The sequence below is a fragment of the Chrysemys picta genome, chromosome 20 (assembly GCF_011386835.1).
Source record: "Chrysemys picta bellii isolate R12L10 chromosome 20, ASM1138683v2, whole genome shotgun sequence".
Taxonomy (NCBI): domain Eukaryota; kingdom Metazoa; phylum Chordata; order Testudines; family Emydidae; genus Chrysemys; species Chrysemys picta.
In genome coordinates, this window is record NC_088810.1 from 16700039 (window position 1) to 16771944 (window position 71906).

The following is a 71906-nucleotide window of genomic DNA, read 5'->3' on the forward strand; positions in this document are numbered from 1 at the left end:
TTTCCGTTCCCCAAGTCTAATTCCAGCACCTTAAGCACAAGACCATCCTTCTGCTCCGCCGCTGACTCACTGCATAGCCTTCATCAAGTCATAGCAGGGTGCCTCAGTTTCCCCACGTGTAAAATGAGGATAATGCTTACTCACCTGTGTGTAGTGCTTGGAAATCCTCTGACGAGGATTAGTATTCAAAGGAGGTTAAAAAAAACTAGATCTGTCCTGAAAACCGCAGTTAAGTTCAAGATCTGCCCCCAGGGGTCCTTCGGGGTCAAACTCGACCACATGCATTTAATCTGTTTTATGCAAGCCTAGGGGTGTGATAGAAAGAGGCAGGCTTGGAATACATAGGAAGCGCGAAGCAATCTTTCCCACCAGAGCTTTCCCCTGGAAGCTTTTTCTTAAGCCGTCAGCAATTAACGAGACGCAGTCAGCAATTTCTGCACCAGATTTTGTTTTTTTAAAAAGGACATTTTATTAGAAACCAAGTTCTGGTTGTATATTTTATTTCTGAGTTTGGCCCATCCTTACTGAATAGGAAAATAAAAAATCCCCACACATTGAAAGGTTCACATACAGTCCGTGTAGCCAGCAGCAGCTGTCAGAAAGGGTGTTCGCTTCTGCTCAAGGAGAGGCCATTCCTATGGCCTATTAGGATCTTATTTTTGTCCCTCTCCTCTTGCGGTCAAGCAGCCCATCCCCTTTTAGCTGTTCAAACGTACTCTCCATGAGGATGTTAAATGAAAACTACATTCCATAGGCTCCCATCCAGATTATGTAGCAACAATCTGCAGAAGTCACCCAACTGGCTGGGTAACTTGTATATAGGGACACCATTTCACTTGCTACTTGCAGCAATGCTGTTACTATGGGCTCAGTACATCCGATCATGGGGTATCCGTATGTCATTTGCTACATTAAAGGGGAACCTGGTTGCCGTTCATTTCCAGGTCAATATAAACGCAGAGGGGGAAGCTAAGAAGCAAGATGGAGTCATTTGAAGTGTCTGCTTGGGGCTTTTTTACAGCCAAACAAGCTTGAGTCGCGGCAGGAGCTGAAACATGACGTTAGCAACTAAAGCAGTTTCCTGACAATTCAACAGGCTGTTAAGTGACATACAAATGAGTAAACGAAGCCTAAATGTGACCCAAAAGTTAAATCCCAGTGATCCCCACCAAAAAAACAAGCCAACTGCTAAGTTTTAAAACGATCCTTTCGCTGCTCCGAAATTTAGTAGTAGCCAAAATGACCAACACGTCATGGGCTGCTGCTACAAATTGCTACCCTCAGAATTACCACTGCCAGGTTGATTACAGGAGTGTAACCTCATTCAACACAGCAGCCTGCAAATCTGCTTCTGTGTACAAAATGTGACAAGTATCACTAATTTTTCCAACATTCATAGTTACTTTTTGCCCTTCTATTAGAGCAATACCACCCCGCCCCACACACTGATCATCCAAACAATTCTATCATTTCTAGCTCCACCCCTCTGGCGCTGCAATGCTGGGTCTTTCCCACAGAAATTCAGATTGTTCCTTAAAATCTACGGCCCCTTTTCCGAGCCATTGCTGGCTGCTCCTGGAACAGCTGAGTCACAACCGCAGTTACACGGAGGAACTGAAGGGGAAAAATTAAAACACAGAACGGACAAACAAACTAGGTCAGTGTTTTGTTGTTTTTTGTAATGAAACTAATGCTAGGTCCTTTTCTATTCCCACCTGCAAGGATGAGAATATTGCTACCCAAGCGTTCCCCACTCTTCACAAAGTCAATGTTTATGGAAATGAAGCAGACTCCGTAACACAAACGGAGGATTCAGTCTCAAAGGATCGGTGGAAATTAAAGCATGGGTGTGTGTGTGCGCAAACAGAGGAGAAGAGTTTCAGACCTTTCATCATTCCTTCAGCCGACAGTAAAAAGCCATACCTTACGTTTTGCCAATCCATTTCCAAACTGGTAACAAGAATAAACTGGTTTTGAGAGCAGAGAGTGACGGAAGATTATGCTCCCCCCCCCCCCCACCTGTCTTTTTTAACTGCATTTGGGAGACAGTTAAGCCTAGCTCGCTGCTCATCTGTTGGGCTGCAGGAGGGTACACAGTGGTTTGAACTTCTGGTCGCAAAACTTGGAAATACTGCCTCTTCCTGCCAGAAACCTCTATCCCATAATGTTAAAATACAGTTCAAAAAATGCTAAATAATCAACATGGCAAAGTAGCACTAAACAAACACACCTATTAACATGAGAGTCCGCAACAGGAGTCGATGGGGGGTGGAGGAGAACAAGGACTGAGGTAACAAATCACATACACTCAGGTAGTAGGGGATTCCACCCTCTGATCAGCAGCTGCAGGAAGTCTGAATACACTGAGGGGAGACAGGACAAGGGAGGGGACTCGTGTCTGAATAGAGTTATATTAATACAGAGAAATGGAGAAGCTTCAACAAATCAAACCTTGTTGCTCTTTATAAAGTACAGATGCGCTCAGCTGGACAGTAGCGGAAAGGGAGTTTTTAAAATGAAATCAACCCAGCATAGAGTTATTTCCGTGCCCTGGATCTATATGCCAAACAGCCTGGACTTACGACTTCACAGCTGCGTTCTACTGGTTCTTGGCAATAACTTTGTGCTTGTCAGCATCTGCTTTTGACCTGTTTCCGGGGATGAAAAATTAGCACGATCACTTCTTTACTTAAAACTGAAAAAAGGCACTAGCTATGCCCTGCTTGCCGCAAAACTAAAGATCATTCTGTCTCCTGAACTCTAGCTAGGTATGCTAGCAAGGTAAGATGGATAATAAGCCTAGACTTCAGTTACCCTAGGGAGAGAACTAGCAACATCAGTCCACGTTTTGCCTCACTCCCTGGGAGCCATGAAACTTGGCTCAGGGCAAAGTACACCACCGAGAAGGGATGGGACAGGTTATAACCTCCAGGGGAACATTCTGCATTTAGAGGTCCGATCCAGGTAGATGTAAAAACTCCTCATCCACGGAAATGTAACCCCTGTGCGGATACCACACACAAAGCGATGTGTAGCCCCGCTGCTGAGTTCAAGGCAGCGTGAGTTCAGGGATCATCAGCCAAGGACAAGACATTCAGTGTGGCACAAACCCATGAAGCATTCAGTCTGATATTATTGCAGGGGAAAGCTTCACAGCCCCAGATTTGTGGAACAAAGTCAAAAAGGTGCCCAAAGAAAGACAGATGGGCATGCGGTTGCATGGCCAGACTATGAGAGATGTGGATGAAAGGAAACAAAAATATCTAAGTCCTAATAACCCTACGCTCCAGAAGGTGAAGACTGTGCTACATGGGTTGTGTCTAGTCACCTATGATCTCAAGACACGTTTGTTGTCTAACTTGCAACTTAAACTTACATTAAAATGTGCAAAGGGTGAAAAAAGCCAAACCAACATCAGGAGAGTCAAATAATGCTGACGATGCTGTACAGGAACATGCAGGGTTGGGGGCTGATGGGGATTCACCTCAACTGCATTCAAGTGGTGCTAGCAGAAGGCTCAAAATATCAGCAAATACCAGACTCAGGGAGGAGGATGGTTTTGGCCCCCTCCACCCCAGGCCCTAAACATTTATGAGATTGTGGAAGAGTTCACAGGACATCAACAGGCATAATACTGAAATAAAGATGGGAGGAACTGATGTACACATGGTTCTGGTGTCTAGCAGATGCTCTGTTGTCCACAGAGCGCTGATGGCTTTGTCTCACCAACGCCTGGACCCCGCGGTCACATTAAACGTGATCGCCGTGGTTGCCACATGATCCTTTTTGTTTTAGTCAATTTCACGCGTGGATTTCGCTTCTCTGAACACTGTTTTTTGTTGTGGTTGGTTTGAGAGTCCGGTAAACCCAGCACCCAGGAGGTGCTACTGCTTGGCTCCCTTCACCACAAGGGGCAAGACCTTTTCCCTCGGCCGGGTGGTAGGTCTCCAGCTGGGCACTGTGGCCACGATAAAAGCCATCCTCGAGTTGGTGGCAGGGGCGCAGCCGTCACATGATGCCATTGGTGAGGTACTGGAAGCCATCATAGAGTTTGGTGGTGATCGACCGCATGCTGCCGTCCACCATCTGTTCAATGAGCAGCTGCAGCTGCTCCTCCGTCATGTTCATGTGGAAACGCTCCTTCAGGTTGCGGATGGTACTGGAGCCATGGAAACAGGGCAGCTGAGAACCTAACACATGGGGACAGAGGAGGAGACGAGGAGCAGAGTTAACAGTGAATTCCAAAGCAGCGGGAAGAACTTACACAGAATAGTTGAGAGTCGGAGCAGCCTGGTTTGGGAAGCACGTTTTGCAACTGCTGTCTAGTAATGACAGTGAAACCTGCACAGAGGGTCCCATTAAGGTCTTGTCTGCACTAGGAAGCGACAAGAACAAGTGTTCACAACCACAGCATTGGTCCACACGGTCAGCTGGTGTAAAATGGAGTAGCACCATCAAGTCCAATGGAGTTGCACAGACATATGACTAGCGGGGATCTGCCCCACTAGTTCCAACGGAGCTGCAGCCATTCACAGCAGCTGGAGAGCTGGTCTTCAGTATAAGCAAGGACATACATTTCACCCATCAACTGGGGGTGGCTAACTCATCCAGGCTAGGGTTAACAGACCGGCTGACACAATGTTACGGTTGTGTGCTGTGTGGTGCTTAAGGCAGTCTAGTTAAGGAGCTAATACAGGAAAGCAGGCAAAGCCCGAACGAACGGACAACCCCTAATTTCTTAAGCGACCACTTTAAAGTCCCCCGAGGATTCCAATACAATACTGTTTGATGTGTAATTGAAAGCCAGTCTCTGCCAGGTGAGGAATACCTCGGTGGATGCTTGAAACAGGTGCCCAGTGGAGGAATGTGACTGATTCCCCATTTCCTTCCCCCACTGCACCACACAGACTTTGAACTGTGATACCCTAACCTGGGCTCTTCCCAACTCACCCTGCCGTGAAACTTCAGCCAAATGCAGCGGGGGAGGGGAGGGAGGGAGGAAGAGCTGCTGATTCAGGGTGAGGGTTACCAACTAGTTATTCTGCATGTGTGCAGCATCCTTGCTTGGCGCTGGAGGGTTTTACAGTCTGGGATATAGAACTGCAAAGGAAGTGTTGAACCACACCAGCAACAAGTCATTTGGAAATGGTCCAACAAGGCTGCTGCTAGCTGGTCTCTAGCCTGAGTGGCCAGACAGGCGTGCAGAGGTCAGTGTGCAAGTAGAACTGATGAATGAGGTTGTAACTCTCTCCGTAACTGGGTGTGTGTGGAGGTAAACGGTGTTTTTAATGTACTGGGGTGGCAACTATGTTTGAGGACTGCAGGGGGTCAGACTACGTGGTCATAACGGTCCTTTCTGGCCTTAACCTCTATGAATCTATGAACTGCTTCAAGCTTGGTTACTTGCTGCAGGGAGAGCTGCGAACTAGCTAGGAGTAAGAGACTGCAACCCAATGCAGAGAGAGGGCACTGTGTAGACATCATCAGAACACTGACGTGAATGTCCAGTGAAACAATGAAATAGATTAAGACTGGTGATTGCCCTCTGTGTAATTTTAAAGGGGAACAGACCCAATTCACTTGCAGCTAGGTGGGACCTTCCACTGTGCAATGGTATAAGATTGGATGGTTATTTCCACTCCTCTAATCTAGGTAGCTAAGTGTGTTATAGTAGGGAAATAAAGTTACAATATCTACAACATTTTTGATTTCCTTTTCCCTCTGCTCTTATGACCAGGCTGGAAACAGAACCCAGATTCCCAATACTCTCTGCTCTAACCATTAGACGACCTGACCATAGGATCCTAGCTGCAAAGCTGTAGCTTGGTGATGCATCCCCTGAATGCTTGCGTTAGGGCAGGGGTGGGCAAACTACGCCCGCAGGCCGGATCCGGCCCCTCAGGGCTTTGGATCTGGCCCGCGGGATTGCCCCCCCACATGGCGCTGTGCAGCTCTACAGAAGCGGCTGGCACCACTTCCCTGTGGCCCCCAGGTGAGAGGGCAGAGGGCTCCGTGCATTGCCCTTGCCTCCAGGCACCGCCCCCCGCAGCTCCCATTGGCTGGGAACAGGGAACCGTGGCCAATGGGAGCTTTGGGGGAGGTGCCTGGAGGTGCAGCAAGAGCAGCGCACGCAGAGCCCTCCGCCCCCACCTCCCTCAGGGGCCCACAGCGCTGCCTGGAGTGGCGCAGGGACAGGGACAGGGACAGGTGTGCAGGGAGCCTGCCCTGGCGCGCGCCGCTGCCTCCCTGGAGCTGCTTTAGGTAGGCGTCGCCAGGCTAGAGTCCAAACCATGCCTGCACCCCGCCTCCCAAGTCCCTGCCCTAAGCCCCCTGCCTACACCTTGCACCCCAACTCCCTGCCCTGAGCCCCCTTGTACATCCTGCACCCCTCCTGCTCCCCAACGCCCCGCCCTGAGCTCCCTGCTGCATCCTGCACCCCTGTGCACCCCAACCCCCTGCCCTGAGCCCCCTCCCACACCCCTGCCGAGCCCCCTCCTGCACTCCGCACCCCTCCTGCACCCCAACCCCCTTCCCTGAGCCCCCTCATACACCCCACACCCCTCCTCTGCCCCAATCCCTTGCCCTGAACACCGCAGCCCCTCCCACACCCTGCACTCCCTCACGCACCCCAACCCCCTGCCCTGCATACAATTTTCCCACCCAGATGTGGCCCTCGGCCCAAAAAGTTTGCCCACCCCTGCGTTAGGGACAGTTTCCCTGGTCCTGTAAGGGGAATGTAATGAATATAATCCTGCTGCAGTGAGGTTAATAGAGTGGAACATTTATCAGACTAAGATCTCAGCTGTCCCAGCCAACCTCCCCCCCCCGCCCCCACTCAACTGGGGCTGCTCTAACCTGCCACGGTGCTTGGACATTGCCTGGAGCCTGCAAGAGAAAGCAAAGCTTCATGGCAGGTTTGACCATGCACCGCTAGATGGCGGGCAGGCAGCAGTGACACCCCCGTCCTTGCACAGAGGATTGGGTGGGGGGAGCTCAGAGTGCCAGTCTCAGTGCAGACACTACTAGTTGGGGAGCACTGGGCCGCTAGCCCCTTTAAGATCTCATACAATAGCAAACTTATCTGTGAATATTCTATTCTGCTTCCTGACACTCACAGACGACCTGCACTGCCGTATGGACCTGGCTCTGCTGGCTTTCTCCGAAACATCTCTGGCAATCTAGAGGCCAAACTGACACACACTCAGTTATTGGCTTGCTTCTCTCCACACTTCAAGCGGCCACAGGAGCATTATGATTGGCAAACCATTTTCCCCATGGCAGGCAACGTTGCAAATTACATTTTAAAGAAAGGAGTCAAGATCAGCAAGCGAGGTGCCTGCTTTTCAGAAGCTCGGTCCTGCCAAACCTATTTATCTTTCCACAGACCCCCCCCCCGCCCCACACACACACACAGTAGTTAAATAGTAGGTTAGACGACATACACAGAATGAGATAGGATCAAAGCATGCTGCCGTTTCCCAGCATTAGCAGTTTGACTGAATGCTTACAGGAGTGTCATGATAATTCTCCTCTAGTTCTTTTCCTCACAGGAGCTTAAAGGGCTGTCTATGCACTAATCCTCACAACGCCTTCAGATAGGCAGGGGCGCCACTTAAATTTTCCCTTAAGTCAGAGCACTTGCTGCTCCCATTGACGTAAGCTGGACTTACGGGTGGTGCTCGGCACTTCTGAAAATCAGCCCCTAAATGACTCTTCCAAAGTCACACAGAGTGAGTGGGAGAGCTGAGAACAGAACCCAGGTGACCTGAGTCCCAATCCCCCGCTCTCACCATTTCACAAGACCTCCTCCACGCATCCTCTATATTCAAATCACTACAATTCAAATGAAATTATACGGATGCATCATGGGTCTCGCACAAAGATCTAATACTGTCTGAACGGCCAGATTTTCATGTGGTGTTGAATGTCTGTTTTCCATGTGGGAACACTTGCCCAATGCTGCGCAATGAAAAGAAAGACCATTTGGAGGGCAGAGACAGGGAGAAAAATTCTGCATCTAGCCTTAGCTGTCTCCCCTTTCACAGCACAGGTGTGTGAAATGCCCCTCGGTGTCCTGTCGTGTGTAAGAGCAGGTGGGAGCCATGAGGCCGGAAAGCAGTGCCATACCTTGCTGCATTATCTCCACAATCTGCACGACTTTATCCATGTGCTTTCGGGCAGCGATGAGGCCTTGCAGCATCAGCATCTTGTAGTAGTTAAACATATCACCATCCAGACCGCCCATGACCTGGAAAGCAGATCAGACAGTGAGCACGGGTTCTAGTGACATGCCAAAAGCGTTCCTTAGAGAGGAAATTCCAACAGCAGCCCTGCCAGCAAGGGCAGCTGGGAAAGCACATCAGGAATTATTTAAAAAGGCATCTTTATTTGAAGGATCTAACTTTATGGTAAGACTTTGCACTTCTATATCAACTTTCTTCCTAGGATCTGAGAGTTCTTTAGGAATAAGAATGGTCTCTTCTACAGTGCCGTTCATTTGAATACTTTGCAGAAATCAATTACAATTCTCGTAACTACTCTTCCACAAGAAGTAGGAATCACCCCTCTTGTACAGATGGGGAAACTGATGCATAGAGAAGAAGGGATTTGCCCAAGATCACAGAGGAAGTGTATGGAAGAGAACCCAAGAGTCTGGGGTTCCAGTCCCCTGCTCTAACCACTAGACCACACACCCTCCCAAATCTGGGAACAGAACTCAGGTTTCCTGACTCCTGATCCTGTGCCTCAAACCACAAGACCCTTTTCCTTCCTGGCAGAATTTAGCTATAGTTCACTTACATCAACGAACTCCGTCGTGAGCTTGAAGGCAGATGTCTCGAAGCCAAGGTTCCTGGGGGAGCTGGAGAGAATGAACCCAAAATCTATATGGATGATGTGTCCATCTGCATCCAGCAATATATTGCCGTTGTGCCTTGAAGGGAAACGAGAACGAGAGAGAAAACGATCAACGAGCTCATATTTCAGACACCACCTCCTTGCCAGCTGGAGAACCACATCCCCACACGGTAAAGAGCTGAAAGGTCCTCACCCAATGTGGAGGAGCAACTGCTTGAGCACTGACAAAACAAATAGGTACTGGCTTCAGTTTAAGCCAGCAGCATCACCTGTTAATGTCAAGTACACACAGGGCTGTACATTTTCTCTGCCTCTTGTACAACACTACCAAAAAATAACGTTTTAACTAGGTACATATATGGGGGTTTATTGCTTACAAAACAGCCCTGCAATTACACAGCGAATGCTCCAAGCAGCCCGGCTTCAACACAAACGAACTCTCACTACTGAAATTTCAGGTTCCCCTATGGTGACACACCAGCCACTTCCCACTGTTCTGATTCCCCAGCAAGCACCATGAGAGTATGCCACTGCTCTCAGGGATTCCCTGACACATACAGCGGGGAGAGGGAGAAGACACGGAATGAGGTAAATGGAATCTTGAATAATGGATGCCATTTTGGAAAGTCCTTCAAACCTTACTACCCACTTTGGGGGGTTTAATACACTTCTCTAAGGGTCAATACTCAAGACAGCAATTCCCTGATTGCCGCCCTACAGTGGTTGGTCCCAAGGCCCGATGGGCAAGGATGGCATGGAAATTCTTTGTGCTCGGACTGCAGCCTCTTCACTCCAACACACAGGGCCCACCTGTCTTTGACCTGTAGCAGGTAGCACACCAGGCAGTAGCCTGCACAGCTCTGCACAAAGTTCCTCTGGGCCGTCAGAAACGCTTCGGTAGTGTAGTTGCCATGCTCCTGGAGGAAGTAGTCCAGCAGTGAGAGCTGGGATTGTTTCTTGACTTGGTGGATAGACACTGCGTTGACAACCGGCTCGATCATGCCGCTGTCTGCGGAGATGACGAGGATCTTGTATGGCTTGATCCACAAGGGCACGCGCTCCTGCTCCCAGATAGACTGAAAAAGAGAGTGTTGAGTCAAACGCACCAATGGGCTGCGTTTACAGACCCACAGCACTAGTGGGCGGTGTCTTGCTCTTTTCCTACCTGCAGTTGTTTAAGGACCTGGAACGCTAACAACTCTTGCCGGAGGTCATCTCCGCATTTGACAATCACCGAGAGGAGGCGCCAGTTTGGAAGATGGCCATAAGGGGAGCCTTCCCTGATCCGCCTGTGGGGAAATCGCAAAGGGTTAAAGACCGAGGAGAACCTCTGCCTGCTCCATGGGATCTCTGGAAAGAGCCTAGCACAACAGCGTAGTAACAAGACAGCAGCTGTAAGTCAGTACCAAGAGGTGGATTTCGAGTCAAGAATTTCTAGGCTAGGGATATTTCTCTTTCACTGCTGGCATGTGCTTAAATGCTTTGCTAAACAGGGATAGTCTTCAGTGCTTTGCTGACTTGGGGCTTTAGGACTGTCAGTTCTTGGAGCCGGGACAGTCATTTATTATGTTTGTATAGCACTGACACAACGGGGCCCTGACCAAGTGCCATAGATCAATGTTAAACAAGCAGAGAAGACGCCAAACTATACAGCAGCAGGAATTAAGCAGCACTGGAAGGAAATAAGGCCCTTTTCTATCACTTCCCCTCCCGCCCACAATCACACCCGCTCCAAAAGAATAAGCCAAGCACCAAGCTTGCGGGACTCAGAGCGCCCTGGAACACAGAGCCTAAATCAATCACTGCTGTGTACCGAGGACCTTTTTTTTTAAAATACTGAATCTGAGTCAATATTTGTTCCCTAAAGGCAGCCAGGGCTCAAAGCTGAGGCCCCACATTTACTTACAGAGCAAATCAGCACAGGCAGCCCCAAGGGAAGCTATTCCATAGAGACGTAGCTGGGATTTCAACACGGACCTATTACAGGAATGGGGCGATTCAGCTTTCCCATGTACCCCACCCACCTCCTTCACTCATACCTGACTTTCTCCTGCCAGGGCTCCTTCAGGGCAACAGCAGAAGGATCCTCAGGGTCCCTCCTGAAAGCTGTTGGGGTGTGTGCGAGCTGCTCGGAGAGGCGCCGTCTAGAAAGTAAAGTCATTAAAAATACAAGTCTGCTTTCCACAAGAGAGAGGTTTCAGTGACAATGGAATACCATCATACACATGTTAGCCCAAAGCACCTTACGAAGCTTGTATTGTCAGGGATCACTTCACCCATCACTGACATGCAGACCCCGCTTTGGAGTGGTCTCCAACACTGTTGTTTAACAGTGCAACAATCCTACCCAACAGTTTCAGGTAGGGGATGAAAACGAATGCTGTATCTAACGGAAACAGCAGAGGTTAATTTTCCATGGGCTGAATTTACTCCTTCAAATTAGGAAAATGGGGCTTCCACCACTATGTCTTTGGGACACACATGGGCAGAACCACAGTCTTCAGTCTCATTCAAGTGAGCCAATTTTCAGCAACACCGCACCTCCTAAAGCTAGCTAAGAGGCTGCATCAAGAACCATCTCCAAAGAAGAACCTCACCAACTGACCCATCAACTCCAGCTCTTGTAGCTTCATGTTTCCCTTGGAGATCGTGCCTTCAAGTACTGACCTGGCCTAAGCCTATTTAGCTTCTGAGATCTCCGATCTGTTGTAACATGCATGCTCACACCACATGTATCACCAAATGGCTACTAAATGGTCAACTGACTCCCCTGATGAAGAATTTATCTTTTGACTTTGGTCTTGCTCCTAGTTTTCAAAGAGACTCAGACCTGACACTGAACTTTGCTTAGGTGAAAGAGAACCCCCTACCCATCTGTTTAGAAGAGGCTTTGGAATGGATTCATGCTGCACATCCCATTACACACAGCCATTATTCAGTCTTCACCTGCCTCCAGTCCAGGAACATACAGGGCACTTGATGCTCAGGCCTAGTGAGAAAGATGAGGAGTACTGACTAACGGGCCTTTTCTCCAGAGATTTAATGGAGATGCCCTGTGTTACTCCTCCCCACCTGACACAAAGGCTTGTTTTAAATAAAGCCAGTGAAACCCATCTCCAGGCTCTGCGGTCTTGAAGAATCCCTGTTACAGCAAGGGAAATCTCCCCGCCACAACACAAGCTCACCGTTACCTAATATCGCCAGCTGCTATGAACACAGGCTCTTTGCTGTCTTGGCTGGTGATGCTGTCCACAGAGAACTGGGAAATATTGTCACAGCTGTTGGTGTGCATCTCCGGAAGCTGGAAAGAGAGACGCAAGACTGAGTTACAGACCAGCAAGTCTCAGCGTTCTCCTTAGTGCAAAATGATAAAATGTTACATTTATAAACCTTTCAGTCCAACGGATCCATTAATCACGTTCAGAGCCACTGAAGCAGCCACTTCTAGGGTGAAGGAGGTGAGCTTACACACTGTCCAACAGCAGGGCAAACCCTGGCTATGAGAAGTGTCCCATGGGACCTTTAATAGCCATGCAGCCCTGACAGGTCCCATTTTTAAGGTCTCATCCAAAAGAGAAGAACGGGCACAGAGCGAACTGCACAGCACTCGATTATCTACCTTGGCAGGATGAATGACTGAGTCTCTCCTGCCAAGATTTGAATCCGGGGCTCCAGGCAGGCTTGCTATTTTGATCTCCGAGCCACAGCATTTTAATGGGTTAGGATGAAGATTTCACGCTGTTGTTTGCACTCCGTGCCTGGGATGTGCCGCACTAGTACAAAAGCTTTCAGTGCACAAAAGGCTGCTCATAAGAGAAAGTCTCTTGCGCACACCTTTCCTTTACAAGCCAGGCAGCTACTCCTACCACGATCATGGCTGGGAAGTCCCTTGTTCACCAACTAGTTCTAGAATGCAGCCGTGCTCCAGCTAGCTCGGCGCTCTCACTGCGGGACATACCGGAAGGGAAGGAGTAAGACATTACAGACAAAGCTGTAGAGACATCCTGCTGAGCATGGCAAAGAGACAAACCCTTGTGTATTCCACTCAAGCGACTCCGCTCTGGCACAGAGAACAGCATCCAGGCCTCCTTGGCTGCAAGGAGTCACCAACACAGGAACCGTCCGAGTAGGGGAGGTCCTACTGAGAACAGACTGCACTAGGTGTCCCCTCTCCCTTACAACAGGGACGCAGTTCTATGGCTGGGACTCATTTTCCCCACGGGGTTTCTAGGCTTCGCGACGGGGAGTTTGGCTCCAGTGCCATTGGCTGCCTCACCTCCACCTGCAGTTCCCCAATATCGTCCACAGACCAGGCTTCATCATCGTTGTCATAGTTGGGAACGGTGGTGAAGCTGCTGGCCCTCTGCTCATGAGTGATCCCACATTCTGGCAGGTTCTCCACAGACCTCGTGCTCCGGATGCGGTTCTCCGGGATCCGGGCCGGCACATTAGTGGTGTCAAAATTTTCACATTCAAGTACTTCAACGTAGATTAAATAGGGAGCCTGAGGGAAGCAGAAACAAATGTCACTCACACAGGGCGACACAACTTACACTGGCCAGGGTCCGAGTCCTTCATTTCTCTCTTGCTTTGCAGTTCACTTTTAACAATGGCCAGTATCTAGCTGTTCCATCATCAAACCACCCTGAACTTAAATCAATCTACTCGCTGTCTCATCTTAGCCATGGTCTTGGTCCAGGACTAGGGCTCATACTTGCTACCATAGTCCTGTAACTAATAATAATCGCTGTCTTCCAAATACTCTGGGGATCAGCTATGGGAAAACAGAGGTTTGTGTGTCACAGACCAAGTTAGTGCCACGTTTGGGAGTTCCTGACTCTGAGTCCTAGACCCTGGTACTCTCTACAATTTTCAGTGGTACCATCACTGGTAGGCGATTAAAGTATGTAACTAATAAATATACCTTTAATTTACATTCCAGATGAAGGCAGGAAGGGGATTATAGTCATTTGTATTGATACTGAAAATGAGAGGATCAAATAAAATAATATTGCAATATCTTGAAACTAGAAGTATCTCGGCTTGTTTAGTGCACAAGCACAGGTGCACAGAGTAAGGTAAATGGAACAAGACCTGCTCAGTGTCAGATGCTAATTACCTTGAGTAGCACCAAAGTGCGTATTTGACTCTGATATTTAAGAGACATCAGTAACATTCACATCAATGCAAAACTAACTTACAACCACCGGAAGAAAAAACGTTGGGCTTGGAGGGCTCAATCCTGCAAGGTACTGAGCATTTTGGCACCGACCTCACAAAGCACATCAGAACATGCTTAACTTGAAGCACGTGAGTAGCAGGGCCGCCCGGGGGGGGGGGGGGCAAGTGGGGCAATTTGCCCCACAGGGGCCCCCATGAGAATATAATATTCTAACTTTTTTCTATGGAAGGGGCTCCCAAAATTGCTTTGCCTCAGGCCCCCTGAATCCTCTGGGCGGCCCTGGTGAGTAGTGTGACTGGAGTTAATGGGAGCGCTTGCGTGCTTATGAGCTTTGCCAGAGAGCTCAAAGCCCTGCAGAAACAACCCTTTAAAAGAGCGGCCTTATATTCTGCCCCAGATGCCAGTAGCTTAGATCTAACCCAGCTATGAATGTTACCCTCATCTCTCTGGTCGATTTTTCTGACATTATCGGGCTGGATTCTCAGATGCTGAATGCCTGCAGGTCCCATTTGTTTCCACGGGAGTTATGCTGCTGAAATCCCGTTCTTATCACACAGCACTGAAACCACGCCACCATTAAACTTGGCCCTTTTTCTGAAGGGCTGTTGCTAGGGTTTGAAGGTGGCTCAGAGGGACATGACTCCAGGAACATCTCAAACTTAACATTAGAAAGCTTTGGGGAAACTTCCTCTCGCTCAAGCCTTCTCTGGCCTCTCCCCTCCCAGCTCCCCTTGCATGGACTCCTCTTCCTACCTCTCTCGAGTCCTTGACCTTCTCAAGTGATGCAGCCCAGACAATGATAGCAGGGAAGCAACGGGGCTGCTATGTGCTGCTCTACCTGCTACATCTCTGTACCATATGGTGATGACAGACCCTGCCAGGTGAATATTATCTAGGCCTGGTTAAGAGAAGGTGAATGATTATTTATTTAGCTTAATATCCATAAGATGCAGTGAGCTACGTTCTTCAGGCTGGGTTCTCTGAAGTCAGCTGTTAAGGGAAGTGCTAATTTTACAATGCTTCAAGAGAATTACCCTTCCTTGCTCAGCCACTCTTACCTTATCCTTGGAGTTGAGTACCACCGCCTGGGTGTGGGGCACCCGCACCACGTGATGGTCAAAGCCAGCTGTGGGAAGCCAGATGCGTGCTGGAAGCTTATGGTTAAGTAAAGACAGCTCCGAGATAAGACGCTGAGTCTTCTGCTCTTTGGTGGGCAAAGTGGCTAGTCTCTTCCCGATGGCCATCAGGGATTTGATGAATTCTCTCTCGGGGGCAAGTCTGACAGGCTAAAATGTTTTAAGGAAGCGGGAGAAGAGAGTTATAAGGTGACAGTTGTGTGTGTAAGATACCCACAGTTCTACAATTAGGAGTCAGCCTGAAATTGTTGGGATAAATTGCACATGGAAGAAAAGCTTCTACTACCTGTCTGATGCTCTTGTGAATATAAGGAGCAGGTGATCATCTGTAAAACAGGACACTAAAAAAAATATGTATATTGAACACAAGAACCTCCCTAGAGCATTTCACTCACCTTGAAACTGGCCATTTCCACTGGGATAAAAATCTTCGCACCACAATCCCACTGTGGTGCTAACTTAACATGGTTATTTTTGTTCACTTATTCATCTATCTTTGCAACAGCACAGATCTGGCAACGGTGTAAAGTCTCTACTCCTTGAGAGCCATTAGAGGGAGCCCAGATCTTTTTCTCTAATTCTACCAGCCTCACACAGTTACTTTGTCAGGTTGGATTGTTTAAGTCAAAATCTGGGGAATATTTCTCAGAATTCTGACCATTTTATGGGGGGATTAAACTTCAAGCTTAAAGTGCAGGTTAAAGCTTTTAAGCATTAACACATTTGTGAATGGGGCTGCTGCATGTTGCAGGTTAAACAGGGTTCTACTCATTTTGAGCGGCTGAACTGTAACTTGAAATGGTAGATGTTGACGGTTGAATTTTGCCATTAAAGACCGAATTAAAAGCTGTGAAGCACCCCCATCACCAATCATGCTAGAAATGCACATGCAAAAGCTATGTAGCATGGGAAAAGAGCGCAAAGGAAAAGGTATTTATAACAGAGCACCTTTTAGAACTATGAAAGACTAAGTGAAGTTGGTAAAAAAGAAAAATAGCCATCTAGTTAACATTAATGTCCTTTTCCATCCTCTGGAAGAGCAGAGGGGTTTAGTTTTTGTCTGTAGTCCACATCAAAAAGCTTTCATGCTTCAATGTAAGTGTAGCACCTCACGCTATAAAGCAGTCAATAGTCACCCTCCTGAAGACAGCAGCTTTCCCTCACTAAGCTACGCTGGCTAACAAAGTATAGGTGTCCTTGCGATAGGAGGAAATATTTGCATAGCATCCAAGGAAGCATGATCAATTGCGACCACCAGGCATAGAATGAATATTTAAAAACTCTGCGCCATCCGATGTTAGGTCCTTTAGCACACACACATCAGAACTGCATCATGTAGGTCCCAGCTTCTATTTTAACAATCCCCATCCAAAGTAGAATAACCCTGTCTGTATGCTACCTTTCAGCCTGGCATCCTGACTCCACTATACAGAAACTACCTCTCTGCACTTCTGGTAGCTTTGTTCCTTCTTGTTCCTGACCACCACCCTGATGCTAACATACTCACTGCAGGGCTAGGTGCAAACTGGTGAAAACAAATATTCTAACCCTCCAGAAGGATCCATGACACTGAAGCCATCCACCTTTTCCACAGAATCTTTTGGGCTGTTTCAACCAAAACCCCAAAATGCTGCAATAGCTTATTATGATTATTGCTACTATTGTAAAGTTCGTTGTGCCTCATGGCTCAAGTCAATTTTCATCTTTGGCGTGTGTGCATCTGATAATTTCACATACAAAAATCAAGCAGCATAGTTTATGCATATTGAAACTTTCATGCATTGCACACGCTAGTGAGATATTCAATAAAACCTAGTTACTGCAGTAGTGATTTATGATTGTGTCCAATAGGAGAATTAGTGACTGGAACTCTGAGCTGCATAAACATAACAGCATGCTAAGAGTGAAACCCTGCTTTCCTCAAGAGGACTGTTCAAGTCTTGATCTGCTAAGGAGAGAGCACTGGTACATCTATGGCAATGCACAATTCAGCTCATCACTTCAACATCTTATATTCTCCTGGTTTTTAAACTGTTTAATACTTAGCATTCATACGATGTTTCTCCTTGACAAAATACTTCGCAAACATTAACCAAGTAAGCTTCACAGCCCCTCAAGTGAGCGAACGCTTGGCACTTAAATCACTTTTTATCTATAGCTCAGAGCATTTACAAAGTTACATATCATCCCTGTTTTAGGAAGAGGGAAGCAGAGTGAGAGAAGGGAAGTGACTTGCACAAAGCTACTGTCAGACAGGAAGAGAACTCAGAAGTTCTAGGCTCTCAGCAGAAGGGCTCTACATAAGCCTGAGAGTTTGTCTTTCTCGCCAACAAAAGTAGGTCCAATAAAAGATATTAACTCCCCCACCTTGTCTCTCTAATATCCTGGGTCCAACACGGCTACAACAACACTGCATAGATAGTTCCTGGAAGTTTGTCTGGATTATGGACCTTCGGAGCAACCTCAGGCCCTCAACTCCTCCAGTCAGTGGTGCACTGCCAGGAAATGGCCTCCCTATTGGTTGTTATTGCTAAGTTCCTGAGTGCCAAGCAGCTCATTGAGATATACACACGATGGAAAATTAATCACTCCCTTGCGTCCTGTTACAGAGGCCATTTTGGAAAATGTAAACACCCAGCTGGATCCACACTGTCACTGACCTTGAATGGTACCAGCAACCTAAGCTCCGTCTCTATATAACGGACACTGAACCGCAGAAAGGTCCGACAGATTGAATTAAGCCGATGCAGCCCTGCCTTCCAGCATCAGAAAGTAAACAGTGAGCTTACCTGACACTGGATCATGACATTAAACTAACTTCTGAGGCCAAGCAGAGAGAGGTGGAAGTGAAACCTTACTCCTTCATTCAGGTTCTCAGCATAGTTAAGTATCACTCTAGTACTCCCTTGGCCAATATAGACGCTTACTTGATACTACAGCGCCACATTTAATTGATGACGTTTTAAAATGCTCCGTCCCCTAAAAAAATCTGCCTACGTTAAACCATGACACTTTAGGTCTGGATGCTGCTGAATAACCACAATGGGCCTTACTCCAATTATAAACACACCTCAGATAACTGACATGCTAAGGTCACTCAGGACAATGTCTTGCAGGGATCAGAACCAGGCATTTGCTATGCTCAGGTTGTGTGGGGATGGGGGTGAGGGAGGGGGGGAGATAATTTTGGTTTGATCTGGAGCAAGCCCTGTGGTCTGCACAGGAGTTAGGATGAAAATGGTTTGGGGAGCAGTGCTTGGGTCATCTATTTTAGCAACTGTCCTCTCATAAGCATGTTCCTTCCCTAAGGAATCGTAGGTCATTTTCATCTTTAATTTCATATAAGTACCATCTACTCCAGCCTCTCAGCCTGCACAGAAGGTTGTCCCTTCCCCAAGGTTTTTGCCCAGTTTAGTTTTAGTGTCCCAAGCAGTGGGGGTCTCCCCACTTCCCTTTGGGGCACCTGGCATCGGCCACTGTTAGAAGTCAGGATACTGGGTTAGATAGAGCTTTGGTCTGACCCAGTCTGGCTGTTCTTATGTTCTGCAATTCTAAGATCTTATTGTCAAAAAGCATTTCCCAATGTTCCATCTATATTTTCCTTGTCTCCAATATCATTCCCATATCCCCATCCTAGCCCTATCCCATTCGGTCCACTCTAAGCAATTCCTCTCTCTTGCTCCTTGGCGTGTGTATTCAAACATTAGTAGATTGCTATGATCCCACTTAGTCAGGCTATACGGACTTCACACTTAGTCTTTCCTTAATTCAATCCCCCTCCTGTCTCCCTCACCACATTTCTTTGCTTTTTTTCTGAGCTCCCTCCAGTTTATATCTTTCTGGTGCCAGAAATAAGCAACACCACAGGTGCTGTCTCACAGCTATACCCGGCAGAATCTCAGTTGTATCCAGTTTCTCATCATATCTTACATGTTCTTTCACTTCCACTACTAAACTGGTAGAGACTCCTACCTGATCCACTGAAAGCTAGACAATATTTACAGATGGTGTGTAGCACAAGAAGCAGGCCACGGGCCTTTACAGAAATAGAGCAATGGTGCATAGACTAGAACGGATGTTCTACAGGGCATCTGGACTCTTCCAGCTAGCTGTGCACTGCCACTAGATTTCAAGGTTAAAAATGTTAATTATGAGGAATACCACATCTCAGACATGTGCATGTGTATAAAAATTATAGGCAAATTAGCTAGGCACAGGTGTCTGCAGCTGGTTTATAAATAGGGCATAAATGTTTGCAAAGAGTCTGATTGGCTACAATAAAGATCTGCCATGTTCAAGCATGACATGAATAACCATGATTAGTGAAGCCTGAAGAATAGATTTCTCTCCTGAGGGAGAAAGGCAGAAGCCAGCACCACACTGAGTCCCTTCAGGTTACAGAAGAAGCATTTAAATGGTAAGTGGATCTCACAAGCTTCAGGCAACATTGATGTGAGAACTATAAAACTGAAAGCACTGATATGAAAGTAACATAACTATCGCTATAAAATATAGAAAACATTTTGCTCTTCTACAGCCCCTTCTATCCAAGGATCTGAAGGCATTTTGCAAACATTAAGCCTTCTAACAACCCTATGGAGGTATTTAAGTATTGTCCTCTTTTTCAGACAAAATAAGGAATAGAAAAATGTAGCGACCCCAGATCATGCAGCAATACAGTGGCAGAACTAGGAACCGAACCCAGGAGTCCTGGCTCCCAGTCACCACTTCTCTAAGCATTGGCTCTTGAGAAGACCCTAGCATCCTTGGTATATATTTTAAGGTTGGCTTAGTATATCAATAAATGCCAACCCAGTTCAGTGTGATGCTTCTAAATTGGTTGTACAAGAACAGCATTGAGTCAACTTTATGAGCCCACTGTAAGGTTTCATTTACCATCCTTTTCTTACCGTTTCACACACAGCAACTGTGGAAATAATCCTAGAACACGATAAGACTTCAAATCTACTCATTAGAGAAGCAAGATACAGTCAGGTAAATTTCAAATTATTTGACTAACAAAATGGTATGTAAGACACTGTAAATAATTATATTAAAAAGACAAACCCCACAGAGCTCGATAAGTGATTTTTGATCATGGACTACATAGTCAATACATGGGAAGCCAATCAGGAATCCCGAAGTGAGAATGTGCACTGTTAGGAAAATGGTACAAATTAGAGAGAGAGATGCCCTTGATTAAAAATGAAAAATGTTTCATAATAAGAGAAGAATTATTAGGGAACATCAGTTTTGATCTAAAGGAATTTCAGACAGAAAGAAAACTGATTTTTGTGGAAAAAGCAAATTAAATTCCATCTGGCAGACAACTTGTAAGAAAATTTAAGGAAACAGCATTTCCTCTAACTAGAGGGGAGAATACACACGGACGGGTTTGAATGAGTATTCAAAAGTCAGTATCATCAGCCAGATTATTCACCTGCGTTGAAGCTTTTAATTTTTCGTATCTCCATAGCTGGGTATTTATTGACGAATTACACTATCTAACTTACAGGCCCCCTCATGATTTCTTGTTTGCTTTAGTCAAAATTGTACAAGCAAAAATTCCCAAAGCTCTGTTTAACTTGTATTTCACTGCAGGCTATTGAAAAGCATAAACCGGACAAATGTTATTCTTGTGTTCAGATCAAAATGTTATCAACTTCTCTGTTTTGCCTCTGCATAAGACAGGATAGCAGAACTTTGCTACAGCTCGAGGACTCAGCCAATAGAATGCATGCACTGGGTATAAAATGCTGGCATAGAACTGCTCTTGCAATGCAGTGTTCTACATGGAGTGGCTTAATATCAGAGCTGTTTAAGGGCCATTGCCAGGTGACCAGAGATTAGTATTTCAGGACACAGAGGAAATGCTGCTGTAAAATAAGGAAGCCAGGCAACCCAGCCACTAGAACAAAACTGGCCAAACTTACGGAACAGAATGATTTATCAAGACTTTCCGTACTCGATGAGAATTCCTGGGAAAAGGATGAAAGGATTTTTTTTTTTTTTTTTTTTTTAGAAAAATAAAGAAAGAAAGAAGGGGGAGAAAAGGCAATAGTTTAGCTCCAATTTTATAAGACCATTTTTCATTTATTTAAAAAAAAACCACGCTTGCTAACCTTTAATAAGAAATTGCAAAATCTGATAAACAGAATCTTATTTTACTATGGTCACTGGATAATACTAGAGTGATCGGGGTTAAGGGACCCTGCAATAAACTTTATGAATCTAGATTTATTACTAGTACAATGCCATATATGTCCATGACGTTTTTCAAACACACCCAGGGTTCCCTGCTCCAAAGATCTTACAATCTAAGTTAGATCTGATTAGATTAGGTCTGTTATTGTTGAAATCTTGTAAACAGTGTCAAATGACTTTATTTTCATTAGTCAAAATCTTTCCAAAATACTTCATCACCCAAAAATGAAGGTCAAAAGTACTCCAGATTCTCCAAAACATATTAGTACTATCAAACAGCTGTCGTAGCGTCCAAATAAGTTTGTATTATTTAAAATGCAATAGTGCCTAGAGGCCCAAATCAAGGATCATGGTTCTACTACGCTAGGTGCTGCACGCAAAACAAGCATGCCCAAAACAGTTCACAATCGAAACAAAACCTTTCCTCCACCACTGCATCCATCTCTAATTTTCCATTGAGTACTTTAATGTAGACAGTTTTTTCACTAGAAAATTATCCTCATGGTAATTTCTCCTAGAACCAGCCTAAAAAAACCCAACAATTAAGCCATTTGCTCAATCGAGTTGGCGAGGCAGAATTATAATCAGGAGACAAGTATACTGAAGAAGTAGTTTCACCATACTATCAGCAAACCTTTGTATCAGCAGGGCCACAAACACAAACTATTAATCAGACTTCTCTGCAGCGGACAGACAAATTTTGTGTAGCTGCTGTAATGGTTATTTTAGGTTCTATCACAAATCATTCCTGAGTAGATAGATGACCTCAATTTAACATCGGTTGTTTGATTCTTTATATTCATAACAGTCTGCGCATAATCTTGTAGTTTACATTGCCATGGTCTCTAGTCGTTTTACGGTCCCCATAACTTTCCAATTTCCAAAAGTGAAAAACAAGAGGCAGCAGAAGGGTACAGAAGCGTTAATATAAATGAACAACTAGTCTACCCCACAGAGCTAAGTGCAAATACAGCCTAGATTACACATTCTTGCAGAGCAAGGGGGCTCAAGGCAACTGGGGCACTGGCAGCGACAGATCACCAAGCAGTTCTGGTAATTGAACAGAACTCCTAGTCATTTTTCTCCCCACCTCACACGGCAAGAAGAAATTCCAAAGCAATTTCATGCTTGGAACCCAACCCAGCAGACGGTCACAGGCCTCCAGAGTTTACCCCATTCACTGGAGAGACTGCCCCACGCTTGACAGAAATCCAGACAGCTTCCAAACCATCTCTGACAGCTGCAATAGGAACTTGTTAAAGACCTGGCTAAGATATGCCGTGTCCAGACCATGTGTCTATACTTGACACATGGTCTGGACACGGCATATCTTAGCTGCAATTGGCTCCATTTCATGCAAACTGAGTGCAGCCCATGGTCTCCTGGAATGCTGCCAACATGGGCCTCATGAGGCCAAAACCAGGGCAACCTCTCCTCTACGCCGATTCCTGTAGAATAGAAGTGATTTCCACAAAGATGTGCTGACACCATCACCCAATCCAGAAATGTAAGATGGGGCAGAACGTGGTGACCCGTTTATAAGCAGTGCTTCTCGGCAGCACTGCGTGACACCACCGCTCTGTGGTCTGCACTGGCTGCCTAATGGTTTCCGGGTTGAGTTTAAGGTGTTTACTTTGGCCTATAAATCCACAAATGGCCTGAGATCTTTCTAATTGAGACACCACCTCTTTCCTCATGCCATACTGCCAACGTTGCCACGAGCAAAGCTGCTCTCCCCCCCCATTGATTTAAGAGGGAACCTGAAGAGCACTTTCCATGAGGAGCCTTCAGCTCTGAGATGAGCTCCATACCGCCCCCCCCCAACAAACCTGGGTCTGTTGACCTTCAGTGGACATCTCAAGAAGTAATTTGCATGGACTGCTGCAGAGGATAGGGTGTAGATTTGTCCGGGGGGGGGGGGGGAAGGAGGAGAGGAGTTCTGTGTTTGTTAGGGATTCCGGTCCGACAACAGTAATTTAATTTTATGCCTGTAATTTGTGGCAGAGGTGCCGAGAGTTTTGGCTAGGACCCTCTTATTTATGTATAAATCTGAATAAATAATAACAAATGTTTATGTTTCAGCAAAACTCTCCCCCTTTGGTTTTCATCTGGCTCAAAAGCAGCAATATTCTGATTTCTTGAATAAAATATGGTTAAGAACAAAACCAGTATTTCTATAGTGCCTCATTTAAAATCCTTCAATCTGTTATTTTCAAACAAAAAGACAGATAAATAATGGAGCCTCACACCCTTGAGACTGGTGTGTAATTGATTTTATAATTCATTTCCCAAAGAGAAACAAACAGACCTGTTTTTTAGCATGTTAATTACAGGGACATGCTAATTCCACAAGGCTTAATCTTACTCGAGAAATAATCGCATTTAAATTAATAACTTCCTCATGAGCACATTAAAAAAAATACCCAACCGATTCTCAGGCCACAATGGTGGGTGGGCATGTGCGTGCGTGTGTATTTTAAGCAACAGCCTCAGAAGACTCATCAGGAAGCAACTATTTGCTTTCAAACTCAAGAAACAAAGTGCAAAATAGGTAAACAATCCAAATATGAATATTAACGAGGGATTTTCACACAAACAAACCTGCGCACAACGAGCAGAGCTCAATCAACTTCATAAGGCTGTGTTTTGCACTTGCTGATTATTGAGGCTCTGTATTTGAAGAAGAGCCTTTCCTTTCATCACGCAGTTTTCCCTGCCCTGGATCCCACAGAGGAGTCGGAGCCCTGAGCTTGTGGCTTGTAAATTAATTTTGAGGTCCCGCATTCAGCATGACAACTTCACTGCAGGATGAAGTTAAATGAACAGGTGAGTTGGGAGGTAGAGATCATTTAAACAGATTACTCTTTTGCAGCAGACAACTGAAAAGAAAGAACTGGATATGAATTGGTGATGGAACGTTTCAATGGTATGTTTCACCTCTACCTCACAAATTCAGGTGCAGACTAAAAGTTGTTACCATCTGAGGCCGTTTCTGGTGCCATGTGTCTGTCCAGTTCCCAAGAGATGAATGTCCACATTAAAAAAAACCCAGAAGTGGCCCTCTTCGTCTCAGAGGCTGTGTCTTCATTGCAAGATTAGCTCAGTCTTGGGAGCATCCCTACTACAAAGCACTACCTTTGCACCCACTACCTGTGTGGCTGCATCCACAATGGTGCTGTAGTAGCCCGTGTGCTGGGATGGATTTCTAGGCTCTTTCATGGTTCTTAGCAGTGCATTATTCTGGGCCACTCTATTAAGTTATTCACAGTGTACTGTAGGAAAACGTGTCTGTCCTTCATTGGCTCCTGGGCAGAAATGCTCTCATGGGTCTTACCGATAGCTCACCACAGCTTTACCAGAAGGTGGGGGCCAACTTCTGTCCAACTGGCAGCACAGGAGAAGGATTTCTTGAGTAGCATCTCTGTTCAAATGTTGTAGAAGTGCAGCAGAAATGAAGCAGGCAAATGTGGGGCTGAAGTGCAGTGCAGAACAAGGGAGGACTTAGACAAGAAAGTGCAGTCCAGGTGGAATTGTAGGATAGATTGGAGGACTGCGATCCCCGAGCATGCTCAAATAAATTTGTTAATCTCTAAGGTGCCGCAAGTACTCCTGTTCTTTTTGCGGCTACAGACTAACACAGCTGCTACTCTGAAACCTAACAGCACCTGGGTGTTCTCACGGCAAAGCAGGTGGAATACCAGCCTGGGGTTAAAGGAAACCTGAGCTCAAGCATCTCCCCTCAGCTGTGCCTGCTAGCACCAAAAAGCATCCTGGAGCTCATGTGATTATGCAATTAGGAAATCAGTGGTAGAAGTAGAGAAAATACTGTTTCTTGATACAGACCTGGGGATAGTTACCGCAGAAGATTTGAGCTTGTCTGCGCACCAAAAACTGCTCTGGTTTAAACAAACCAGTTTAAAAATCGATTTAGTTGAACCAGAACAGACACACACATATCTGTGGAAAGTCGTTATCTCTATTTAGCATGCTCTGGTAAATTTACTGACAAATTAAAACTGATATAAGCCAGGTCTAAATCCATTTAAAAGCATCACACAAAGTTGCACCAATTTAACTAAAATCAGCGTAAAGTCAGACCTAGTTAACTATGGCAACAGAGTGTGCCGACCTGCCTTGAGAGACTGAGCTGACCTAATCCCTGCTGTGCGTCACTGGAGATTTTGGAAAACATGCTATAGAGGCCTTATCACACATTCTATCTGTACGCAAGTAGTCTCACTAGCTTCGATGACACTCCTTACACAGCTAATTTCTGCACAATAAGGCCTGGAACTGGAATACGTCCTTGGCCTCCAGCTCTAACATGGCACTTGTGTCCTGTCTTTTCAGATTAATGAACAAGGAGCCTGAGAGTCTCTCAAATGGATTGCTGCCCAACTCATTCGGTTGCCAGGTGCCCGGACACCAAAAGCCTGGTTACCAGGGTGGGGGGGGGGAGGGATGTGCCAGGTCATCAACCCATGCCAGCCCCTGCTCAGCTGGGGCCATCTCCTGCCTACATCTCGTGGGCAGGCAGGCAGGCAGGCAGCAGGCCCTGCATCAGGCTGCAGCTCCTCTCCCAGCCCCAGAGCAGAGGGAGGCCAGCTGGGGGTTTGGGGGGAGGAGGTGGAGAGGATCCAGCGACCAGGCATGAGGGAGTGGGGACAGCAGCGAGCGATGGGGGAGGGGAGAAGCAAGTGGGAAAGGGGGTCCAGTTTTCGGCAATTAGAAAGCAGGTAACCATACCAACTCTGTGCAACTAGTACTTGTGAGGAGGGGGGTGTCTGGGCTAAGAGAGGTTAAAGAAAGGATTCTTGTTCTGCACCTCCCAAAACAGGAGAAATCCTATAGCCAATACATCACTTTCCCCCGATGAATGCTCTGTTGTGCCACAAGACCTAGAACAGAGGTAGGCAAACTATGGCACGCGTGCCAAAGGCGGCACGCAAGCTGATTTTCAGTGGCACTCACTCTGCCCGGGTCCTGGCCACCGGTCTGGGGAGCTTTGCATTTTAATGTAATTTTAAATGAAGCTTCTTAAACATTTAAAAAACCTTCTTTACTTTACATACAACAATAGTTTAGTTATATATTATAGACGTATAGAAAGAGACCTTCTAAAAACGTTAAAATGTATGACTGGCACACAAAACCTTAAATTTGAGTGAATAAATGAAGACTCGGCACACCACTTCTGAAAGGTTGCCAACCCCTGATCTAGACGCTACAGTCCATCTAGTAAATTATTAAGTTGGGCTTTGTTCCTATAACTGTTCAGATACCAGGTGCAGGAAACGTTCTTTATTTCAGAAATGTGATGTCAAAGATGCCAGCGTCTCTTTACCTTACCAGCTAAATACTATAATGGGTAGATTCCTTCCTAATACCACACATTACCACTTTTATAAAAGGCACCCTGGTGCCTGACACCACTGCGAGATGCTAGCTTGAATAGCCATGTTTTTTTAAATCAAAACGAGCACTGCAGGATATGCCTACGTACTGTTCGCTTCGTTAAGCGTTTAACAGAAGAACTAGCCTGGTGGTGACTTGCTAAAAGCAGCTCTTAGCGCAAGTACCACCAAGCTACTGCAAACTAACAACCTGCGCTGCACAGCGCCAAATCATTTTTGATCTTTTTAAGAGTTAAATAAAACCTTCGCCCAGTAAGAATAATATACTCTCTCACAAGTAGTCAGGATGGAATTACGGCCATGCAGAGGTCCTGAGCAGGACAAGAGTAGTGCTTTAGCCTTTGCGCTGGCTTTCTGCAGAGGGGTCTATTTCACCTTTAGAGATCTGTAATGCAGGATTGAGAGATTTCACAGAAACAATGTTGTGTGTGTGTTTTATTTATTTATTTATTTTTTAAAAGCATTTTTCAAAAGTAAAGCGATTGAAACTTGAATGAAGACTTAGAAAATCAGACTGGAATGACCAGTCTATAAATTAATAGGCTCTCGTGTTAAAGAGAAAATCCCACTGCAAAGAAAAGGAGTTTAAATAGTGTTTTATGTGGAAACAGAAGTGCTCTAGACTGAACGCATCCAGGATTACAAAGCAAGATACCTTGCCTCCTACTGAAAAATGTATCCATTTAACCATTTATAAGCAGAAAACCAGGAACTGCTAGTCTGTGTATTCAGGGGGGAGAGTACACTACACTTTCTTTTGAGCAGAAGGATGGGATCTCCACCTCTAAAGCAAAGCTGCAGAACGAGCTTTGCCCAATTCTGCAAGGCATTGAACATCCTTTGATCTCTATTAGGACTAAAGGGAGTTGAGATGCACCCATACCTCATAGGATTAGGTCCATAGTTCCTTTGCAGTAAAGCAGCCCTAATGTTTGTTACCCACAACTTAAATACATTACCAATTTGAAAACCAGTAGTGACTGAACTGCACAATGACTTTAATTATATATTAATGAGATATTTCTGCTGTACTAAGCAGGCTAGGGTATGAATAACTGACTGTTCACGGGCTGTGGCCATAAAGTGCGTTTCTTCCACCTTACAGTGATAACCTTTGTTGCAGAGTTTAACACTGGACTCCTTCTAGTCACACAAAGGGCCAACTCCAGCAACTGTGACCCGGGTTGAGACACACAGGCAGCGTCTGGATGAGTCAACAAAGAGAATGAAAATTATAATATGGTTGAGTCAGTGGAATTTTTCTCGTCAAAGGCAAAAAGGCGATACTTGCTTAATCCCGGCAAAAATTAAATAGAAGTGATATTTTTTAAAAACCAAATATAAACTGAAGCAAATATGCCAACTACAGACACACTCAGAGGGTGAATCGTGGAGTTTCAGAAACTTCTGGGTAAAAGACGGAGGAAAGAAAAAGCAGGCCAGCACTCCAGAGATCCAAATTCAGTTCCCATTCAGCCTCTTGTGTCCCATGCCAACAGCAGCTGGGATTGTATTACACGGCTTACAAGTTACTCCATTTCCTCACTCAAAGAATGAAAACTACAGTGTAATCTACAAGACGTTAGTAACTACACCTGTTTACAAACAGCAAGTCCCACTGACTTTCAGAGTGACTAAGTCATTTTGGAAAATGGGACTTAGGCTGCTAAGTCATTTAGATGTTTTTGAAAATGTTACCTTAAGTCATTAAAAGCAATGAGCCCGACTCCCCATCCATCCTAAAGCCTTTTTAATGCCACTGTGGCAGTGTAAAGGAACTTTAGGGCATATGAGCATCAGTCCCATTGTTTTTAAAGTGCATTTGAAATGTAATAAAAAACTAACAGGAATCTCCTCTTGACAGTCTCACAAAACATCCTAGGACCAGACGTTTAGATCTCACTGGAAACCATTTTAAATGAGCACTTTTCAAAGCTGTTTTAAAGGCAGCTTTGGAAACCTCAACCTTTGAGTAGGATTTAAACACACAACTCCCACTAATTTCAAAGGGGCGTTAGGTGGGTAAATCCCATAGCTGGCTTTTTAAAGCTCAAACAAAATCTATACTTTGACCAAAACATTTTAATATAAAACTTAACAGGTGTTTTTATACGAATTGTTAAATGAAAAGTTCACCTTAAAGCAACTTGGAAAAAAAAATCTGATAATTGGATAATTACAAACCACATCTGACTCTTATTTAGTAACTATCTAGTGTTAAGAGCTATTCTAACATATCCCGGCAGCTTCCTTTTGATGGACAGACATAATTTAGGGCTCATCTACACGGGAAAGTTTTACCAGTTATACCGGTTTAATTATACCGGTATAATTAAACTGCTATAGCTCTTATTCCAGAATAAGGCCTGGTCCCCACTTCGGACTAAGGTACGCAAATTCAGCTATGTTAATAACGTAGCTGAATTCGAAGTACCTTAGTCCGAACTTACCGCGGTCCAGACGCGGCAGGAAGGCTCCCCCGTCGATGCCGCGTACTCCTCTCGGCGAGCTGGAGTATAGGCGCCGACTGCGAGCACTTCCGGGATCGATCCGGGATCGATTTATCGCGTCTTAACCAGACGCAATAAATCGATCCCAGAACATCGATTGCCTGCCGCCGGACCCTCCGGTAAGTGAAGACAAGGCCTAAGAGTGGCTTGTTTGGTTTATGTTAAACCCTTTCCAAAGAGGCATAAAATAAACACACACACAAAACCACTCTTATTCTGGATTAAGAATATGGGCAGTTCTAGCAGTATAACTTTCTATTTAAATTGACACCTTAGTTAATACAAGTATAACTTTCCCACGTAGACATCTCCTAACTCTGAAGGGAAACTCAACCAGTCTGACTGAAAAAAAGGGATGCCCAAGATTGCGTAAGGAGGAAAGGAACTGAACACAGGATTAGAAACCTGTGGATTCCTCCAGGATTCCAGCCTACACTAAACTAAGCACACTTATTCAAACAGGCACATTCACGGAGAATCAGATCCAACTCATTTAATGTAATGAGCTTGGGAGAGGGTGAAAGAATTTGATAGAAATAAAGGGCAATTCCATGTAATGCTTATCTAGGAAAGCAATTAAGAGTCGATTCACTTGAAGAAATGAGAAAATTCCTGTGCTCTACAAATCACCAGGTTCTATTGGCTTTGACTGAACTATGATACTAATAAAAGTATTACCTCACACCGGCAGAATTCAATAAGTCAGTTACTACCTGCTGCCTTGTTTAAACTATCCAGGCAAATCGGTGCTTCTAAAAAGCAAACTAGATAGACGTTTCACGCTTTGGTTTTGTGGCAAAGCCAGTTTACCATGTGTACTGTCAGCACAGTGTCTAGATTATTTATCAGCCAATTTCCTGCTTCTATTAAACATACATGGATATACAGACAGAAAAAAACTCAAATGAATGTGGGCTCTGTTTATATAAATCTGTGGGTCATGAAATCTTTAAAATCTTATGTATAGGTGCCCTTAGTGTGGGCTTCATTGTTCTTACAAATAACAGAGCAAGTTTCCTGCTTCAAAGAGCTTATAGTCTACAGAGCCAAAACAAGGCAGAAAGGGAATGGATACTACATATAAGCAGAGTGGCTGCACCTTGCTTGGCTTGTGTTCTGTTAGCTGCAAGATTTTTTAAAAATATTTGGAAGTGTAATGAGAGCCTAATGAATGGATAAATGATATGAGGTCTGAGCAGGGTTGAACTGTTAGATATGGAAAGGTTACCAGAAGAGATGAAGATTTAGGAGAGGCTTGAAGGAGAAGAACAAGTCTTGCTTGGAGTACTAGAATGGGCTTTCTTCCAAACGTAGGGGAGCAGCATGACAAAAGAAGGCACGGCGTCACAAGTGGGAGGGGACAGGTTTGGTAAGGCAGAGTTGGCAGAGCATAGTCCATGAGTGGGAAGTTAGTAAGAGCCAACACTCAGGCGGGGTAATAAAAAGGGAGTGATGGTAAGATACAACTGAACCTTATTTCTTAGCCACAGTTATTTGACCCAAGTCAGGATTACAAAGGTCAGTGGATTGTATGACTTCAGTCACTGCTCTTACAAGGCCACGCCATGGTGCAGAATCTTAAAGCGAGGAGTCCTGAGCATGGTACAGAATGGAGCAGAAAGTCAGTCTCTGCACTCCTGCACTCTGGCCTAATTTGACTTATTTACTGATGCAACAGATGTTTGCAACATCTTACAGAAACATGAGCCAATGCTAGTTCAGGGAAGGAACAGCTACTGCACAGCGCAAGTCAACTTCCTCAAAGGCTGAGTTTCCATTTTATTTTTAATTAAGCCATTGCCCTTCACTGAGCATCTCTGCAGCTCACGTTGGTATGACAAGCCGACTACATAAACCACAGGGCTGCCTGAGTCAAATATGCAAACGCACAAACCAATAGATTTATCTTCCCCTCCAGAGGAGGGGTTAGTAAACATGTTTACAAGGCCACCAGTAAGATCTGGTTCTGCTCCCCAAACTAGCGTGGAGGCTGAAAACCCCAAGGCATGATGTTATGGTAGCCACGGAAATGAGAGCAGTATGGGATTCCTGTAGCACTACTTATCTATGGATCCGGACACGTATCAGTTGATGGTGTCACACATGGCAAAAATTTATCATGATGTGGCGTTAATATGTAACCATCAAATGGAAAGTCAAGGAGTAAGTGACTAGACTGATGAACAAAGGGCATAGCAGGGTATGGCTGATGGGTCATTTGGCTGGCTAAAGATCATGGAAGGATTAGCTTGTGTCATTAGAAATGAGACACACAAAGCTGTGACCTTAGTCAAAGCACCACAGGTAGGGGGATCTAGTGCATTTGGACACGAACAGCAGATAACTAAAACTGCTGTGGAATTCAGTGCATAGCTTTTTGCTAACCTTACAAACTTTAGGCATGACCCTGAGATGCTCAGAACATCTTAGCACCTACTCTCATTCAATTTTAATGTTCTCAGTTGTGTTTAATAGAAAGGAAATGGTAGAATTTGCTTCTCCAGTTCTAGAGGGCTGCTGAACATGAGATGGAAGGAAGTAAAAGTGGGGTACAGGCCTAAACCCTCTTAGTAACCCCAAACCAACAACAAAATGGTGTGAACATTGCCACAAAGCCTGAACACGCACAAACCAACATGTCTGGAGGAAATCAGCAGCACTTCCTCTACCACAGTCACTGGGGACCTTGGGAGATGAGAGGAAGAATCCAGGAACAATCTTCAATGATGTATCTCAGTGATTCCACTCTCATTTCTCTGGTTTATCACACAGGTGAAACGAGCTCACGAGAGGCACCTACAGCTCAGCAGCACCTTAGCAGGAAAAACATCCCATCCTCACAGCATTCTCATCTCTCTCTGGGTGCATCCTCCGGACACAAAGGGGTACCGAGACTGCAAGCACCCAAACCAGAACTGAGAAGTTGTATCTGACGTCCCAGTTGTGTGTTCATTCCTGGATGGTGGGTTCTAGCAGGGCAGGCACATTTGGGGCATCACAGAAAGGCAGGGGAAATTCTCTGCCTTTCACGGATCGCCAGGCTCAGCCACCAGTGAAAGAGTTATTACTTGGTGCTTCAGTTCGATATCGGTCCGTTTCCCTTCGTTTGTGCTAATGTGCTGCCAGCCTACCTTCAGGTAGCCTGCCAGGAAATTGCTTTAGAAAACAAAACAGCGGGAAAATGAGTGCATTCAAAGCAGGCCAAAAGCCAACTCCTCTCCCTAGCAACTCAGAGGTATAGGTGTCACACCTGTGAACCACTGGTAAATATCCACATTTGTCACCAGGGCAACAAGAAGCCTTGAACATTAAATTCCCTGGACTTTCTCATAAAAATCTGAAGTTTCATAGCACATTCCTGGACACTTGCAGCCTTTGACCATTCATTACAAGTGCCTTTTGCCTGTTTATTTTCACCACGTATTTCTCTCTGCACCAAGGGGAGACTCAAAATCAAATTCTAGGTTTATTTTTAATGAACTGCTTATGATTTTATAGCATCAGGCTATAAAAGTAGAGATTCACAACGTTTAAGAATAATGCTCAGCATAAGTTTTCTACCCACTGAACACAGCTCATCATGATAGTGAAAAATAATGTAAGTGATCTTTGTAAAACATACAAAGCTAGATATGTCTGGTTTCATTTAAAGGACACTTTCACTTCTCAGGAATCCTTCCTGCAAGGATCTCAACATTTATAACTGTGCACTATGTAATCGAGGTATCCAAGTCATCTTACTTGATACCCCTAGAGGTACTTCTAGCACCTTCTCCCCAATTAGAAGTGGCCATCTGACCACTTGTATTACGGTAGCGCCTAGAGGCTCCAACCAAGTGCATGGCGTGGCCCCAAGTGCGTCCCCAATTTACAGATGGGGAACTGAAGCACAGAGCAGTTGAGTGACCTGTCCAGGGTCACATGGACACTAGCAGAACAGAACTGAGTTCTCCTGCCCATGCCTGTCTCCTGGACCATAACACCAAGGCACACTTCCTCCCTTTCCTTACTGTTCATATAACCTTTGTTGTTGTACTAGCTCCATGTTACGTTTATGATGCATTGCAAGACTAATGTCCTTTTGTTTTAAAAGGGGACGGGGAACCAGATCATGGATGCTAGGACAGCAAGGTGGGGGAAAAGCAAGAGAATGTTTACAACTAATAAAAAGCAGGTTTTCGATTCAGAATACTTCTAGAGGATTAGTTTTTATATAAAGTGCAGAGAGATTTGTATTAACACAACCCTGTAGCCCCACTTAAAATATTGCTAATGGTGCTTGAGACACCGATATCAATGCCCGCACATTTAGTTTCAAACTGGTATTATTCCAAAGCTCTGAGCTACTTTGCCATACCAAGCTGAAATGTTTCTAACCAGCTGCAGAGAAACTGGCATTTAAAAGCTCTGGTTTTCAATACTTTTTCTTGGCAGCCAGCCTAGATTCTTAACTATTATTCAATTAGCAGTTTTCTACTTAAAATTTTACCTTACTAGTTGAACCAGCTCCAATAAACATTCTGTTTTATGTGCAGCAAACTAAATTAGGAGCAGATTCTGAGAGGACCCAGAAACCAGCAACTCCTAGTTCATAGTAAGAGCTTGGGCAGGTCTGTAGTTAACGAAAAAATTTCCATTTAGATTAGATGGTTTTAATTTACTGAATTAGAATGAAAAAATCAGAATCCTTTTGCTCTCTGGTTTTTAGAATCGTGTGGGTTGCAGGAGGAGGGGGGACAGGCGCGAGGGAGTGAATGAGCCATACAAAGAGATTACTTTGCTGCTATTCTCCATGACAAAGATTCTAGGAGGAATTTCAGTTGGCTCTCTTCTTTGCATAGCCTAACAAAGTGCAGCACTGTCCTTCGTCACAAGCGCTCTCTCATTATGTCACATGATACTGAAGACAAAATACTGCTTAGTAACTTTAGACAAGGCCCAAGTTATTTTTTTTATTAAAACATACTGTCATTCCAAAAAAAAGACCCTGTATGAACTCATCTCTGAAAGAAGTAACTATGTTCTTAGTGATTTATGTCCACATCTCTCCCCTCAAAAAAAAAATCACTGCTCAGTTTGAAGTATCACAATTCAGTGGTGTGATATATATAGATTATTTACTACTTGTATTGCAATGGGGCCCAGGATTCAATTGTACTAGCCGCTGTACAAACTCAGAACAAAAAGAATGTCCATCTCTCAGAGAGCTTAGCGGAAATCAGGAGTGAGGCGCATTGGAAGGGCTGGGAGTTTAGAGAGAAGACTGGAATGGAAGAGGGTTGCAGAGGGTCAGGATTGTGGGACAACAGAAGAGCTAATGTGGAAGATCAGAACTTCAATCCCAGTGGATGCTGTTGGGACCCTGGACCGGCAAAATCAAGAGAACTGGCACAGTTGTTGAGAGATGGAGTCCATTTATTTACCTACCTCAGAGGGGAGCTGTATGGCTTGACGTATGTACGGTGTTTTTGAAGTACAAAGATGAAATATAAATAAGTAGAAATATTAGGAGGTGCTGAAAACGAGGACTGTCTGCACAGCATTGTCAGCCCCCTCTCTTCGAGCACAGAGTGCAGATCACCAAGAGTTGAGCCCTACCCATTGCCTCCTATACCAAAATATTGTAGAACTGGTTAATGTAGCACTACCACTGATACTATTCACAAAGTATTCGCCAGCTCTAGCTACACGGAAGTTCACGAGGAAACTGATGCAGACATGTTTACATATTGTAAGGGAAGCATTTTTTTACTTTTGCAACAAACCCCATTTCTAAGGACACTCAGGAGAATGGTCTGCATCTTTACAGTAAATCCTATTAGACTTATGGCAGAGATTTGAGAAAACAAAAAACAAAACTTGTTTTATTTAAACAAAGCCAAGAAATGAAACTCATCAGCAGATGAGACAACTTCCTTCACGCGGGGGGGGATAGCTCAGTGGTTTGAGCATTAGCTTGCTAAACTCAGGGTTGTGAGTTCAATCCTTGAGGGGCCACTTAGGGGTCTGGGGCAAAATCAATACTTGGTCCTGCTAGTGAAGGCAGGGGGCTGGACTCGATGACCTTTCGAGGTCCCTTCCAGTTCTAGGAGATAGGATATCGCCATATATTATTATAATTATAACTTCCCACCTCCCAAAAAAATAAAATGCCTTAACTGGGGTCAATATTCTTGAAATTTAACCAAATGACATGAGATGTGCTGGTTTCCACTTGCAAACAGTAATAGCTGTTTGCAACACAACACTAAGCCCTCGTACAAAAGGCTAGAAATTCCTAAGAAACAGAGCTTTCACTCTAGTCAGCTCTGGCCAGAACTCTTTGTGCAGACTAGTTTTACCAACAGAATTGCCCAAATCCACCTTGTTGCTACTCAGGGGAAACTCTGCTTGGTGACAAGCTCTTACTCCCCCAGTTAATTTGACACATTCACTGAGTCAGCAAGCAATAGCCTCTCTTGACTCTGCCCCACCAGGGTGACATCATTCCCAGAGTTGTCACCCAGCAACTCTTCTTGCAGAAATGGAGCAAGCAGATATCCCTGTACAAAGGTTGCAGAGCCAGAAAAAACTGCAAGACACTTATCCTTTATGTTTCAACTGAGAAAAAGGCGGGGAGGGGTCCTTAAAAAAATTAGACCTAAATTGTGACTTGGAGTTTCTGAGAACCATTGTCATGGCTGAATAAGCAAGCATGGTTTCCAAATGGTGTTCGATATAGACTGAAATTCTCTTGTCAGCAAATACAGTGATGCAAAAGAAACAGATTTCTTTCCACTATCAACAGTGCGCTCCGGTGCTAACACAACTCCCAGGATCATTTTCCAGCCCAGGCACAAAATTTACTTGCCAACTCTTTATGAGGACAATATACTTATCCTCAGCAAGTAGAATTTTACAAGGCTGATTTATAGGTGCTGTAGACCGTGGACAATTTGCCCATCAATAAATCATCATTTGGCACCGAGAACTGGTTAGTAGGTTCCCAGTTTGTGGAGGGCACATCACATTGCTTCCTGGCCCCACCTTGGCACCTCCGATTTCCAGCAGGGATAAAGAGGAAGGGAGGAATACTGGACATGACGTAAAGGAAGAAAAAGAGACATCACGGCTGCAAACTCAAGTGACAGGAAGGACAGTGATGACCATGACAAAGGAGAGGAGTGGGGGAAAGAAGAGTCCCCTCAAGCAAAAGGAGCAGAGAATCCATCTCGGGTGCATGAACGCTGTTCAAGCAGAATTTTTGTAGCCAGTACTTAATGGAAAATTCCAACCGAGACCTACATTGTGAAGAGATAGATAATAGCAACATCTCTGAAACTGTAGGGCATCTGTATCGTATGGCTTCTTCGGTGGGAAGACTGTAGAAATCTTGTCATGTTACAGGATGTTCTCAGACATTTTGTAGGTTGCATGTGCCCAACGACGGCATTTCAGACTATTTTCTATGACTGGAGCACTGGACAGTATTCCACTGTCTTCTGTTTCTGCTTCTGAATCAAGTTACAGCAAGTGATCGTGTGTCCAGGTCTCAAGTTCTTCAGGTGGAACATTAAGTAACTGTAACCAGTGTCCAAATACAGACAGTACTGATGCTCATTTGAGCTGGCGAGCAGGTAAACCTAGAGGAGGGTGACCAGACATCCCGATAAAATCGGAACTGTCCTGATATTTAGTTGTTTGTCCAGCGTCCTGAGCGATGTATGGTCGGGATGCCATTTGTCCCAATATTTTGCACTCCAGCTTTTTTTTAAATTTTTTGCACTTCAGCGGCGCCCCCCCCCCCCCCCCCCCCCATGTGTCCCGATATTTTGTTCTTGTCATCTGGTCACCCTAACCTAGAGTCCCCGTGGTGGTGAAAGCATCAGAAATACCTTGATAGGGAAAGCCAAGGAAAAGATTCCAGGAACGGAGAAGACGACAGCAACTCAGTCTGTTCCCTGAGCCAGAAGGATTCAAAGTGACAATTCAGCCTTGCAGCTTTTTGCTACAAATGCCCACACACTCGTTGAAGGAAAACAAATACAGGATAAAACATATACCATTAAAACTTGTCATGAGGTTCAGTTTTGCCTGCACCACCTGGCAAGAATTAAAAAGAAACACAAGCAAGAGCACTTGAAATAATGCAGCTCGTGTATGGTTATTACTGAGGTTATGCAGCATGACGTGACAACTGGAACAAGAAGATCTTAACTGAAAGAGCTGAATGCAGTAATAAAATGCTACAGTCTCAGGTAGCAGCACACGAAAGGCCAAATTCATCCCTGGCATAATGTCACTGACTGCAACAGGAGCTGCATGTACTACACCAGAGCTCAAACTGGCCCAAAGTGAAACAAGCACGTCCATTTAAATGAACACTTGAAAGCAGAAAGAACAGGAGGACTTGTGGCACCTTAGAGACTAACAAATTTATTAGAGCATAAGCTTTCGTGGACTACAGCCCAGCAGGTCTTTCCCACAAGGAAGAGACAGTTCTGGTTAAAGGGCAAAGAGGCATGAGGAAGTCACAGTGCTGGAAAATTCCCAACCTTCTAGTTTAGAAGGCACATCAAAACCGTTTGCATGATTGTTCAATGTTAGTGGAAAGAATATTTTAATAAAAATCAAATATTTTCAAGAACCAAACCTTCTGAAATCTTTTTTTTTTTGGGGGGGGGGGGGGGGAATGGAGTGCAGGGGAAGACAGAGGGAATAAAGATCTAGTTACAGGATTTCTTGATGACTGACAATTAACAGGATATGTGGTTTATATTCCAGGGAGCAAAAGAACCCATCTGCTTTCCATCATGGCCCCCTAGCCCTATTTGACATGCTCACAAGATATTATGGCATTCATCTGTAAGGAAGCCATTAGGGGGCAGAGACTTGGACTTAAGATGAGGAACAGGAAGTGCTTTCGTATCCCAAAGCTAGGTGGAAATGGTGATTTATTACAGCGATGTAAAGAAACCCAACTGTCGCACCATAAAAATCAAGTTAACCCTTATCTCTAGTGTTACTGTGCTAATTCCTACATACTTGTTTACCAACTGGGTTGTAGCACCATGCCTCTGAGTTCCAGAAGTGCTCTCTACTCCAGTCTCTCATTCAACCCGCACTAGCCAGATCTGTGAAGCATGCTGGCACCAGATTGCTTGGCAACTGATCGGATTGTACTAACATCCCGCCTGATTACGTTCTAAAAGGAATGCATTTAAAATAAAAAAGTATTAACGCCTGCTTTAAACTGGACGAGCTTAATCCAGAACTGACGGTACCGACAGAGGCTTGAGTAAACCAGAAGCAGTATGAACGTGCGTCTCATTTAAGGGTCCATAAACAAGGATGGCTGGGCAATAATAATCTTTGAATTATAGATTCATCGTTATTCAAACCACAAGATCATTAATTATCCCACTGTTTCAGTTCTTCCTGCAGGCTTTTTGCTAGTGCTGAAGTGAGTCAGTTCCCATTGTTTTTAGTTTAAATATTCTCCTAGACCAGATTAGAGCTAACGGACTGATTTACTTTTCTCAAAAATCTGGCGCTCCATTCCATCCCCCACACCTGTTCTCTCCTGAACTGCTGTCCTGAATTTGTCTTATATATATATATATGACATGCTTGCATTTAAGTTTGTAAAGCCAGGTGTAGGTTTATAGTGCTACAGAAGGATTTTGATCATAGTATAGGCCAATTGGTGAAAATTGAATACTTTATCCCTGGCCTGGTCACATCTGAGGTATTTACAGGTTTAAAAACGAGGCAAATCTGAATATTTAATGAATGTCCCCAACAGGATGATGCCAGTGTAGGACCAGATGTTTGGATGAGGGCATCGTCAATAAGATCAGAGTTGAAGGAAAGCTCAGTCATGATCCTTCTTAATGTTAATCCCAAAACAAGTTTTCATTTCATAATCCCGTTCTGCAACCTCTAAAAAGAAAGAATGTAGAGGAGTCAGAAAAAAGGCAGAGAAACTTTCTCATGGGGCGTGATTAAAGTATATTTCTTATGGTTCATGACCAAGTTAAATGAAGTCAGCAAGGGCTGAAGTGGAGAGTGACACGTTATTGGTGGAGACTTTGCTGCCTCCGCTCCTCATCCACCTGGTCAGTGCTTGCAGGCACTCAGTACTGGTCAAATTCTCCTAACAGAATCTTAAGAATAGCAGCAATTCACTGGGGCAGTTAGAGCCTCTGGGCCCAATACTCATTTATGCTAATGCTCTATGCTATTCTAGTGGCACAAAGAGGCTGGAAACAACCGCCCCCCCAAGATCCCCCTGCACAGGGCTCTAGAAGGACCCTGCACCTAGTGTATGTTGAGGAGCTAGTTGGAGTGCACTGCGCTACAACTATTCTCAGCTTCCCAGGAGCCATGGAAAATGCAGCATAAGTTAGAGCATACTTGCACCCATGGGGCAGGGCTCTGCACGGCCCCAGAATACAGAGGAGGGGTGGGGGGGCTTAAAGACACCTTAGCCCCATACACTGACACTGTTCCAAGTGCAAAGATGGAGTGACTGAGAATTACTTAACATTAAATAGCTGCCTCTTAAAACCATCTGACAGTCTGCAGGAGAGTTTGTTTTCATAGGAGTTTGGCTGTTTTAACACAAGACAACAATGTTTTTAGGAATTTAAACAGAAAACGGAGGATCTTAACCAGCCTCTTGAACGTTCTAAAGCTGGGAAAGTTTTTAAAGAGCCTGGATAGCGGAGGCCTCCTCCATTGCCATACACCATTTAAAAGGCTTGCGTGGCCTCTGGACTGAAATAGGTTTTAAACGTTGCCAAGAGAAACTCTTCTCAGTGCAGCTTTACATAAATTATAGATGAAAGCTTCAGTTTCCATTATGTGAGCAGCTGCAGCCAGTGTGAGCTAAGGAGACCTCCACGTGTCCTGCTTTCTGTCAGCCAGCTGTTTTCTACCAAACAGTGAACTGTCAGGGACATGAAACATTCACTTACCCTGCCCACATGGTGCCGTCCCCTTGGCTCATGACATGCGAATTTGCAGGGTTGGGAAAACAGGACATTTTTAACCACTAATCGGCCAGGCTGTGTTCAGCTGACATAATTAATACTTCATGTTTCTGTAGAGCCTCTTTCTTGAAGGCTCACAAAAAAACTTTCACAAGTTCTATACATACAAGAATTACAAGGCCCCCTCTGGCATTCACAAAACAGGTTGCATAACAGAGGGGATGGGGATCATTAGCCAAGGATGTCAGCTAAACTCCCTGCTGTTACAGAAACAATCACAAGATCTTTAGTGTCTAGACAGAGCAGAGAGGAACTTGGTTGTCTAGTATTCAGAGGAGACTTTGAAAAACAGACCTACATTCAGAGAAAGCATGGAATTAAATTTTCATCTGTCTTGGAAAGACCAAGGGCTGAGTCAGCCCTGCTGTGATTTGAACCTGTGGAGTAATGTATAGGTGTAACAAGCCTAATTCTCTGCCAGCTGTTTAATCATCCCTTCTGGTTAGATGATTCACTACCCCAAGAGAGTATTTCAACTGCTTGAGTTAAGACAGAGGAAGTGATGCATTGCTTCTCTCCAATTTGTTGAGCACACCTCACAGATCTGCACTCTACACCTCAACTCCCTGGTCTCTCGCCCAGAAGACTTGCACTCCTCATTACCTTGGTTTCCAAAAGAACATGGGGAGAAAACATCAAGGTCATTTGAAAGCAATGCTCAGATTACCAGATTTTTCTTCTCCTTTCCCTCCCTCAAAAACCAAGGATACAGCTTTATCCTTTTGTTATGAAAGACTATCTGCCAGACCTGTGAAATGGATGTAGGGGAGTCTAGATTCCTTTGTAAGAAATGTAGCTCAAAATAAAGCATCAGAAATACACACAGTACCTGGCAAACAGATAAAGCACTCAGAGAGGCAACAATATGGTTGCAAAGGCTATATGAAATCCATGTCTACATGCATAACTTCTCTACACTTAAAAATAACCAGTGTCACCCAGCCAGTCACAAGGCCTGTGAGAGCCATTCAGGTCTGGAAGTAGTATGACATGGAAATGTACATGTGCATGCAAGTTTGATTTAGTCCTGATTCAATACTGTTTAGCATTAAATTGCATTAACACAAGACTCTGCAAATTGGCATAGCCTCACACACAGCCTAACTCTTCCAGCATAACACAGTTTGGGTTTCCTCAGCTTTATGGCTGGGAGGAAAAGGAGGACCGATTACAATAGGCAATTTGTGGAACAAGAGAGTCAGCCAATATAAAAACGCCATGGCTCTCTTCTCAAAAGCAAAGGCATTTGCATCAGACATTCATTTTGGACAGTGAATGGGACTAGACCTGGAGGAGTTGTCTGGGCTTATCTGCACACAGGCAGTTTTGTTTTGCACAGGATTATTTTTGAATACCTCGATGGAATCCTCCTCAGAGGTGACTACGAAGGGCAGCCACTCTGTGCTGAAATTGGGGGCCTTCCCTTCCCCTGCCTGATGCATTCAGCTACGGGTGCATTCCCACCGATCTTGGATATTAACAACCCCTCTGTTCTGAATCTCTCTGCAACTCCTTCCTTGATGCAAACGACAGAGACAGGGAATGAAAGTTCAGCAGAGGCTTGACATATTCATTCTGTGCTTTGCATCAAGGCTGCAATTTCATACCAATGTTCCTCCCAAGATGAGCGCTCAGGGTCACCAACAGCAAGCCCGAATGCACCAATTCAAAACAAAAACTTCAGGGAATGAGCAACCCAAGATGAGTCTCCAGCTGTAGTTTACAGATGTGCTGATCATATTGATTAACCAATTTATCAGAGAAAAGACTGATCATTGGGAGACTCATTCATATGAACAATGGTCACGAGGCCAGCTACAGTAGCTATAACTAACAAGCACAAAGCATTCCTGTATATACCTGCTAAATTTACAGGGGACTTCCCTGTAATAGGAGTCAGGTAGGGCTCAGAGCTGGGGAATAGGAGCCTAGGTCCTAGTCTTAACTCTAGCACTAAATCACTATGTACTTAACTACCTACTTATATGGGCCCGTTCTTGTTGAATTGGAACACCTCAAACAATAAGAAGTTTATCTTTCCAAGAACCCTTGTAAGGTAGGAAACAGTTGGCTCCCTTTGTACAGACAACAAAATGAAGATGAAGATTAAATGACCTGCCCAAGGTCCTACAGGAAATCTGTGGCTTGGAAACTGAACCCAGAGCTCCTGAATCCCAGCCTACTACCTTAACCATAAGGTCATCCTTCCTTTCCTAGCTTCCCCATCAGTAAAGCAGGGGAACGATACTTACCTATCTTTGTAAAGGCACCTGTAGGACCCTCAGAGAAAAGGCATTAGAGAAGGGCAAGGTATTTTCTTTTATTACAGAAGAGATTTCCTGCACGAACGGGCTCTACGTTTTCCAACCATGGCTACAGCACATAATGCCACTTTGCTTGGGGGGAAAAAAGTAAATGAAATTTATCCCATTTGCACTGGTTAATATAAAAATCTCTAGCAGAGGAAGAGTTATGAGATGAGGCTCAGTTGCACATATACTGTTATGGACACACCCTTCACAGAGAGGTTGCATTTTAAAGAGACTCCAACATTACCTCATCCTCGCTCTCGACTTTGGGATTGCTGGCGGTCCGTTTCAAATTGCTGCTCAGACTGATGCTAGCTGTGGCGTCTGACTTGGACCTCTGGTGAGTCCTTTTGGAAGGTGACAACCCCATGTCGGGCGCCGGGCTCAGAGACGGCAGCTCCCTCTTTTTGTGAGCTGGCTTCAACTCATCAGAAAGAATGAGCTTCCGCAGCTTGGTCCCACGGGAGTGTCGCTGAGTTGAGATGTGCATGTCCGAGGAGTAGGCACCCAGGAGCAGGGCACACTGGAGGGAAAAGTTGATGCTTTGCCGACAGCGGTGTACAATGTAGGGTTTGATAGCATCGCCAACATCTTCATCCATATGGATGTACATGTTTAGAAGCTGTGGCAGGTAGAAGTCCACCTCCTCATTCCTAAAGCAAAACAACCTATTTCCAATATAAGCTTGTACCCCCGGCTCTTTCGAATTGTACAAGTATGAAATGGCCATGGAGATATCAAAGAGTTTGGATTCAAAGAGCCGGAGCAGCCAGGACTGCTTAGCCGAGTTGTTCTTCTGCCGCCTCCGGGCGCTTTTCACTGTGTTGGCCATGGTCTCGTCCTCCTCCCGGATCCTGGAAGGCGTGCCAGGTGGGTCATCCAAGCATTTGATTTCACAGCCATCTCTGACGTCTCCATTGACTAGTTCCAGGTTGGTCCGTGGAGCACTCTCCGTTTCATTGCCATCATCTGATTTAGCCACACTGTCTGAGGAGACCCCATGCATCAGCTTGACCTTCTCCAGGACCTCTTCACAGGCTTTCTTCGCCACCTCAGGGTCGATAACCGCCAACTCCCCAACGCCTTCTCTGATGACGCTGAGAGGAGTCCCTCCATTTCCTTGCAGCACTGGGCCGGATGACTGATCCACCGCTGTCCCAGGGGCTGCGTCTACAATAGCGTCACCCATAGCAGTGGCAGGTCTGCACGCTTCAAAGCTGAAATGAAAGCAACGTGAAAGGTAGTCAATGGCACCATTCTGGGAAGGGGAGAGAGCGCATCTGCCCATTAACCTGCTGCCGAGCCTGCTAGGTGCATGTGGTGCACTCTTTTTGGGATGTACCTCAGAAGATATTTAGAGTTGAGACAATCTGGTGTGAACATTTTTTGACTAGGGTCTTGTCTGCATAGGGATGGCACGCCCATTGGTGCAACTACAATAGGGAAAACCTCTAGTATATGTACAATTTACAGCTTATCTTGAAGTAGATCACGTTTGGCCTTTAGACTACTTCTCAAGGCCCTTTCTGCCCAGCCTTGATTTGCAAAAAGCAAAAGAAAATAACCAGGAAACTCTTTATACCTCACACTAAAGGAATTTTGCAAGGTTACGTAGCCATTAATGGGATTATGGCTTTATACGCCCAGCTGGGTGTATCCAATGCGCTTTGTTCATAACTAGAATGTAATAAATCCCTCCCCGCTCAGCTTTTATCATGTTAATTTCCCCTTGTGACAGATTAATACTTAGCGCTTACCTAGCACTTTGAACGTTAAGTCTCCTGACACTCCTGGGAGGTAGGTAAGTGTTATCCCTGTATTACACTGAGAAATTGAGACTAAGTGATTTGCAAGAACTACAATTAGAACAAGAATTCCTGCTCCAAGCCCCATATTCAGATGCTTGGGCTATGCCCCGCCCCCTACAATTCACTCATTTTTAATATTACTTTTTTTTTTTTAAATAAAGCTAAAACTAAGAGTTGGAAACACTTCCTACTTTTGTCATCTCAATCATAATTGCAACAATGTATCCTACTACAGTCAACCAGAAATAAAGAAACCCAGTGCCAAGAGGAAATATCTTTTTTTTTTAAACAGACATTCCTTTCAATAAATGTTTGTTATTGCAGTTCTGACCACTTTCCTTTCCTTGCTTATACTGTACAAGAAGATAGCAATCAATCACCATATAGTAACACCACCTTTTTCAAATGCATAAGTATTTTGGTAGGATACCTATTTCCTGCCCCCTCACAGTCACATCCAAACCCAGTAGAATTATTTGCTGTGGAAAGAGTTCACTGAACAGTTTTCAGCTTCTCCATACCCAATCTGACCCCGGACTCCATACTTACAGCCTGCAAAATCCTTACTGGCAGGGCACAGGGCCTAGGACAAGAGACTTTCCTGCTAATTTAATTACTTGGTTTATTTGTTTTTGAATACCATGTTTATCTGCTAATCCATGACATAAATCACTTCATCACATGGTTACATCCACATGCTGTCAGAAGATCTATTCTTCTTCTTCCCCACCCACCTTTAAGAAAAAAGCCATTGCTCTTTGTAGATTCAGAAGATAATCCTGAAACAAATTAACGAGAGGGCCTTAAATTAGTTTTCGTAAGGCAGATTGTTTACTGTAACTGTCCAACCAAAACTTAACATCTAAGGCAGAGGTAGTCTATTTTGTGTCAAGGCCCAAATTTCTTGGTCAAGATATAGTCAAGGTCCAAACTCCAGAGAAAATAATGAAAACAAAACAAAAAACTATAATGATAATAGTAAGTAAATAAAAAGATTTTGGGGTCTGTTCAAAAGAGTATAGCGGTCTGGATTTTCCCCCGTCTAAGGAATTAAAAATAGATCCAGTGCTGCGCCCTTAGCATTGGGAGAATCCTTTCAACTTTCTGTACCTCCATTTCCCCCATCTGTGTAATGGGAATATCTACTCACACCCCACGGCTGATGGGAAGATTTTCTATCTAAGGTACTTATTAAGTTCCCTTGTATCCGAGTTCAGTCTCACAGTCTGCATTTATCCTCAACACCCGCGAGGTAGGAAAGAACTAGTCTTCTCATTTTACAGATAAGGAACTGAGGTACAGAGAAGCTAAGTGACTCCTCAAAGTCATAGAGGAAGTCTGGGGCAGAGCAGGGACTTGAATGCAGGTCTCCAAGGCCTAGGCTAGTACCCTAACCACTGGACCATCCTCTTTCTCACTTAGGTAAAGTTCTAATAATTACATTCCCCTCTTATTGTCCTTGGCTTGCCATGATGAGAGAGGAGGGATGAATTCATCAGCAAAAATATCCCAGAGTTTCTTTTCAAATACTGGAATTGAATACAAGTAATATAGGGATTCATAGATTCTAGGACTGGAAGGGACCTCGAGAGGTCATCAAGTCCAGTCCCCTGCCCGAATGGCAGGACCAAATACTGTCTAGACCATCCCTGATAGACATTTATCTAACCAACTCTTAAATATCTCCAGAGATTGAGATTCCACAACCTCCCTAGGCAATTTATTCCAGTGTTTAACCACCCTGACAGTTAGGAACTTTTTCCTAATGTCCAACCTAGACCTCCCTTGCTGCAGTTTAAACCCATTGCTTCTTGTTCTATCCTTAGAGGCTAAGGTGAACAAGTTTTCTCCCTCCTCCTTATGACACCCTTTTAAATACCTGAAAAATGCTTAGCCATTAACTTATCTATTTCTGTAAAATGAAGATTTTCTCTTCTTCTTTTAACAGAAGAACTGCTTTAGTTCTAACTTCTGGGTAAATGAAGTTTGACCGAATCTCAGCAAGGTCATATCAATCTTTCTAGCCATTTGAAGCGATGTAACTGCATCTTTCACCCCTTCTGAACAGAAGTAACATACACAGCATTTGTAAGTTACTTTTCCTGTGTGTGCGCCATTTCCTTTGGTGCCTACCCCACATGCTTTGAATGTTTGTGGTAATTAGATCCTAACCATCCAGAAAACTCAAGAAAGTTATTTTCCCTCCTTAATTAGCTCTGCTTTGCCCAATGAAAACTCAACACTACCAATACATGGACAAGGGAAAGCTCTTCCTCTATATTTCAACAAAGGACTATGACTGTAGCACAAAAGCAGGTATTGTAGTTTGCCTACAACAGGGGGAAGCCATTCCAAGGGATCTCTGCAAGTTGGAATCCTTAAAATGTTAACATCAAGCCAACTGGGATGACAAACACTGACTAATAAAAAAAATCAGCGGTGGCGTTTGTTAAAGCCCAACCCCACATGCCGAGTGCAAAAGTACCTTTTATACCATGCTAACCAGTCATCCCTGACTAATATAACAATCTAACATACAATCACAGAGGGCTTTTATAGTCCCAGACTCTCTGGGTTTTTTTTGTTTGGGGTTTTTTTTTAATGCAGAGAAATGTTTTTGACAAGTTTCTTGTTAGGTTGTAGAGGAAAAATACTACAGGGATCCAATTAAACAACTGCTTTCCCACAAGCTTATTTTAAACTTAAGTATATGAAAGCTAGGAAGGAAGCCTGGCCATGCGGTTAAGACATTGGACTGAGACTCAGAAGATCTAAGCTCAGTTCCCAGCTGTGTGTGACCCTGAGCCAATCACTTCATCTCCCTGTGTTTCAGTCCCCCTCCATCTCACTCCCCCTAATGCCCAAAAAGCTGTCTTGTCTATTCTGCACTCCAGAACAGGTATAGTCCCTTACTACATGTACATACAGTATCTAGCGCAATGGAGGGGCGCTGTACTACAAATAAAATAACAAGGGCCAGTATTAGGCATAGCAGAGTAAGAGGTATTATTCTGTACTAGCTTTGCAACACATCAGCCAAACGAAGATCGGGAAGGGAGTAAAATACACCATCTAGCAACAGGTCCAGATAAGGAAGCAACTCCATGGTCTGATTTCTACACCCTTTGAGCAGCACCTTCTTCCCAAAACCATAAGATGGTCCCTGGTTAAAGGGTCATAAAGGTGTGCATGCTCAGTGGATCCTATTAGAAATAGAAATGTTTAAGATTTTTCTCTTTAATTTATTCGAACGGCCCAGAACACCTATGTCATGTTCCAGAATCATTAGAGACAAGAAAACGATCACACTGAAATGCTGAGCTGTAAAACCCCCTTAAAGCTTCCATGACTTGGGCTACTGCACCCAGTGTGTCATCTAGAACAGCTTTATACATGCCATCTAGATTCCCATCAAGGCACATGGTGGCTTCCACCACTGTGTAAATCTCGAAATGCAGCAACTGCAAAGCCCAGAAAAATTCCCCAAATCCTTTATCACCCCCCACCACAGCCCAAAAGCCTTCTCTTTGGGAAGCAATGCCTGCTCAGGAACAACACAACAAAAGGCGCTGCTTATAAGCGGTGCTAAATCAGCAACAAAAGGAGAAAGATGGCAAGAGACTTGCAACCGCTCAGTGGGTTCAGTAGGGTGACCAGATGTCCTGATTTTATAGAGACAGTCCCAATTTTGGGGTCTTTCTTATATAGGCTCCTATTACCCCCCACCCTCATCCCGATTTTCAACACTTGCTGTCTGGTCACCCTAGGGTTCAGCTTGGATTAGAGAACTGTGAGAGCCAAATTCAACACACAGGCCTACTGGGTCCCCTCCCCATGGCAGTTCTAGCACTGGAACCAGTGCAGGGCATTTCTTTCATTCTTAGAACTAAAGTTTAAAGCCAGGATTGTCTAACTTCTTTCTGTATCTCCCGGACACAATCTAGATCAACCATCTCGCACCTGCTTTAGTCAGTGATTCGTCTGTAATTGGGACAGTTTGGAGAAAGCCAAAGAAGTATCTCCCTCTCTAAATGCTCCATAACATCCCAACTAGGGAATGCATGCATTGTCTGCCTTCATCCTCCTCTATATTTTTCTGTGGTTCTCAACAGTTGGTTAAACAGATTACAAAATGTGCTATTTAGCTCAGTTTGCAGCTTTGAGACCTCAGCGTAGCTTCCCCATTCTAAATCACTGTGCTCATTAGGATAACAAACCCATCAGCTAGCTACACACAATGAAGCAATATAATCTAGAAAGCAACCTGAACTGAATTCTTGTGGTTCCTACTTCACCCACAATTTCCACCCGGTGGAACTCCACAGAAGTCAGCGATTTAACACAAAAGAAAGGAAAGTGCCCAATTAATATAGAATTTCATACATGAAGCAATGAAATGTTAACAAAGCCCTTGAAGTGCATTGTTTTTTGTGACTCCTTGTAAGATCTTAGGGAGACCTGGAACAGATTGATGGCATTTAAAAAAAAAAAAGTCCCAGTCCTGCCTGCCTTGAATAAAGACTATTAGCACTGTAGCATTACAACTGGCAAGGAAACAGGAATACTGGATGGAGAGTCAATAAGACATCTGGTCTCTATTACACAGTGTTGCTTTTTGTTTTCCTCAGAATTCATGATTTATTGCATCTCATTCCAGCTCCAGATATTTTTCAGAACACACTAATCGGGACAGGGAAGGGGGGGGAATAAAGCAATTTCAGTATACACTGAATCAAGACTTCATTTTCAATTCTGCCTACACTATATCAACTCTCTGCATTGCCACTGCACTTTTCTGTGGATCGGAAAGTGCTTTACAAATATTAATCCTTGCAACTTCCCCCGAAGATGCTATTCTTACTTTAAAAGGTGGGAAACTGAGGCACAGAGGGAAGCAACTAGCCCAAGATCACATAGGGAGGCTGTAGCAGAATGCTATAAGCAGCATTTAAACAAAGACTATTATAAATTATTCCTATCTGAGAATGCATCTTTCTCGTTCTAGTAAGAAATTCCTTTAATAGGAGAAAAATTCTTCTCTCGGCATCAACACAGATGGATTGCCATCCATTTTCACACCTGGCTGAACTGGATTAAACCTGAACACGATATACATGTCTCATCCATTCAAAAGCCAGACATGCTCAAGGGACAGACTCTGCCCTTAAGGCTGCACCCTGTTCTACAACAAAACATCTTCTGTGCTGTTTTTCCTCACAAACTGTACTCACAAAAAATGTAGATTTGGCAGAATTCCATTTTTATCCTTTCATAATTTCAAAGGATAATACTGATATTTATTTTTAAGAATGTTTTCCTACTTTTATCAATTTAAATTTTCAAAATTTCACAAAACTGAGTTTTAAGCATTTCCCCCCAATTTTCATTCATTTAAATGTTCACAGTTGTGGGAAATTATGGGTGGTCAGACCATTAAGAAGAGTAGATGCTGAGATTCAGAAAGTCACAGCTTTATAATTGTTAAAACACAAAATCACACATCAAATAATACAAAGTGAATAGCCTTAAATCAAACTCCTCAAGCAGCATTTTACCTACTCTGCCTAGCTGTCAATCTCTATCATCATGGATGGAAATGTTCTTTCCATCAGTTTCGGTGCGTACGATGAAATCAACACGTACCGATAAAAATCTAACCCTTGCAAGCCAAAGAATAAATTTAAATAATAAATAGCAGAGGAAGAGCAAGATTAAGAGGCACAAGAAGGAGAAGAGATGTTTTTCAGTTGAGATTTTATGTGAGGTGGGAAGTCAGCGAGGCGGAGAGATGAAGGGAGGCTATTCTGGGGGCCAGGAGACGCACAGACGAAAGGGTTTCCACACCAACGGTGATAGTGTGAATGGGCAGAGGAGGCTAGTATTAGAGTCTTGAACCTGCCTCTGGCCCTGATCCAGCAAAGCACTTAAGTACAGGCTTAATTTATCAACTCTTTGGCCAGTAGGTTCCAGGCAGTCACCTCCTCGTTTCTGAATCTGACCTGCATCCCAACTGGTGTTACAATATGGGGTCCTACCCAGAGTGTGACCCATGCTATGACACTTGTAAGGTCCAGGCTAGATGCTGAAATGAGGAGCATGGTTACCTGGAACTAGCTGCATTGTGTGAATTCCCAGGTTTGTTCCTTTCCTCTATAAATCCCCAGAAAAGAAGGACAGATTCTCCCACAATACCCAACGAAAGCATTCACAGTGCAGCACAGTTTTTGTGGTACTAAGAACCACGGAATGTGCCCATGAGAGACAGAGCCAATAATGGCACCCAGGAGTCCTGAGTCCCACTAGCCTGCACTCCAGGGAGTACGATGTAAAAACATGGGACAGGAAAAGGAAAGGATGGACTGTCAATGAGTACTCAGGGACTCCTTAATATAGGAATCGTAGTCGATGTGTCTTTCTGAGCCTTTGTGGTCTGCCACATCAAGGTCAAAGGAAACTTGTAGTTGATAGATCTGTGGACACCATGTAAAATTAATCCAGCTTTTTCCCCACACATGCATCAAAGCAATACACCAAAACTCTAATGCACCTGCCCAGTAGCTCCTTTTCTCAATCAATAATTGTGCAGGGGTTTTATGCTCTATTGTAGGAGCCAGACAGAGTATCATCTAAAGAGACACTTCACCAGTGGCTTGATCCCACTTAGATACTCAGCACCGACGACCTCATAAAATCCATTTCAGCACAAGCACAGTGGCTGGTTTTGCAAGTTTGCACTAATAATGCATTACGTGAACCTCAGATCAGGACAGAGCTCCAAATAGTTTGACAAGTGGGCTGAAGTTTCTGCTACAGTCTGACTCATAAAAATGCTCGGGTTATAAGCGCTTGACATCTCTTCACAGTTTTGCAAGGTTTCATTTTATGCTGGATTTGATTCGGCCAACTTTGCATTACTTAAATAGTAACAAGTCTGGGGCCCATGCAACCAGGGCGAGGCGTTACTCCTAAATTTGGATTAAAACAGATCTACTCTGCAGGATATGCAGCATGGAACAATGACAAATGATATCAAAGACATGATAGAAATGACTTCTAATAAATCACTGCTCCACAATCACATGAGGGATAAAGACTAGCAGCAAACTCCTTGCACAAAAAAATCTGCATCCAAAATCTCTGTTAATAGCAAACTACTACTGCTTTCTCCTTCCATAGCACTTGTCAGAGGATGGGAGCCCTTTATTCATTAAGCTTCCCTACCCCACTCTGAAGAAAGGATCTCATGCTGGGGTGGAGAAACGGAGGCAACCTGTCCAAGAGCACAAAGGAAGCCACATCTCCTGACTCGCAGGTCTGTACCATAAAACCATCCTTCCTTCATTCCCTCTCCATCAGTTATAACTTGCGATGGAAAATAAGTAAATCCAGTGACTTATTTTTAAAATTAATTTTTCCATAATAAAAAATGTTGTAGTCTGATTTTCAGAGGTACTGTGCTACCCCAGCTCTCACAGTGGTCAATGACAGCTGCAGGGGCACAACTCCTTTGGAAATGGGACCTTAACGTCCAGACTAAGCAAAATTATGAACAAGTCAGATCATCTCAAAAGGCAGAGTCTGAGACCCACCATGAACACATTTAACTGCAGCAGCAACTCAATCAACTTGCTACTCTCAAAAACACTTCAACAATAATTGGCTCTTCTCTAGCTCTTTCATCTCCAAGTACTTTGCACACATTAATCACCAACCTCTTTTTAACAGGGATAGATCAAAGCCTGCTCTACACAAAGTTAGGTCGACCCAGCTATGTTGCTATGAGGTGAGAAAAATGCACAGCCCTGAGCAACGTCACTAATAACTCTAGTGAACACTGTGCTACGTCAGTGGAAGAATACCACCTCTCGGAGAGGTGGATTACCTACGCTGACTGGAGAACCCCTCCCGTCACCATAGATAGTGTCTACACTGCAGCTGTAGCTTTTCAAGTGTAGACAAGCCCTACGGTACAGTGGTGTAATCTGGTCTGGCAATACCTATCTAGAGCAGCAGCCTGTCTCCAACAATGATCAGTACCAAACGTTGCAGAGGAAGAAACCCTGCAGCAGGCAGTTATGGGCTAAGTTCCCTGTGAGTTGCGCGGCTGCACGGCAGCCTTCTTAGCGCCACGCAGGCGCTCAGGGAACCTGCCCAGGGACTTGCCGCGGCCGGGACGTGCCCGGCCTGGCCCTGACCCAGCCGCAACCAGGGCACCCTGGCCCGGCCCTGCCACCGCACCCCTTCCCCGGCCCGAACAAAGCCCCAGCCCAGACCTCCCAAGGGAGGGACACCTGTCCTGCGGCTTCAGCCCCGGAGCTGCTGCGGGGAGAGAGCTGGGGGGAGTCCTCTCTTCCCGCCATAGCCCCGGAGCACCCTCCTGCATCCCAACCCCCTCTGCCCCGGCCCCACCCCAGAGCCCGCACTCCCAGTCGGAGCCCTCACACCTCTGCACCCCAATCCTCTTCCCCGGCCCTGAGCCCCCACCCCTACCACATGAATTTTGCACCAATATGAAGATGAGGTGTCACACATCACCTCCATATTGGTGCACATAACAAAATTCATTCCGCACATTGGTGGGAAAAATTAGAGGGAACGCTGCCCCAAAGGAGTTTCCTCCTAGCCCCACAACAATTAGAAGATTGTTTATGGCCTGAAGCTTGCGCTTTATATTCCTTCCAAAGCTCTTGCATGTGTTTGTTTTTTTTTTTTACTATTTTAACAAGAATATGCTGAGTTATCAATATTGGAATTAAGAGGTGAAGTGACTTGCCCAGAGTTAGCCCAAGAGCTGGGAAGAGAACCCAGTAGACCAAGCTCCCCGTCTCCTGCTCTGATTGTTATAATGCCTCTGACAGGAGTGGCTCATCTTTAGCTGTTCCAAACATGAAGACCCAAGTTTAGCAGCAATCCAAGGACCACAGGACTGGAGTTTCTACTAAAGTTACAGTCAGATTTCCAGAAGAGAAATCAGTCTTACTACTGGAGTTTTCTATCTCCACCAAGGGGAAGCTGAAGTCTTAGGCCCTGATCCTGCAGCTGGATCCACACAGGCAGATCCCTTGCACCCACGTGAACCACTGACTTCACTTATCATTACTAGATGTGGAACACAGTTAGCAATATAAAAATAGCACATTGCCCAGCTCATAAAGCCAGAGTAGGTGAAATCTCTCAGCTTTCCTAGACATTAAGAAGACCGTTAAGACAAAAGAGCAGAATGACCTGAGAAGGGACTGGGAGTAAGGACTCCCAGGTCCTGTTCCCAATTCTGCAACTGACTTGCTCTGTGACTTCGGGCAAATTATTTCACCCAGCTGTTCCTCAAGTTTTACTGTGTGTAGAACACTTTGAGATCCTCAGACAGAAAATGCTATGAGAGTGCAAAGCATTACCTGTGTCTAGATACCAGAAGATGAATGGATAGGGCAATACGTATTGACCATTCGACTGTAAAGCCGACAGAACTATCAACTTGGAGCATCTTCTGTAGGAACAGATCAGAAGAACATAAAAATAGCTATACTGGGTCAGACCAAAGGTCCATCTAACCCAGTATCCTGTCTTCTGACAGTGACCAATGCCAGGTGTCCCAGAGGGAATAAACAGAGGTAATCAGGTGATATCAGGTCTGCTGGTATATTGTCTACCGTGAAAATCTAATGTTAATAAAAATTGCCTCTCAGAAGGCCACTTGCCTAGTATATCAAATCATTTTTAAAATCCTTAAGTAGTTGAAAGAAAGCGCAGGAAGGACAAGATGGCTCAGTGGAATGGCAATGGGCTACAAAGCCCTCCACATCTAAGCTGTTCAAATTCAGCCCTGGTCATTAACGACTGAGAGATGTTATCTGAGGGCCGACAGAATGAGCTGGGGGGGTCTCAGTCCAGTTCCTAAAAACCAATCATCATATCAAAAGACCCAGTACTACAAGGATTTGCAGCAGAGAAGTCAATGACTGACTGGAATACAGGACTGACAAGTCATTATAATGGTTAATGTTGAAATCAGGATTGAAGCAAAGTGTAGGAGATGCTTGTATTACCATTGTCCATACTGTACCTGGTTACAGGGATATTCACAGGACTTTGGTCTCTGTGCACCAAATCAATCCAGCATCTTTCACCAGCACCACCATCTGTTTCTCACACACACACACGCACACTATTTCTCGGAGATTATGAAGAATTTAAAACAGAAGGTCTGATTGCTTGGGGATAAAGAATTATGAAACAACAACCCATCAGTCTGTGGCGTACCTGGTGCAATCGTATCCAACACGGCAGCTTCTCCCTCCTCGAATGCACGCACATAAATATGATCGAGCTATTCATCTTTGGCAATGCAGACTCAAGTGGATTCCCAGAGATGATTCTAATCAGCTGTTTGAAGGAGGAGAGAAAAAAAGATGCTACTCAGGCATAAAGAGATTCCCTTGTAACTGAAATAGACCAAACAAGCCCTGGTTGCTGCTTGGCTGCATTCGATAATAATCCATTGCTGTTTGAATAATAAATACCAGCACTTGTAAATCTGCAGCCCAGTTGAAACCATGGCCCCTGGAAAACCTGCTTTGTCCATCCCCCAGTACTCCCAGGACAGAATCCCTCCTCCCTACCTTTATGAGACACAATTAAGGCTCCTTTAAGCTTTCTCTTTTTCAAAAGAAGGTGAAATTTAGCTGCTGCAGCAAGAGACTGGTTACAAATCACATCAGAAAAAGACAGGGCTAACCACATCACAGAGAACAAGCTCTTCTGGAGTTCAGAGGTCTGGGGGCAGAATTTATTCAAAGCAATAGCTAGAAATGCCAACACAAGAATCACCACAGCCTCCCCCTCCCAGCAACTGGAAGGAAATTAAAGAGACACCAGAACAATTCCTGTCTCCAGTCTCAGCTTTGGGGAATTTCTTTTTGCCCTGGGCTGTTACTGTCGGTGGCTTAGCACCAGCTATGCCACCATAAAGAATTACGAGCCAGTTCACTGAGTGGGAAGAAGGGGGGTAACCACATGAAGTGGGGGCCACCCCAGAAAATAGGAGGCTAAATCCCTGGAAAACGGAGATGGTTACACAAGGGCAGAGAAATTCAATCATTGGAAGAAGAATCCCAGAAAGGCTGTCTACATAGAGGGAGGAAACTGTAACTCCATAAGAGGCAGTGCAGGAACTGGAGAATACCCCAGGAAGGGGAGTAAATGGGGGGGGGGAGACCACGAGGGGCTAGTTATGGGGAAATCCCAACAAGGGATAGCTAAGCATGAGGGGCCTGGATGACAGCCCCAGCAATGGGAAGAATAGGAGAGATTTCACTATGGGACAAGGAGGCGGGGGGACTCTGTTAGGAGCAACCCGGGGGAAAGGTTTCAGGATGTCCTAGTTGGGGACAGAGAGCAGCTGGGGGTGGGACAGCACAGAGACTTCAAGGGTGGCAGCAACCTTGGAGGCAAAGATGCATAAGGGGTCCTCAGGGAGACACGGACACAAAGTGTGGGGGGGGGGAGGAGGGCGTTTGCGTGATCCCAATGAAATGGGCCCCACTGGGCAGGGGGAAGATGGAGGACCTAGAAGGGGGACTCAAGGAGAGGGGGCCGGGGGATGATGAGGGGCTCTAAGAGGGATGGAGGGGCATGGTTGGTGCGGGGGGGAGGCTGGAGAAGGGGCTAGAGGGTGAACTGGAGGGGACACAGAATGGGGGAAGGGGACACAGAGTGCAAGGGAGTGAGCAGGCTGGAGGGGGTGAGGAGAAGCTGGGGAATGAGGGGGGGACCCTGCTGGGTGGGGGCAGGGGGAGGCAAGAGGAGTCTGGAAAGGGGATGAGGGGGAACTGGAGGGAGAAAGGGGGAGGAGAGCCAGAGAGGGGGTTGGGGGAAGTGTGGGGGGGGGCAGGGGAGCCAGACAGAGGGTTGGTGGGAGTGGGGGGGGGCAGGGGACCCAGCGGGGGGGGGTTGGGGGAAGTGGGGGGACAGGGGACTCAGCGGGGGGGGGTTGGGGGAAGTGGGGGGACAGGGGACTCAGCAGGGGTGTTGGGGAAGTGGGGGGCAGGGGAGCCAGACAGGGGGTTGGAGGGAGTGGGGGGGGGCAGGGGAGCCAGACAGGGGGTGTAGGGGCAGGGGATCCAGGGGACCCAGAGAGGGGGGGCAGGGGACCCAGCAGGGGGGTTGGGGAAGTGGGGGGGCAGGGGACTCAGACAGGGGGTTGGTGGGAGTGGGGGGGGCAGGGGGCCCAGCGGGGGGGTTGGGGAAGTGGGGGGGGCAGGGGACTCAGACAGGGGGTTGGTGGGAGTGGGGGGGCAGGGGACCCAGAGAGGGGGTGTAGGGGCAGGGGACCCGGGGGGGGCAGGGGACCCAGCGGGGGGGGTTGGGGAAGTGGGGGGCAGGGGACTCAGACTGGGGGTTGGTGGGAGTGGGGGGGGCGCAGGGGACCCAGCGAGGGGGGGGTTGGGGGAGTGGGGGGGCAGGGGACCCGGGGGGGGGCAGGGGACCCAGCGGGGGGGTTTGGGGAAGTGGGGGGGCAGGGGGCTCAGACAGGGGGTTGGTGGGAGTGGGGGGGGCGCAGGGGACCCAGCGAGGGGGGGGTTGGGGGAGTGGGGGGGCAGGGGACCCGGGGGGGGGCAGGGGACCCAGCGGGGGGGTTTGGGGAAGTGGGGGGCAGGGGACTCAGACTGGGGGTTGGAGGGAGTGGGGGGCAGGGGACCCAGAGAGGGGGTGTAGGGGCAGGGGACCCGGGGGGGGGCAGGGGACCCAGCGGGGGGGTTTGGGGAAGTGGGGGGCAGGGGACTCAGACTGGGGGTTGGAGGGAGTGGGGGGCAGGGGACCCGGGGGACCCAGCGGGGGGGTGAGGGGTGTGCTGATGGGGGGCAGAGGAGCCGGGGGGGCGCAGGGGGGAGCGAGGGGTCCCCTATGGGGAGCCGGGCGGGGGACTCCCCTCCCCCCGCCGCAGAACCTGCCCTGTCGCTCACCTGCCGGCGGGGGACGCGGCTCCTTCCCCGGCCGGGACCCGCCGGCAGCAGCCGCCGCAGCCTCCGCACAGCAGCAGGCCCCAGCTCCGGGGCTGCCCGCCGCGCCGCCTGAGGGGCCTTCACACACCCCCACCACAGGGACGGACAGAGGCGCCCCCAAAATTACCACGCCCCAGAGTCCCCTTCCCGCGCGCTCACGGGAGACCCCCGACCCTCCTCCTCGCAGGCGTGGGTGCTAGGACGCAAGGACCCCGGCCACCCATAGAAACCTATGCGCTCTGCAGGGGTGGCTACTTCACTGCCTGATCAGAAAGGGGCCCAGGCGAGGCCGTGGCTCAGGCAGGCTGCAGCTGGGCCAGTAGGACTGGGGGCGTTGCACAAGGGAGACAAACTGCACGTGACATAAACGCAGCCTAGATGCGTCCCTGGGCTCTGGAGGGACTCAGCGGGGAGTTGTGGCCAAAGACAGACAATTGTGCACGTTTCACTATTGCACGTCTTTAAAAAAATTGCCTTTCTTCAGTAGCCATAAACTTTGCACCATGAGTTTGGGGGGGCGGGGGGTTACCCACAGTTTTTCAGGGGAGTTTGGTCACCGTCCATGGGACAGGTTCCCCCCCCCCCCCCCTTGTATTTGTTGTTGTTGTTGTTTGCTCCAGTTTTGTAATTGAGGGTGGCGGTGGGATTAGAAACTCGGCAGTTTTTAGTGTTTGTCATTTTTTTTCGAGGGGGCAGAATTCTGGTTTGTTTTTCATTCACCGTACATTTCGCACTTTTGGGGGAAGTATTTTTTGTAGCTAAAGCCTGGATCCTGCAAAGACTTGCACAGCGCTTCGCTATAGGCATTGTGGGTAATAATACTTTAGTTGTTATCTAGTCCTATTCATCAGTAGACCTAAAGGTGCTGTATCATTTCCCTCACTTTGCAGAGGGGGGAAATGAGGGTAAGTGACTGGCCACCTGGCACAACCCAGAATAAAATCCAAATTTCCCATCCACAGTTCAGCGCTCTAGCCACTACGCCACACTGCCTGTAATACTCAATAGGACAACTCACAGTGTGTAAAGTTAAGCACAATAATAGAGCCCAGATCCTGCAAATACACCCTTGCTTAACTTTACTATGATGAGTATAATGCTTAATTTGTAATGAAAAAGGTATTGGGGCGCAAGGAATTTTTTTACATTCATAACTGATGCAGCAAGCAGAGGTGCCGGCGCTATGAACTGCTAAGCCTAGAGGTAGGGTGACCAGACAGCAAATGTGAAAAATCGGGACGGGGTGGGGGGTCATAGGAGCCTATATAAGAAAAAGACCCCAAAATCGGGACTGTCCCTATAAAATCAGGACATCTGGTCACCCTACCTAGAGGTGCCGGGGCTTAGCCCTGGCAGGCACTGGCACAAATTAATCACTGGATGAACAGCCCTATTGAACTCAGTGAAGATGCAGATAGGAGTGGAGTTAAAGCATGTGTGTAAAGGTTTGTAGGATCAGAGCCTAAGTTGCTGGATTGACTTGCGGTTGCAGCAATGTTTGGCTGGTCGTTATTATTTGTAGTTTCATTATTTTATTATTATTCATCAACTTTGGAGTTATTAATTATTTGAATGGTGGAGGTTGGTAGGAATATTGCCGTCTCTGGTGTGCATTTTCATTTGTATTTTGGATCACAGTATTTTACTTTCAGCAGTTTTGCAATTTTGGATCGCTGCTAAATTGGCATTCCTGCGTCCCTAGTTCTTTCTCAGCTCGGGGTGACATTTTCAAATGTGATTTAGGTGCCTGTGTGCCATTGACTTTCAATGACACTGAGCTGCCTGAGGCCCAGAGGACTTAGGTGCCTTAATGCCCTTGAGGATCTGCGCTTCAGGAGTCTGTCTCTTGAAAATGACACCTAGAGCAGTATGGATTAAGTGGCACTAAGTCACTTAGGTGCTTTTGAAAATTTCACCTTTAACAGGAATTTGCTCCCACAATGTTGAAAGCTGGGTTACCTCCCCATGTAATATTTGTTGCTGCAGTTTTCATTGGGATCTCGTGCTTGTCAGAGTTTTGCAAAGTGAATTGGAAATGTGCAAGTGCCAGAATATTATGATTTCACATGTACTGAGCGGTGGTGCCTAAAGATCAACAAGGTTGGACCCCACTGTGCATAGGGGTTGTATTAAATATTAAATGACAGCCCATCCCCCAAAGAGTTTACAATCTAAAATACAAGACAGTAGAGGGAAATGAGACTATATAGTCCCCCTCTTGTTCCTGTGTAAGGCTGGATGTGGCAGCAGATCTGTAGTAATATTGAGTTCATATACCAGGTTGATAGGCACATTGAAAGTAAGTAGAGACTGAGACATAGATGAGATGGACTATTCTACTGCTCCTTCTCAAACTCAGGATTTATTTTTGAATAGGAAGATGTATAGCTAAATATAAAGATGCTTGGCTAGTGGTGGGTCTCTGAGGTCTTTGGATTGCTTTATTATATGGTATTTCAATATATTTGTTGTTAAATGCTGGACGCTGAAGAACACAGAGCTAAGGCCTTGATTCTGCAAAGACTTGCACAGACTTAACTTCATGGGTCGAGTCTAGTCCCAATGGGACTTAAGCACATGTTTAAATGCTTTGCTGAATAGGAATAGATCTAAATATGTGTTTAGGTGACATGGGGCCATGGTGATTTAGTCTCCTACCTTGTAGCCTAGGAACGCACCAAACCACAGTTGCTTTGTAACATCTCTCACTGTGTGAAGCTGACCCTTGTGTGTGTGTTGTTAGGATGGCAACCTCTGAAAAATCCCATAGCCATGGAAATGTAGTCCACTCTGGGGTGAGTGACAGCATGACTACTTGGCTTGGGAAGGAGGGAAGGGAAACTGGCCAAGAGCACAAACCACACACTTTCTGCCCTTATAAAAGGTGCGAGGACAACCAGCAGGATTGGGTCACAAGTCTAACTCACTCTTGGATGTCTGTGAACCCTCTGAGGCATGAATAATGCAATCACACTCAAGAGCCTGATAATAGCAGTTTCCTAATAATACTTAGCTTCCATCTAAGTACTTGACATCAGTAGATCTCACAGTGCTTTAAAGGAGGTCACGGTCATGATCTCCATCCCTTTGTTACCTATGGGGAAACTGATGCACAGAGGGGGCGACTTGCCCAAAGTCATTAGACCCCAGGACTCCTGAGTCCCAGTCCAGTATTCTAGCTGCTAGGCCAGACTGAACCGTGTCTCCCCTGCCACGGAGTGCACAAATGTGTGGGTCTGTTTCTTTCTGTGGAAGAAGATTCCCATCCTGGATCCCCTCTAGTGGGGAGACGGGAGCTCAGTCTGTCCTCGGCCCCTTTGCTGAAGCAGCCAGTGAGTGGAGGAGCAGTTAGAGCTCTTAGTGCTGGTGATCTGGATGGTGTAGATGCTGATTGCTACCAACCCGGGCAGGACTCGAATCTGTGTCCGTTTGGCCTGTGGGCGAGATAGGTTCCGTGGGTCTCAGCCCAGTTCATGGTGAAGAGCAGTTCCTGTTGTCGGGGGGCTCTGCAGGGAGTCCCAAGGCTTGCATGGGAGGCCAAACTTCCCTCTCCGCCCGAGGAGTTACTCCTGGGTGAGCTGGGAAGGGGGGGAAACTGGCGCTCCCATTCCCTGCACTAGTGCTGTGCAGTGGCACCTCCCAGCCCAGCAATCAGCCAGCCATGGGCCAGACTCTGAAATGAGCTCAGAACGTCGGGCCCATCCAGCCATGCTGGGCGCTGCTGCCTGCTAAACCCCTTTGAAAACCTGGCCCTTCCCTGGGCGTCTAAATGGGAGCTGAGCTCTGGGAAATCTGATCTTGATGGTGGGAGCTTGGAAAGGAGATCTGAGATTCCAGTGAATGGGACCTCCCCACTGGGCCCCTTGCTCAGCCGACGTGAGTGCATAAAAACCCAATCATGCCTGGCCTAAACCTGCCCAGCAGTTCGGGGGTTAAAACCAGTTAAAACCAGCCCAGTTATTTCTGGCTTCCAGAGCGAATTTCCCATGCTAAGTTCAATGGATGAACAGGGCCTGACCCCATCGCATGGGCAGCTGCACGAATTAGCAGAGGCAGCTGCCAGCCATCGCCGTGCTTCCCAGTAATGGCCACACCACCTTAGTTCCCCTCCCGAGTCACCTACCCCCAGCCGAATGCCAGCACCTGGCATTGCCCTTGGAGTACGCACCGAGCCTCAGGGACTCATTAGCTAATGTTTATGAATGGCTGCAGTGATTCTATTCAGAGTCACTTGGGAGCCGTTCTAATTTTGGTCCGAGGCTGCCGGCTCGTCACACAGCATTGGTAAAGGCTGCGGGTTGTGGAAAAAGCCTGTGTGAGGCGGGTAGCGGGGTCCCTGCTTAACAGAGGGGCCTAGAGATGGGAAGTGACTTGCCCAGGGTCATACTGCACATCAGTGGCAGAGCTGAAATTAGAACACATGAATCCTGGTGCCTCACCCCTTGCTCTGGCCATTATGCCACGCTCCCTTCTAGAGGTGGGGGCAGAACCCAGGCATCCAGCTGCCCAGGCCCCAGCTCTAACCACTAGACTCTTCTTTCCTCCCAGAGCAGGGAACAGAACCCACCAGTCCTGACCTCCCAGCTCCCATATTCTAACCACTAGCTCCCCACTCCTTTCCCAGAACCCAGATGTCCTGACTTCCAGCTGCTGCTGTAACCACTAGACCCCACTCCCAACCCAGAGTTGAGACGGAACCCAGGAGTCCTGGCACCCTGTCCTAGCCTGTGCTTTAAGCCACAAGCCCATCCTCCCACTCGAGAGGTCAGGCTGACCTACATTCAAAACTCGTTCTGCTGGTTCTCGGGCAGGGATCTGAGAGCAGAGGGGAACTCCACGCCACCCACGAGACCTGCACTAGGTGATTCACTGGAATGTCACAGGGTTTCCCACGGAAGCGGAGCACCTCCCAAGGAGAAGGGCTGGATCCTTTGGAGCAACTACCTGAGGGATCTGCTCCTAACCTGCTCTCTGTCTCCTTGTCTGTGACTCCCTGCAGATTGCACTTCACAGTAGCGAGCGGTGCTCAGACTGGCCCAGTGCTGTCGTTAATAATCATTTGCAATGTTATTAAGTGTATTACGGTAGCACCCAACTGAGATCAGGGACCATGATGGCAGGGAGTGCTTAATTTGTGCCAGAGCTTGCCAGGGCTGAGCCCCGGCACCTCCGGGCCTGGCCGTTCAGAGCCCCGGCATCTCCGGGCCTGGCCGTTCAGAGCCCCGGCACCTCCGGGCCTGGCCGTTCAGAACCCAGCACCTCCGGGCCTGGCCGTTCAGAGCCCCGGCACCTCTGGGCCACGCAGTTCAGAGCCCGGCGCCTCTGGGCTTGGCAGTTCAGAGCCCCGGCACCTCTGGGCCTGGCAGTTCAGAGCCCCGGCACCTCTGGGCTTGGCAGTTCAGAGCCCCGGCACCTCTGGGCTTGCAACATCAGTTATGAAAGTAACAAAATTGCTTGGGGCCTGGCATCTAATTGCTTGAGCCCCGGCAGCTCTTTCATTACAAATTAAGCAACGGTGCCAGGTGCTGAACAGACACAGAGTGAGAGACAGACCCAGCCCTGAAGTGGTCACCGTGTGAAGAGACAAAGGGTAGGCTGGGACATAGATGTGGAAAGTGACTTGCCTAACGACACAGCAGGTCAATGACAAAGCCAAGACCAGAACTGAGGTGTCCTTGGTCCCAACCCCCTGTTCTAACCACTAGGTCCCACTCTCTCCCAGAGCTGTGAATGAGACTCAGGGTTCCTAGCCATGACGTGCTTGGCACTTCTAAACAGTATAGCAGGTCCCTGGCAGGCATACCTAGAACATACAGCAGCACAGCAGGTGGCTTGTACTTGAAATACCTTCCTAGACCATCCATCGGCATGACAGGTGGGTTCTACCTGGATGTACCTAGAACACTGAGCAGCATAGCAGGTGGGTTCCACCTGGACATACCAGGATCGTCGAACAGTTCAGCAAGTGAGTTCTACCTGGATGTACCGGACCAGGCAGCAACACGACAGGCGGGTTCTACCTGGATGTACCGGACCATCCAGAAGCACGACAGGTGGTTCTACCTGGACTGTCCAGGAGCAGCGGTTGATGTATGCCGGCAGGCGCTATGTTTAGCCATTCACAGCAGAATTGGGAGCCCAGGGGCAGCATCTCACCCCAGCCCCTCAGGCTCCCTCCACATCCCTGGCCTGATGCAGCAACAGCTGATCGCCTCTGAGCCGGAGCGTGTCCTCTTGGGCTGCCCTCAGGAGGGGTTTCCAGTGGGGGGGGGGCGCCCGCCCTGTTCCATCAGATAAGGTGGGTCGCTCCCAGGACTTCGCTAATCTACCTGACTCACTGGGGAAACACTGATTCACCTCCCGCAGTGGATCGCCCCCGGGGGGCGGGGCAGGAGAGTAAAGCACCTACAATTACTAACCTCCCATGCCCTACAGCGCCCCTCCCCCCCCCATCCCCTTTATACACCCATCTGCCTGTAAATAACACCAGGGACGCAAATCAGCCTTCCCCACACACCCACGCAGCTGCTTTGGGGAAGTGTCTCCTTGCCTGGATCTCTGCCCTTGGGCACTGCAGGGCTAAGCTGGAGGCAGGGCACAGAGGTTTTTAGGAGCCCAGGGCAAAACCTGAAACTGCGTCACTCGTCCCACACGCACCCTGCAGCAAGAACTCCTGTCACACAGGGCTGGGCCCAGCTCCCTGGAGAGGGGCGGCCGGGCCAAACCTGAGTGGTGCTGTGACACCATGTACCAGCTCACAGTGCGTCACTCACTCAATTTCCGCAGGTTTCGGTCCCTCTCAAACGGGGGGCTGGGGCAAAGTGCCCATGTTGCCCCCCACACACACACTCCTGGGCAGCCCTGACTGCAGAAAGGGATCAGGATGGAGAGGGGAGAAAACCAGTGAGGGAGTGGTTATTTGGGGATGGCCCAGGTTAAAGGGAGCAAGGGGGGATGGGTAGGGTGGATCTTGGAGACCCAGCGGGATCAATCAGCTGATGGGCCATGCAGCGAGGACAGGGGAGTTGGGAGAGGATTCCAAAAAGAACTAGATACGTTCATAGCCAGGATGGGCAGGGATGGTGTCCCCAGCCTCTCTTTGCCAGAAGCTGTGAATGGGCGACAGGGGATGGATCACTCGATGATTACCTGTTCTGTTCATTCCCTCTGGGGCACCTGGCACTGGCCACTGTCGGAAGACAGGACACTGGGCTAGATGGACCTTTGGTCTGACCCAATAGGGCCGTTTGCATGTTCTTATGAGAGGATGAGCGAAAAGAATGGATCACACCTGACCGCTCTTGGTCACCTGGCTTAATACACGATTGGACGGTACCCAGACAGGACAGTGATGAGGGCAGGGTAAGACCCTACATAGAAAGGAATGGGCCTTGGACGACTCAGGACACCTGGGTTCTCTTCCTGGCTCTGCTATGGACCTGCTGGGTGATCTGGGGCAAGTCCTTTCCCCACTCTGTGCCTCAATTTCCCCACCCATCCTGTGCCTATACAGACTGTGAGCTTGCCAAGGCCAGGACTGTCTCTCACTCTGTGGCTGTGCAGCACCCGGCGCAATAGAGCCCTGATGTCGTTTGGCGCTTCCCTGACGTCCCACTCGTGAGCAGTCTGGGGCCTGGAAGCAACGCAGCCTCCGGCAGAGCCCGTTGCCTCTCCACAGCTGCTCAGAATTATTCATTCAAAACCTTTTATGTTGCTGTGGGACTGGGTGGGTGTGATGCGTCTCTGTGGGTGAATATGAGTGAGCGCAAAAGTGTGAGCTAGAGAGAGTCTGTGAGTGAAGGGTGAGAACCTGATAAGGAAGCATGTGCATGTGCACGTGTGTGTTTGTGTGTGCATGCACATATGTGCATGTATATGTGTGTGCATGTGCACATGTGCGTGTGAGCATGTGTGCATGCATATGTGTGCATGTGCACGTGTGTGTGAGCATGTGTGCATGTATATGTGTGTGTGCAAGTGCATGTGAGCATGTATATGTGTGTGCATGTATATGCACGTGTGCACACGTGCGTGTATGTGCATGTGTGCATGTATATGCATGTGTACGTGTGTGTATATGTGTGTGTGCATGTGCATGTGTGTGTGCATGTATATGTGTGTGTGCATGTATATGCATGTGTGCACACGTGCGTGTATATGCATGTGAGCATGTGCGTGTGAGCATGTGCACATGTGCATGTGAGCATGTGTGCATGTACATGCATGTGTGCATGTATGCACTATCGCCAGCACCTCGTTCCTCGCAGGAGAGTCAGAGGAGCCCGCTGTATTGTACCCAGTCACCCGCTCAGATCTGCTGTTCTAACACCAGGGAGAGCATGGGGCCTGGCCGCGGTGATGGATCCACCCCAGAGCTGGTTCAGGGGCTTCTCTGGTCAATGACCAACATTCCCCTCCTAAACCCGAGAGCTCTCCCTGCACCAGAGCCGAGCAAACGCCTTTGGCACAACCCAGCCCCCAACTGGAAGAACCAGAAGAGCAGGAGATTGAGCTGCGTGTGTGGACATAGCAAAATCAGGCAGGTTCCCCAAGTCACTCGGCCCACCTGGGCGTGGGCTGGCTTTGGCCAATACGGCTCCGGGCCTCCCTTTGCCCAGCTCAGCGATGAGGCTCCTGACCCTCCTCGTGAGTAATTAGTGTTTGCAAAGTCCAGGGAAAGATCATCCCCTTTGAGGAAACTAAGGCACAAGGAGGCTGAGGGACTGGAGCCAAGGTCACACAGCAGGTCAGTGTTAGACCTGGGACCAGGGCCCCAAAATCCTGACTCCCAGACACCAGCTCTAACACTAGACCCACTCATACTCTGTGGGGAGGGGAGCTGTGGGGCAGGCTTGAGAGGCATCGGTAGGGCTGTGTGTGTGTAGCACAGGATTGGAATAGCAGGGGGCTGAGTTTGGGATTGAGGGGGGGAGTGAATCAAGGGCTGGAATGGTGGGCAAGGGCTGTGGGGGGTGTGTGTGTGTGTGTGTGTGTGTGTGTGTGTGTGTGTGTGTGTGTGTGTGTGTGTGTGTGTGTGTGTGTGTGTGTGTGTGTGTGTGTGTGTGTGTGTGTCAAAGCTTGGGTAACAGGGGGCTGTGGGTTGGATGAGGGGCACCAGCAAAGCTGTGTGGGGAGACCTGGGTTGGAAGTGCAGGGGATTTGGAGGTCAGGACCGAGCTGCATTAGCCGAGCTGTGCAGGAGGGTTTGGGAGAGTGGGGGGGAAGTGTGGGTGGGGGTGGGGGGGGGCGCTTGCACAGCCTCACCCACACCACACCTGGCTCTAACCTGGGCTATCAGCCCCCTGAATTACCCCCTCCCCCATTGTCACACAGCCAGACACCAGGTGCTCACACGGCTTATGGTGTTCACGAAGGAGTAAGAGTCCGTTTGCTCCCCGTCCTCCCACCACCCCAGAGCAGCTAAGGTAACGCTTTGGCCTCACCAGCCCTTAAGGGGCCAGGGTGTGTGGCGGGGGGAGCGCAGCTCCTGTTCCCACCCTGGGTCCCCTGTGCCACAGCCTGGCAGACGCAGGGGCCCTCTGCTGGGGTCTGGCAGTATTGAGCCCTGTGCTTCAGCTCCCTTGCAAAGCTCATTCTGCACAGAGGAATCGCACTGTTAATTAAAGTCCGGGGGCCAGGGAGGTATACATTTAGGATGGGGTGACCAGACAGCTAGTGTGAAAAATCAGGACAGGGGGTGGGGGGTAATAGGAGCCCATAGAAGGAAAGGACCCAAAAATCGGGACTGTCCCTATAAAATCGGGACATCTGGTCACCCTAATTTAGGACCACACGCTCTCCTCAACCCACAGCGGATCTCTCGGCCCTAGGTTTGAGGTTGGAAACTGACTGTCGCATAGGACCAGAACTTTGAGCTGTTATAATGAAGTTGGCATCAGTCGGAAAACATGTTCTTCTTGAAGTCCCACCAACATCTTCCCTTCCCTACATCCATTTCCCAATCCCCTAGCTGTGGGATTCACACCCAGTCCCTTCCTGGTATCACTGCGACAAAACAAAAGGCACTGAAATAGTTAATGCTGACATTTAAAGGGGTAGCATTAGCATCAAAAACCCCAGGGGGATTCACGGCAGGTGGGGAAGTTCACACCTCTCCCAGCTCAGTCTGGCTATAGCTTCAGGCAGACACTGGGGCAGGGGCGGATTAACAAATTTGCCACCCCTAGGCCGTCAAAAAATTGCCGCGCCCTCTCCCACCCCTCCCCCCCCCCCGCCAGCTCACCTCCGCTCCCCCGCGGCAAGCCGGGGAGGGAGGGGGGAGAAGGGGAGTTGTGGCACGCTCGGGGGATGGCAGCAGGGGAGAGCTGGGGCAGGGAGTGGTTCCCTGCCCCCCCTCCCAAGAGTTACTCCCCGTGCCCGCCGGCCCCAGCTCACCTCCGCTATCCCCCAACGCGCCGCTACTCGCTTCTCCTCCCTCCCTCCCAGCGCTTTCGCGTGGCAAGCCTGGGAGAAGGGGAGTTGCGGCGCGCTCGGGGGATGGCGGCGGCGGTGTAGCAGAGGTGAGCTGGGGCAGGCCGGGGAGCAGTTCCCGGCCCCGTTACTCCCCGCGCCCGCGGGCCCTAGCTCACCTCTGCTCCGCCTCCTCCGAGCGCGCTGCAACTCGCTTCTCCCTCCCTCCCAGCGCGGAAGCCTGGGAGGGAGGTGGAAGGAGGGAAGCGCGGCGCGCCTGGGGGAGGAGGCGGGCCGGGGATTTGGGGAAGGGGTGGAGTTGGGAGGGGGCAAGAGCAAATTTGCCACCCCCGGCAAATTTGCCGCCCTAGGCCTAGGCCTTGTTGGCCTAGACGATAATACGCCGCTGCACTGGGGGAATTAGCTACACTTGCTTCAAGTCTGGATGGTAATTGAGACAGCCCGTGAGGGGTGCAAACTCACCTTTTCTCCTTAAAATCAAAGCTGAAATGCTGCAGATTGTGGCCATATGGGCCACATAAATACACCATGCAGGCTGGACCTGGCACTGCTGTAAGGATTCCCAATCCTCTGATCCACTGGGCCCCACAGACAATGAGCTTCTAAGATTTATTGTTTTAAAATGGTTTTATTTGCAATTGTTTTTAAAAACAAATATTCTGAGCCAGGAGCTGCTGTATGTGGGGCAAGTTTTCCAGTTCACCTCTAAATCCATCTCAGAGAAAGCAGCTTATAAACCCTTAAAGGGCAAAAGATTGTAAACTCTTTGGGGCTGTCTTTTTCTTCTGTATTTGTACAGCGCCTAGCGCCATGGGGTCCTGGTCCGTGACTGGGGAGCCTAGGTGCTCCCATAATACACCTAATAAATTATACTACAGCTGTGGCTTTTACCATTTGCTGGCAGGAAGGGAGAATGGAAGCAACATGCAGCACTGACTTGTTTACAGGGGGAGTTATTCTGGAATAAGAGTGTCCACACAGAGCATTAATCAGGAATAGTTAATCCATTTTAAAGTCACACCCTACTTTAATCCTTCGTTGTGTGGACGGGTACAGGGTTAATTCGATTTAACGCTGCTAAATTTGACCTAAACTCGTAGTGTAGACCAGGCCTTTCATGTGTAGCCAGACTCTGCAGGTTGGGCTCGTTACTCACTGTGATAACTACCTGGATTCTTTATCTTGCTAGTGTCCAGAGGAGGTTAGTAAGGAAGCCTCTGCCCCAATCTAATAGCTTGAGGCTCTCTAGGAAACCCAGAGATGAGTGATGAGAAGGAGGGGAAACTCCGTACCAGAGGAAGAAAGTGACTCCACCTGCTGGATCCCCTGGGAACCGATTCTGGGCTCCCTGCTGTTCATAAGCATTTGTTTGTCTAATGCAACGGTGGAACCTGAATTCAAGGAATCACTTTTCATGCTTTTTTAGACCAAAACCTGGTTCTCAGATCCACAGGGGGAGCCTACTCACCGCTACTCCGCTCTCCTGCTTGGGCAAAGGCTGGAAGAACAGTTTCCAGTCTTCCCCCCCGCTCCCTCCTCCCCCCCAATCACCTCCATGCAGGACAGTATGGAGGACTTTATTCATGATGCAGACAAAACATCATTTTCACTGGTTTGATGTAGCCCCCACGCTGGGGCTAGCGGCAAGTACAGGGGCACCAGATACTAAGCACCCCTCTGCATGGCAATGCTAGAGGCTGTCTAATGCATTTGGAGAACGATTGCTCAGCCAGCCCATCACTTAAATCTCCTGTGGAGCAATGAGACACCTGGGGAGGGTGTATCAGACAGAGAGAATCTGAGAGGTTCCTCCTTATTCCCGCTGTTAGCTCTGAGCGCAGGCCGAGCTGGCTGGTGGTGGAAATGCCAGCTGTTCAGCTATACCAGCGCTTCCCGCTCTATGCGGCTGGGGAAGATGCAACAGTGCTAGGGGATAAATAAAATGTGAATGCAGACAGGGCCTGGGTGGGCACGAAAGTTAGTGAAACAGGGACATCAGGAGAGCGAACACTGAGCTAGTGAGAGGGGTGTAATCATTTTTTTTTAGGGTGAGGCCTATTTAACTCCAATGACTAACTAACAGTTTGGATACAGGACATCTTTGTTAAAGAGCTAACATCCCACATCTTTCGGTTAAGGGAGAAACCTCCTCGCAAAACCCGGGCAGACTGGATTTGACATCCCTGATTGTTCCTAGGATTGAAAAACAAGAGATGCCTTCTCTACGCTCTTGTTCTGCACAATCAAAGGTTGTGGGGGATTCTCCATCTTTTTTAAATCAAGATTGGCTGACCTGCTCTGGGAATTAGTTTAGGGCCTGTGTTAGGCAGGAGGTCAGGCTAGATCAGTGGTTCCCAAACTGGGGTTCGCAGAACGTTACAGGGGGTTCGCCAGAAAAATTTCACTAATGGCGGACAGAGGACCCTGGGCATTGGAGACAGCAGGTGGGACCCGGTTGCAGGACAGACACCCCGAGCCCCAGGGAGAGTGGAGCTGGGCAGTTGGGGCTGGCAGCCCGAGCCCTGCCACCGTGAGCGGGGGAGCCGGCAGCCTGAACCCCAGCCCGAGCCCCAGGGAGAACAGGGCCAGGCAGTTGGGGCCGGCAGCCTGAGCCCTGCCCCCATCAGCTGGGGAGCCGTCGGCCTGAACCCCAACCTGAGCCCCAAGGAGAGTGGGGCCGGGCAGTTGGGGCCGGCAGCCTGAGCCCTGCCCCCGTCAGCGGGGGAGCCGGCAGCCTGAACCCCAAGCCAAGCCCCAAGGAGAGCGGGGCCGGGCAGTTGGGGCCGGCAGCCTGAGCCCTGCCCCTGTCAGCGGGGGAGCCGGCAGCCTGAACCCCAACCCGAGCCCCAGGGAGAGCGGGGCCGGGCAGTTGGGGCTGGCAGCCTGAGCCCTGCCCCTGTCAGCGGGGGAGCCAGCAGCCTGAACCCCAACCCGAGCCCCAGGGAGAGCGGGGCCAGGCAGTTGGGGCTGGCAGCCTGAACCCAAGTGCTCTGTGGGGGGCTGGCAGCCCGAGCCCCAGGGAGAGCAGGGCCAGGCAGTAGGGGCTGGCAGCCTGAGCCCCGCCCCCATCAGCGGGGGAGCCAGCAACCCGAACCCCAGCCCGAGCCCCAGGAATTTGCCAAATGTCATCTAAAGCCAGAACCACGGCCCTCCTTGTTACCACCAGCCACAACCTCACCCGAAACTAGAGGTGGGTGAAAATACCAAGCATTTTTCACAGAACCTTTTGAATTTTTTTCACATTTTTCAAAATTCCCCCCAAGAAAAATTTACAAAAAACTGAAACGGAAAAATGGTCCATTTTCAAAAACTGTTTTCATGAAACATTTTCTGATTTTTGAAAACCAAAAATGAATTCATTTTTATTAGAAACCATTTTTTTTTAAATAAAAGCCAAAAAAACATTTTACAGAAACGTCTTTGGTTTCTGGTTTTTCTATGTTCATTAAAAAAAGTTTAAATTAAAAATATTTTTCAGAGGTTCATAGATTCCGGGGCCCGGCCGTTGGGGCATCCATCACACTGAGGAAATTTAAACTTAAATCCCTGAAAATATTCATTTTTAGGAGGGGGTTCACGAGATTTCACAATTTAGTGAAAGGGGTTCGCGGCCTGTTAAAGTTTGGGAACCACTGGCCTAGATGGTCACACTGACCCCTTCTGGCCTTGGAATCCATTACACCCCAGACAGCAGCAGGAGAGCCCAGTTTTGTAACGGCCACCTCTCTTTGAGCCCTTTCAAGCAGAGATCTTTGCTCCCTAGTCCCAAGGTGGTTTAGATTCATAGATTCCAGGGCAAGAAGGGGCACAGGCCAGAGACCCTCATGCATCCAGCTCATTGCTTAGGTTAGTGATGCTCGTGGGCAGATCAAAACACGGACCAAAAGGGAGAAATTAAAGGTGAGACATCACAACAACAACAACGATGTAGTCATCCAACGCTTGAGCTTTAAAATCAAACCTGGGATCAGCGGGAACACCAGCTTCCATCCTGCGGGGTGCTTAGCGCCTGCAAGCTGGGG

General features: G+C 47.1%; 1 protein-coding gene across 3 annotated transcripts; it reads right to left on the bottom strand.

Moving 5' to 3' along the window:
- Positions 1-444: 444 nt before the first annotated feature.
- Positions 445-57549, bottom strand: PI4KB (phosphatidylinositol 4-kinase beta). Of its 3 annotated transcripts, XM_008170339.4 has the most exons (13): positions 57415-57512; positions 54713-54835; positions 42892-43861; positions 21108-21152; positions 15097-15324; positions 13133-13360; positions 12048-12157; positions 10896-11000; positions 10022-10145; positions 9667-9932; positions 8800-8932; positions 8128-8248; positions 445-4190 (listed from the first exon to the last, which is right to left on the bottom strand). In XM_008170339.4, exons 3-13 carry the CDS (start codon positions 43831-43833, stop codon positions 4009-4011), a joined length of 2484 nt encoding a protein of 827 aa, XP_008168561.2. In that variant the 5' UTR covers positions 43834-43861; positions 54713-54835; positions 57415-57512; the 3' UTR covers positions 445-4008. The 3 variants fall into 3 exon arrangements, with proteins under 3 accessions (XP_008168561.2, XP_065430214.1, XP_065430215.1); XM_065574142.1 differs by lacking the exon at positions 21108-21152 and having other exon boundaries at positions 57415-57524; XM_065574143.1 differs by lacking the exons at positions 21108-21152; positions 42892-43861 and having other exon boundaries at positions 57415-57549.
- Between the last annotated feature and the right edge of the window lie 14357 nt (positions 57550-71906).

Bases quoted from the DNA above. Each gene is read 5' to 3' on its own strand.
- PI4KB (XM_008170339.4), bottom strand. From the start codon at position 43,833: ATGGGTGACGCTATTGTAGACGCAGCCCCTGGGACAGCGGTGGATCAG. The intron at 12,158-13,132 runs GTGAGGCAGCCA...CTCTCTTTCCAG, and splicing joins TTGGGGAACTGCAGGTGGAG to CTTCCGGAGATGCACACCAA. The intron at 11,001-12,047 runs GTAACGGTGAGC...TTTACTTTCTAG, and splicing joins ATAGCAGCTGGCGATATTAG to ACGGCGCCTCTCCGAGCAGC.